Below are 70,849 nucleotides of genomic sequence, written 5' to 3'. Positions count from 1 at the left end.
ACTTTCCCTGTATTATCCATCTTGTTGTTATTTGGTTGTAAAATGAGGCATATATTCTTGGATTAACCCATTTAAAATCTCCATCTCAAGTCACTCTTTTTTTGGCTACCATGCTAATTTCTCATCTGCAATCTCCACAGATGTAAATTGAGAATGCAGCCTCAAACTGTTAACATTTTATCTGATAAATCCAGTGTTTTTAGTTTCTCAAGCAAATACTATCGTCAAACTTAACAAATCGAAGAGATAATTCCTGTTTGTGGCATTTCATCTCACACAGTCATTCATCCAAGGACAAAGATAAAGAATGAAGTGAATAATTTTTCATAATTTCTCATGATTTATGTGTTATTTCCTTCTCTCTTTTTTTCTGGGGTCTAGACATGATCTTTATCTCAGGAGAATCATATCATCAGTATAACATAATAAATCCACCTTTATTAGTTTAATATATATCTGATTTGTTGACACCATCCCTCTTTTTATAAAAGGATTTTGTAGGATTCTACTATTTCAAGAGCAAGAGCAACCAAGATGAGTTCTGTCCCGAGGGGCTCTGCAAGGCATCAGTATTTGCCATGCGGGTTGAGGAGGAGTTAGAGGTATGGCCAGAGCAGAGCACCCGACAGCGAGCCTGGTTGACGGTGCCGGAGGCCATCAAGCAGTGTCGTTACCCGTGGATAAAGGAGGCTCTGGAGAAGGACTTCTCTCAGCGGTACTGTACTGATAGCACAGGCAACAAGAATGACTGAGTTGTTTTGTGTAGTATCTTCGGTTTGGAATTTTTATAATATAGTATAACCCTCCATAGATTATGCTTTAGTACTTTGGTGGTCTTTTTGGTGATGTTTAAAGAGTTGCTGCCCTCATGGGAAAGAAGAAAAAGATAAAGAGTTGGTACTTTTTTGGGGATGTCAGATGTTTGTTTCTCCAAACATTTTAATGGGCTGGCATGTAAAGAGTTTTGTTTTTAAAAAGAAGGTGCAAAACAAAGTCTAGTAGGATCTTTTTTGAGTGGAAGTATGGGTCTTATAAGCTTTTGTTCCATGTTTTCAAATGCACCTTTTCGAGAGGGCTTTCATTTAAATATAAATTCATCATTCTTATGAGAGGTGCAAGTTTCTGTTTTAATTATTATGAATTTCTTTGGGAACTAATCGGAATTGATATACTTGCAGCACAGTCAAAGAAGATTTTGCACTCGGTTTTGGGTTTCTTTTATGTTTGAATTACAACATAGGCCTCTTAGTATTCCAGCAAAAGAACTGACATGTATTGAAAAAGCCCAAAATATTGCCTCCAACCTATTCAAGTAACGACACCTGATTTCTTTTTTATAAACTTTTAAAGACAAAATATACTCCAACAACTCTCCAAAAAGAGATATATATAGATGATATCAAGCATCAATTTCCAAAAAAACTGTCACTTCTAACAAATTTGAGTAGAACTAGGATGTTCCTAAGTTTACTAATTCTTCTTATGAACTCAACTTTAAAATTTATTGAATAAATTTTAAATGATGGATCCGTACTATTGAAACTCATCTACCTTATGAGTGATGTGTCTATATATAAAAACTTTAAAGTTTCAAATTAATTTAGTATATAATCAAGCGGTCAAAATTAGAAGATTCATAAATTAATTTTAATGCATTCATTTTTTGAACGTTTTTGACCACTTGACTCTATACAAAATTAATTCAAAAAATTTAAATTTTTATATGTAAACACATCACTCTTAAGGTAAATGGGTTTCAACGGTTCGGATTCATCATTTGAAGCCAATTCAATAAATTTTAGAGTTGAGTTTACAAAAATGGTTGGTGAACTTAGGAACACCCTAATTATATTCTTAATCTTAATAGAGTAGAACTAGGGTGTTCTTAAGCTCACCAAAGTGTTTGGTGAGCTTAACTCCAAAACCCATCAAATCAGTTTTAAATGATGAATCCGAACCGTTGGAACCCGTCTACCTTACGAGTGATGCGTCTACATGTGAAAATTTTAAACATTCGAATTAGTATAGCATAAAGTCAATCGGTCAAAATTAAAAGGTTAATAAATTAATTTTAGTGCATTCATTTTTTGAACGTTTTTTGACCGCTTGACTTTATACTAAATTAATTCGAATGTTTAAAATTTTCACATGTAGACGCATCACTTGTAAGGTAGGCGGATTTCAACGGTTCGGATTTATCATTTGAAACCGATTTAATGGGTTTTGAAGTTAAGCTCATCAAACACTTTGGTGAGCTTAAGAACACCTTAGTTCTACTCATCATATATTATCATGCTTCTTTCTATGGTTCAGTTTTTAACCATTGGAGACTTAAGTTGATCAGGTGCTATACTGGTCAGACTCGGTACCGGCATTTAGTTCTTATCAATTAGGATTATACAAAAACTGAATTGTTCTGCTCATTAGGTACTGCATATATCAACTAGCTGAGCATCAGCCACTAGTTTAGCTAGTAAATGCATCCTTAGGAGAAGACCTCAGAAAAAATAAATCACAAAAAGGACAAATCTATAGCATTGTATTATAACAAAAAAAAATTATTTTTTGTACAGAGAAGACCACTATAGGAAAAATATCACCAAAGAAGAGAAAGGTCTCAATATATCATGTATTAATAGTAAAAGCACCTCGTTTTTCATACACACATGCCAACTCTTGAGTCTTGACTGTGCGCTTGCAATAGTAAAGTAACTGAACTATACAGTAACACTTGCAGGAACGCTAGAAGAAACTTTGAGAGAGTTTAGTATCTTATCATCCAATTCAAAGCTAATCTCTTTCTTGTCTCTGCCAATGCTAACATACTCAGCAAAACGCTCCTTTAGATCTTCTGGAAGGTTGGTGGTGCTCGTCCATCCTAATGATTCTTTTGCAGCTCTAGGTTCAGCGTAAAAATGCTACATAAAAATAATATGAGAAGAGGCATATTATATTAAATTTGATAGTTTCTGAAAATACTTGTTGCCTTAATTTCCACCTAGCACAACATACCAAAAAACTCTATCCCTAGCAAAAGTTTCTTTCTGGAGTTCACGGAATGTCAAATTGACCCAATCCTAAATGCAAGACACACATGGCACTAAAACTTAAGTGACCATTTTAGCCTTAGATGGACGCTGCTTTTGGTAGCACAAAATTGTCAGTACAATCAGTACACGGTATATAGGAAAGATCAAAAAAGTTTTTGGGCAGTAACTACCAAAGGGTAATATAATAATTTACCATATTGCGAAAAGGGAAGGCCTTTTTTGCATCAACTCCAGCCTCCTTGGGATCATAATATACTATTTTAAGCTCACATCCGGCAGCTTGTGCACAAAGCTTAGCAAGCCCGTTTAAAGTCACCGCACGGTCGCATACACAGTTAAAAATTTTACAACATGCAGCCTCTGGTTTTTCAACTGCAAGTGTCAGCATGCTTGACAAGTCCCTCACATGTGAGATGCTTGTCAGTTGCATTCCCGAACCAGGGATAGGTACAGGCCGATTTCTGACAATTCCTAAAAAATCAACAGCAATGAAGAAACTGATTTGATATTCAGAAGAGATGAAAAGTTGGACATGGACTTGAACCAACTATGGTGATCTTAAGTGAAAGTTTGAAGGATATGCCCATGATGATCTAATGTCTAGCTAAAGGCTATAGTTATTAATCTATATGTGGCTGATGTATATTAATTCTGAGAACAACAGAAATTCAGATCCATTTTCAGGTTCCACATCCAATCCAATAGATAAGCAATACATTTTCATAGAGATCCACCGAGCACTATCGAGCTTTATATGTCAGATCCATGCATATCAATTTTTGCATGAAAACTTGTGGCAAAAAACAGTGGACAAGTTTCTAAATATAATAATATAGGTTTTTTAAAATGCATGCAGGCTCTGAGCATATTTAATTTATATGCAGATTTTTCCCTGGTTTTCATACTGACTTTAATTACTACAGGCCATTTTTTTTTTCGCAGGACTGGTACCTGAATCCAGTTACTCTTGGATTCAACCTTTTCATATGGATAAGCACATCCTACCATTTTTGTATGCGGTAACCATATTGGGATTTGCCTTCTGATTAAAATGATCCAATACCCTTGTCCAACAATAAGCTACCAAGTCCATTTTTAATGGTCAAAACCCAAAACTATGAACTATTAATAAATCGGCAAGACTCTATGATTTCATTGAATTGAGGTAGCATCATACTGTCAAAAAACCATTCCTCACAATCCTTGTTGTTTCCGGATCCAATCATATATTGAGGCCGAAATGCGGCCCAACTTGGAAATGAGAGGCTTGATATGTACTTCTCCACTGCTACATGACCTGCATCTTCTTTAACAGGATCCTAATACAATTTGATCAAACGCATAGTTAACTTAATGCACTATTGAGGAAATATAAAATGAGGAAACTACTGCCTGATGCTGACTAGTAAGGTATAATACTCATCAATATAGCCATTTCAATGAATCTGGAAAATCCACATTTAAGTATGTTGCAACACAACTACATTATTAAATTATTTAATGAGGAAGTACCCCTTCAACATGAGGAATCTCGTCACTGGTCTTGTAAATACCAGCACTGCTAATGAAGAGAAATTGACTGATACTGGCAGATTTAGCCCAATCAGCCACTGGCCTGTCATTTTCAAAACAAGTAAAATTATGATCCACAATTTAATCAGCCAGAAAAGGATTTCCTTGGTGCACAATTCATCATGTTACCGGGCGGTTATTACCCTTATGGGGTATGTCTAAGTCCGTAGAGGTTGTTGGTTGCGTGAAAGAATACCTGATTGGGCTGTCAGTAGGGCAATCCATGTACCGGGCTATTTCACTATAGAATCCACACCTTTGTGGAGTTGACCATATTTTTAACAGTACACAGTAAACTTGCTGGGCACAACGACAATAGGAGTTCAAAGGAAAAAAATTATTGAAAGTTATCAGCCGGGGAAACAAAAGAAATTGACATACTTGACAGCATCCAAATCTTTTCCATTGTTATCTAGCACTACATCAAATGTGGCCCCATCTACCACTTTCTCTACTTCAGACGGTTCTCCCCAGATTGTTTTTCCTCCAGCACTCACCAATTCCTAACAAAGGGGAAACCATATAAATAAGATATATATAAATAATAAAAATAATTGGATAAGAACATCTTCAACTGTAAGGCCAGTGACCTAATGAAGTAACCTTTAAAACCTCCAAAATATCATATTGCGTTTTTTTTCTGAAGTAATTATCGATATATTTCGATTTTTTCTCATATTATTCTTACTTCTCAAAATTGTTTTGATTAAAAAAAAAGTTTATTATTATTACTTTTTTTATTTTTTTGACAGAAATTTATTATTATTAGCAATTTAGCATTCCGATCTTGGTTTTTTTAGAGAAATGTATAATGAATGATTTGCCTATTACAGGGTTAAAAAAAATTCTGATCCTTTCCATACGGAACTAAAGTTTCAATCTGGCAACTGCAGAGCCAGAGTCATCAAAGGTGGGCAAAAAAGGATTAATTAGATAAAATATACAATCTTCTATGTATATGGATTCTGCACTTCAATATTTCAAGTATTGAATCAGATTATGCATACAATTAGAAAGCACAGATTTAGTATTGAAAAGAAAAAAAAAAAAACTGTTCATTTCAAACTTTGGGGCTATTGGTAGTTATCAATTTTTTGTAATTTGTAGCAAATGAAATGATGAATTGAAATTTAGGAGAGTAGATAGAGAAAATCAAAGCAGAAAGGGGAAACGAAAAAATTGAGATGGATTTTTTATGTACCGAGAATATATATATATAAATAATAAAACAAGACAAAAATAAAAGTCCAGGGACCTCTCAGACAGTGTGCTTTGAAAAAGCTAAAAAGAAAAACTATGCTGAGGGCTAGTTATTTACTGGCAGAGTGGGGGTACAGGGGTACCGAGACATGATACACCACTATTATTATCATTTTACAGTTCTCATATCAGATGGTTTTTTTATTTTTTTTATTTGAGCGAAAGGCAGGCAACCTGGACTCATGAACAATTGCTTCTGCAATCATCTGGTACTTATCAGTATTATACAGGACCATTGAGCACTAGGATTAAAGGTCCAATTATAGCAGCAAATTTAGAAAAAGATTACCGAAAATCTAGTAAATGGAGGTTTCTTCATCTTACTAGAAGCCTCTTCACCAACTGTAAGCACAGTGACCTCGTGACCGGATGCCAACAGTTCTTTTGCAAAGTAGAAGCCGATCACAGCATGCCCACCACTGTTAGTATTGACAATCAGTACTTTCTTTTTATCCGCTGAGGCCTTGACAACAAATTTTGATGAAAACTGGGGTCTTTTTGAAAAGCTGTATTTGTTCAATGGTTGGGAAATGGAGAGGAACTGAGAGGAGAGTGAAGACTGCGAGATATGGGAGACCGAAGGGAGAGGAGAGAGGGAGCATATCACAGTTGATAAGCGAGGAGATTTGCGCTGAGGGAGAAGTGAGAATGTGGAGAAGGAAGTGGAAGTAGCCATGGTGAGTGACTGAGAGAGGGGGAGCGAGAGACGATAGGAAGAGAGGGAGATGTGTGGAATGGGTTAATTTATGATGATCCCGGAAAGTGGTTTACGTGAGCCGACTGGAAGAAAGAGAAGCATGAAGAAGATGCGACATAGGCGTATGTGTAACAGGTTTAGGCACTATTGGATACTCTCTCATCCCGAACCCCCGGTGGTGCGAAATTCAAGACCCGCCAATTCGAATTCGCATCCTCTGAGATATCTCATATTTTGCGTGATTTTTTGAAAAATCTCAACCGTTCAAATACGTTCTGCACGAGTGTCAAACAAACAATACTGCTCCTGCGCTCTCCCGAATAGGCATCGGACACGTCGGTCACCCAAAATATGAAATATCTCAGAGGATACGCGCACCGCCGGATTTTTTTTCTAAATAGAATTTCTTTTAATTATTTGAACGGAACAAGTAATGCACGTAGATTTTCGAAAACTAGTCTCTACTGATCCGTAGGATCGGTGTAGCAAGAAAAACACAACCTACACTGGTCCTAGAGACCGGTGAAGCTAATTTCTTACCCCGTCATTCTCTCGCCACAAAAAATCCGTTCTATACCTCCACTGATCCCTAGAATCGGTGGAGGGTTGATATCCAAATTTGAAGTACTAAATTAAAATACCAATGTATACATTAATTTATAAATAAGTATTTTTTTTAATTAAAATTTGAAAAGTTTAGATTATTATTAAATACTTCTTTAGGTATTCCTTATTAATAAGTATTTTCTCCGATTATTATAAATATGAAATTTTTTTCTTTATTAATAGATATTTTATTCAATTATATAAAAATATGGAAGTTCTTTTTATTAGTAAGTATTCTATGTTTCTATTTAGATATATTATAATCTGAAATTTTAATCTGTAATTAAGTATTTCTTCAAGTAGACAAAGATCTAGAATTTATTAGTATAATGTAAATGTTAATAATTGAATATCGATATCAAGAATAATTTTTTTATATATATTTTAGTTCACTTTCAGCAAGTATATAATATAGATATTCCGTTGTTTAAAGTTAGAAATAAATGTTTGATTTTCATATTTACTTACAATTATTATATTTGTATATAGATTTAAAAATAAATCTCAGTAGTTATAAAGATTAGAATTCCTTTTTAAATTATATATAATAATTAAATGAATGTAATCGTCGGGCTTCAAATTTGAATATCAACCCTAGGATCGGTGGAGGTATACAATGAATCTTCTGTGGCGAGAGAATGGCGAAAGAATGACGGGGTGAAAAATTAGCTCCACCGATCCCTAGGACCGGTGTAGATTATGTTTTTCTTGCTACACCGATCCGTAGGATCGGTGGAGGCTAGTTTTTGAAAATCCACGCAAAGCGTGCTTCTTCCGTTGAAATAATTAAAATAATTTCTATTTAAAAAAAAAAATTCCGCACCGCCAATTTGCCAAATGAAAATTAGTGGAGAAAAGCCTGCGGCCCTCACCTGTGAAGTCATCTGTGTAGTGAACTGTGCGAGCGAAATCAAAATTGAGACGATTAAATAAAACAGTTTAAATTTTAAATACATTTATTATTTTATCAGGAACATGAAATATTAATTTAGTAACTCACGTGGTTGAGATGATTGTGATAATATTTAAAAATGCGGTTGTGCTGATTAAATAAAACAGTTAAAATTTTAAATACATTTATTATTTTATCAGGAACATGAAATATTAATTAGTAGTAACTCCGGCCATTTTTTTTAATAACCAAAAAAAAGAAAAATATAAAAATAACCTCCGTTTTTTTTATATATATGTCCTGACCGCCTGGATACGGGGCGGGCCGAAATTTTAGCAAACCGCCCATACTGGAGGCGCTTCATGCCATTACCAAACCGCCACAGGGGTGGGCGGTCCACCCTCCCCCCCCCCCCCCCCCTTTTTTTTTTAAACGCCCCAGGGGTGGGCGGTTTGATTTTTTTTTTTTTTTTTGAAAATCTTAGTATTTTGATTTAAATAATTTTGTGAAGAAAAAATTGTTTAGAGTGTATGCCAAAAAATAAAACATTTGACATATTTATGAAGTGATGTCGTAATTTTTTATATACATATACATATATACATATATACATATATACATATATACATATATACATATATACATATACATATATACATATACACATATACATTTATATATATACATATATCCATATACACATATACACATATACATATATACAATTTTTTTTGTAAACTCGTTTATTTATAATATATGTATATATGTATATATTATAAGAGATGGGCTACGGTGAGTTGCGAAGTAAAACGTGTTTCTACTTCACGCCGTATTTTTATTTTGAAAGTCCAAACGACCGATCCGAACCGTTAGATGTTTAATCCATATTGAAATGTGCTTGGAGACCAAATTTTACATTTTTTTGGAATTTTTTTACTATTTATTAAGCATTTTTTAAAATTGCTGTTTTGCTGTCAACAGTAAAAAAACAGTAAAATTTTCTGGACCATCAGATCAGCGACTTTCAAAATTGCTTAATAAATAGTAAAAAAATTCCAAAAAATATAAAATTTGGTCTCCAAGTACATTTCAATATGGAAAACAAGATGAACGGTTCGGATCGATGTTTTGAACTTTAAAATCACAAAATATGAGCGTGAAGTAAAATAGCCGCTTTACTTCGCAACTCACCGTAGCCCATCTCATATTATAAATATATACATGTAGAGTAAGGCTACGCTACTTCGTGAATTAAACGGGGCGTTTTAATTCGCGCTCATATCTCTAGTTTTGAAGTCCAAATAGCCAATCCAAACCATTAGATGTTTAATCTATATTAAAATGTGCTTGGAAACCAAATTTTACATTTTTTTGAATTTTTTTTACTATTTATTAAGATGGTTTGAAAATAGCTGTTTTTTAATGCCTACCGTCGAACGAAAACTTAAATTGAATTTTTGAGGCTCCAAACGATATTTTTTTTGAAATTCTAATGCTTTCGATATGATAATGCCCAGTGTACCACCAGGGCAAAATGGATCCGTCTCATCCTCCCCTTTCCGAAAAGTGCTCATACGCGTAAATCCGAGTTTCTTAGCCAAAGTTATGGCTGTTTAAAGTTTTTTCAAAAATTAAATTTTGAAAATTCATAACTGACTGTAGAAAAATCCAAATAAGTTGAAATTTATATCAATTATGTGTATTTTTGAATGCTCTACATGCTGGTGCAATTACTTTTGCAGTTTGGTCCTTGTATCAGTCCAGACTTGCTGATTTACCAGCAAATGTCAAATTTAATATTTTTAGTGTTATATTTAGACTTGTGACATCCAACTGACAAATAAAATCAAAGTTCACAAAAAAAAATCAAAGTTATAAAGAATTACGATATCACTTCATAAATATGTCAAATGTTTTATTTTTTGGCATACACTCTAAACAATTTTTTCTTCACAAAATTATTTAAATTAAAATACTAAGATTTCAAAAAAAAAAAAATCAAACCGCCCACCCCTGGGGCATTTTAAAAAAAATAAAATAAATATCAAACTGTTCACCACTGAGGCGTTTAAAAAAAAAAGGGTGGACCGCCCACCCCTGGGGCGGTTTGGTAATGGCATGAAGCGCCTCCAGTATGGGCGGTTTGGTAAAATTTTGGCCCGTCCCGTATCCAGGCGGTCAGGGCATATATATAAAAAAAACGGAGGTTATTTTTATATTTTTTTGGGTATTAAAAAAAATGGCCGCAGTAACTCACGTGGTTGAGATCATTTGTTTTTTGAACGGTTAAAAAATAATGATTTTGTATCTATCTTAATAATTAGTAAAAAGTTTTCAAAAAAATATAAAGTTTTATCTCCATGCATATTTTAATATAAATATTATGTTGAATGGTTTGGATCGATAATTTGGACTTTGAAAACAAAGATATAAAATATGAGTTATGATGAGATATGAAAAAGATGAGGCATTGGAACCCTCCTCCTTTTTCATACATCATATTTTATATCTTTGTCTTCAAAGTCCAAATTGTCGATCCGAACCGTTCAACATAATATTTATACTAAAATATGCATGGAGTTAAAATTTTATATTTTTTGGAATTTTTTTACTAATTTTTAAGATAGGTAAAAAATCATTATTTTTTAACTATTCAAAAAATAATGATTTTCTATCCATCTTAAAAAATAGTAAAAGATTTCCAAAAATTATAAAATTTCATCCCTAACTATATTTTAGTATATATATCATGTTGAACGTTTTGGATCGATAATTTAGACTTTGAAAATAAAGATATAAAATATGAAGTATGATGAGGTATGAAAGGCATAAGGCATTGGAACCCTCCTCAAAAGATGAGGGTTCCAATGTCACATGCCTTTCATATCTCATATTTTATATCTTTATTTTTTTTAGTTCCAATGTCTCATGCCTTTCATACCTCATCATACCTCATATTTTATATCTTTATTTTCAAAGTCCAAATTATCGATCTGAACCGTTCAACATGATATATATACTAAAATATAGTTGGAGATGAAATTTTATAATTTTTGGAAATCTTTTACTATTTTTTAAGATTGATAGAAAATCATTGTTTTTTGAATGGTTAAAAAACAATGATTTTGTACCTATCTTAAAAATTAGTAAAAAATTTCCAAAAAATATAAAATTTTATCTCCATGTATAAATATTATGTTGAACGGTTCGGATTGACAATTTAGATTTTGAAAACAAAGATATAAAATATGAGGTATGATGAGGCATTGGAACCCTCATCTTTTAAAAAAAGATGAGTGATCCAATTACACTTTTTTTTGGTGATACCAGATTACACCCTATATTATCATTTTTTTTGAATTTTTTTACTATTTATTAAGATGGGTACAAAAATTCAATGGTATGAAAACAACGATTTTGTAAAATACTTAATAAATAGTAAAAATAAATAAAGAATATATATAATTTGAACTGCAAGCACATTTTAATATATCCATCATGTTGAACGATTTAGATTGACTGTTTGAAACTTGAAAACTTTGAAAACGAAGAATGTAATTCGGTGTCACCAAAAAGGATGTAATTGGATCCCTCTTCTTTAAAAAATCAGGTTTATAAGTCCAAACTTCATTAAAAGCAAAATAATTGAATAAATGGACTAGCTAATAGACTGGGGTCGAGGTATTTTAGAAAACTACAATAAACTCTTTGTAATATAGTTTTAGGTTATTAAAACCATTATGGTTAGATATCTTAATCCATGAAATATATTCCGTCTACATATAGTACAAATAAAATTTGATATATTTATTCTGAAGATGAAATTAACTACAAATATAGAGAATTCTTAATTTGATAAAATAAAAACATTCATAATATTCTTATTATCGGAACAACAATAGCAATAATCTTGTTTCATTTCATTTCATTTCAATACTTTTCTTTTTTCACGTACTGGTTTCTAGTATTTTCGAGGCGTTTGGGTGGATCTTGGTTTTGGTAACGGTTAGATAATTATTTTCGTAAATGTGAATCATACGTTAAATATGAATAATGTAAAAAAAGTTAAATAATAAATTACCGACAATACTTACTATTTGTTTATTTTTATTAGATATAATGATAATACCAGTTGTTAACGTTGACCAGTGACGTAGCAACACATTGTTATTTCAAAAGAAATAACAGGAACATGTTATTTTAATTTTAACTGTTCAAATTTTCCTATACAAGAATTTCAGTAAAGAAATTTATTTATGTACAAATTTCAACGAAATTGACAGTTTGGAATCAGAATAATAAATTCATGTTATTCCTTAGATTTATTTTCACTGATGTATCTGTATTTAAATAGAAATTTATTATAGTATATTGTATTAGGATTCGTGAATATAGAGTTAGGCTGGGGTGCTATGGATAGCATAGTGGCCTCTATGCTACGGCTCAATATTCGAGTTTTCAAAATCCAAACGGTCGATCCGAACCGTTCATCTTATTCTCCATATTAATATCTGCTTGGAGACCAAATTTTATAATTTTCTGAATTTTTTTACTATTTATTAAGCCACTTTGAAAATCGCTAATCCAACGGTTTTACTGTTTTGTGCAGCCACCGTTAGATCAACAATTTTGTAAAATACTGAATAAATAGTAAAAAAATTCATAAAAATGTAAAATTTGGTCTCCAAGCAGATATTAATATGGAGAATAAGATGAACGGTTCGGATCGACCGTTTGGATTTTGAAAACTCGAATATTGAGCCGTAGCATAGAGGCCACTATGCTATCCATAGCACCCCAGCCTAACTCTACTATATGTATATTGTACATTGTGGATATTTTGGAAATATATAAATGAGCATGTTTTCAGAGGAAAGTCTCTGCCACCAGAAATGTTGGTCGAAAGGATTACAAGTGAGTTTCATCTGTGGAGGAAGTTACGCTAAACCAATTTCAGTAGATTAATTGATAGTTTGGCTTATTTAATTATTTGTTTCTTATATTCTGTTGATGTGAGTTTTTTATGAGAGACTTTATCTCATTTTTACGCATTTTGAGTAGAGTACTGTTTTAGTTCTATGTTTGATGTAATTATAAATTTCGATCGTTGTGTTGCACTGCACTTGCTAAAACTTCTGATTCTACCATGAAATTTTTTTTAAAAAAGAGCGAACTATGTGATCAAACGTAAATAAAGATTGAGTGTATAACATTTTTATGTTGCTAATGAAGATTACTTTAACAGTTCCATAATATTTTTTTTATTAAATTCTATAAAAAAATGTCAATAAATATATATATTTTTAAAATCTGTGTGCCTCCGCTTCTGCATGTTTTCGTGACCATACGAGGCATTACCACTTTACCAGTGCATTCTCTCTAAAAAAACCACCAATTGACGTAAATAAACGAGATAATCCTTTCAAACCTTGGCCAGTTTTGTATTTTTACCGTTCAAACACCGCACTGCTCCCACGGCCCCACCTATCAAAACAAAATCAAATACACTGAAAAAATTACACCGCTCAAAACTTCTCACTGACTTGTGGCTCAAAAACTATCGTTGACCTACTTGTCAGAAACTCAAGCGCTCTCTTCTCTAGTCGGCTCGGTTTTCATATAACGGGACGGCGCCTTTATTCCCTCCCAAAAGCGCCCACTTTACTTAACCTCGCAAAAGCTAAAGCATAAAGCACCTCGCATTACCGACCCTCTCTTTTCTCTACTACTTCTGTCCCGGTGTTCACACTACACACACACACACGGAGAGAGAGGGAGAGGAGAGAAAGAAGAGAGAAGAGAGAAGAAGAAAGCACCAAATATGGGGTGTGGTCAATCGAAAATCGATCAGGAAGAAACTGTGGCGCGATGCAAGGACCGCAAGCGGTTCATTGGAGAGGCCGTGGTGGCCCGTAACGGCCTGGCGGCAGCCCATTCAGCCTATGCCATCTCTCTGAAAAACACGGGTGCGGCGCTCTCAGACTACGCACAAGGTGAGTCGGACATCTCCGACATCCATCGAACCCACTACACTGCAGCTATTACCTACTCTTCAGCTAGGGCAGCTGTAAATCCGCCTGCTGATAGGATTTTACCACCACCGCCTGTCCCTGGGAGAGCAGAGATGATGTCCCCACTGCAAAGGTCGTCTTCTGCACCTCTGGTTGAGGTGTCGAAGAACAAGGGGAAGGCACCAATGACCGCTTCAATAACAGAAGAGGAAGATGGGGATGGAGATAATTTTTATGAGACAGTACCCGGGTCGGTATTGTCTGACATGATGCATGAGTATCCTTATAAGCCGGTAACTGAAATGTGTATACTTAGCTCTGTTAATTTCAATTAGATTCAACTAAAATCTGATGAGTGATAAATCGACTAAATGATAAAGATAAAGGTGACTCTTTGTAGCAAGCAAAATATGAACCTAATATTGTCCTCATATCTCATCAGACTTCATTTAGTTAGCAATTTTCACTTTTTCAGAGACTGCCTAACTAGTCTTGCTTGTCATGTACGAGCTTACATGATGGGATCAACCATTTTCTTGGGATATATGTATAAATTTGACCCAGCCCAATCTTAATTACTCATATTATGTGTAAGGTTGGTCCTCAAATGATCTAATCCTGATGTAAAAGATTTGTTGGTTTTGCATCAAGAAAACAGAATCCTTGGATCAACACATTTAAGTAAACTTCAAGTCATAATTCCTGAGTAGTATTTTGAATTCTATCTTCACTACCTGTCCGAATACAACCACCCTATCAATCTCTTTGAATTGTTGTTAACTTCTTATACCACTTACAGAAATCAACAACAGAAAATAGCAACTAAAAGGAACTAAATCACTAATTACATATAATCCACCTAGGAAAATGAGACTGCACCTCTAACTTCACCACCTCTGCCGCCACCACCACCGCCGCCGCCGCCGCCGCCAAAAACGAGGACAGTGACCCTGCTTCATGTCCTGAACCAGCTCGACGACCATTTCTTAAAGGCTTCTGCAAGTGCCCATAATGTATTAAAGAATCTCGAGGCTGTGCGTATGCATTATCACTCGAACTTTGCTGATAACCGAGGTACATGTAAAAACACTATTCTCTGTTTTGCATTAAGAATGTTTTTGTTATTGCACTTTCCTTCTACGTTTTGTTTCCCACTAGAATTTCAATTATTCTTATTGCATGAATGTAACACTTTGTGTCTTTGTAATAATCTTATTGGTCTTTCAAAGGATATATCGATCATTCGGCAAGAGTCTTGAATGTCATCACTTGGAATCGGTCCTTTAGAGGTGCTCCAGAGAATGAAGAGGCAAAGGAAGATTTTGATAAGGATGAATGGGAAACTCATGCAACAATTCTTGACAAGATTTTTGCCTGGGAGAAAAAGCTTTATGATGAAGTTAAGGTATATATTGACGATTGTGCTCTTCTTGTAATCTAATAATTGCTAATACACATGCTTTAGCTCGGTTCTGTTCTCTGACAACATTCCCATTGGTTCAGATCACTTGTATTTTTCTGCTTCTCTTTTGATGATATCACTACATAAACATAATTTTTATTTATCTCAACTAGTTTGTGATGCTTGTCTATTTACCAGATGGTTCAGAGTAGCAATGTTCTGTTTTACTTCTTTCCATCAGAAATTCTATTCAATTATTAATGCAGTACCATCTAAAACCTATTTCAGTCATAACCCAGAAAAAAGAGAAATTGAGTAAATAAAAGAATACAAGACTTGTTATTCATCAAGTCAGGTATTAGTTAGTGTATGGCTGTTAGTTGTAACAAGCATGAAGAATTTGTCTAATGATAGCATGAAACGTTTGAGGAATGCAGGAAGTAGAGATAATGAAAATGGCATATAATGAGAGGTTGGCATTGCTTAACAAGAAAAAGAAAAGAGGTGCCAGCTCTGGATCTATAGAGAGGACAAAATCTATTGTGAGTCACTTGCACACAAAATATGTGGTCGCAACACAAACCATGGAATCGACACTCTCTGAAATTGATCGGTTGCGTGATTCTCAGCTCTACCCAAAGCTGGTGGAGCTTGTTGAGGGGTAAATTGCCTTGTTTCAATTTTTTCATCAAGAATTTCAATGAATTGCATGCTTACTATTAAAATAAAGAAACTAGATCTGTCCGGCCAGCAAATTACCATACTATGATGATTATGGTTTAGGGTTTAGGTTTTTAAATGTTGATGAAGAAACAACACTATCAGATTTGGAATTCAACTAGCAGAAATTTAGAATTAAAAATATATATGTTCAAGTTCAACTCAATGGTCATACAATAAGAAGTCCGATTACATGAGTATTTATCATAGTTATATTGATCAATACATAAATTTCTTTTATTAGGCTGTGGAGGATGTGGGAGGCAATGAATGAGCACCACAGCAAGCAACGCAAGACATTTGCCAGCCTAAGAAATTTTGACATCACAGCCACAACTAAGGAGACGAGCGAGCAACACCATGACCGCACTGCACAACTCTGGGAAATTGTGCAAGAGTGGAATGCACAGTTCCATAAGCTCACCACCTACCAGAGAGATTATGTCAACGCGCTCACCAACTGGGTCGTATTGAGTGTTATCCCAATAGACACAGATGTGAATAAGAAACTGCGACATCAGGAGCCTGAAACACCAAGCCAGGAACCAGCTGAGCTATCAGACGATCATCAAGATTTGCTCCCAATTGAGAAGCTCTTGCCTGAATGGAGTGCCTGTCTAGAGAAGCTTCAGGATGAGGCAGCAGGGACTGCCATTATTAGTTTTACTGAGGTATGTCGATTCTTTAAAGTTGAAACTTGAAACGCTACTGTATCAGTAAAGAGGTACACTGCCTTACTGGACATAAAAGCATTTTTTTTGGGGTATCTCAGATAGGGGTGAAAATGGAGCGAATGATATCCGATCTGTATTCGAAAAATTAGATATGGATATTCGATATCCGAATATTCATGTGGATATGGATACTGATATGGTTTTACATTTCAATCATCCATATCCGAATAGTAAATATATACCATATAGTTTAATATATATTATGAAAAAAATTATGTTATTCATCATTATAAGTAGATTAATATTATGAACTTAGTATTTTTTTAATAATATTTATATATTTTTTTATTAAATATCTGATCTGATCTGTATTTGTATCCATCTAATATCCTATCTGTATACAAAAAATTAAAAAGGGGAAATGGATATGGTTTTACCACTGTTCGCTTCGTATTCGCCCCTAACCGCAGACAATATGCATCAATTTTCTTTTTCCATCTTTGTGTGTGAGTGATATAACCCTGAATTAATTATGCTTATCATTACTATATATATACTAATCACTGCCCTGAAAAAAAAAGATGTTATTCCTGCTATGAATGTGTTCAGCTCTGCATATAGGTAAAGAACAAACCATGTAGGAGACAATATATGTAAATGACCAAAATGCGTATCTTTGGAAAATTGATTAAATGATAAATATCATTGAAAGGTTATTGGCACGATAATCATACTTCAAGCTGATGAGCTAAAGCTCAAGCAAAATTGTGAGAGGTTGCGGAAAGAACTAGAGAAAAAGAGACGACAATTCGAGGATTGGAGACAGAAGTACATGGAGAGGCAGTACTCGCATCCAGAACCTTCTGGCAACCCTGTGGGGCCTGGGCAGGACCTATTGGCTGAACGTCAGGCCGTGGTTGAGGCACTGGAGAAAACATTGAGGGAGGAGGAAATGAGATATAGGGACCAATGCAAGCATGTAAGAGAGAAATCACTCATCGGTCTTCGAAAAAACTTGCTTGAACTCTTTCGTGCAATGTCAGAATTTTCGCTCGGTTCGTCTCTTATGTATAAGGAGCTATTGTTGAGCACACAACCAACAGACGAAGATGATGATCAGTGATGAACGGTATTACAAATGATAATGGTACTGGTATTACAGGAGCTATTTTTTCTGCAATGCAGATACTGGTACTGGTATTACAGAATGACTCTGATAATTATTTCTGCCATCTTTTTTATAATTATGAGGTGAAATGTATCATGTTTGTTAAAAGAAGGAATGGTATTGAAGGGACAAAATAATCAGTTATGTTCTTTCTTTCTTTCAGTTTTCCATTTTTTGTGTGTGTAAAAAGATATAACTTTTATATGGTTTCTTCTTCTGTTGACAATGGTTACTGATATTGTATCTAGCTAAGACAATTAACAAAACTTGTTACTTTTCATTTTATCAATTTCGACATTACTAATCTTAATTTAGTAAACAACATTTCACATTTTCAGAAAACTTGAAAACTTTGTAAATGGCAGTTTTCAGTATTTAATGTGGATGTTGCGTTGCTCGGCTTTTTCTTCTTTTTTTTTTTCTTCTAAAAGAGCTTATGTTGTAGCAAATTGGTTCATGCAGCATTTTTTTTTTTTATGTATGATGCATCCTGGTCATGACTGTCTGCATAGGAAACAGAGTAGGTCCGATGTTCATCGGACCTACTTTGGTTCCAACGGGTTCACTCACCGTCAGATTGGCTTTAGGATTCGCATCTGCTTTAATATTTGTGCGCACAAATTCTGAAGCAAATTAGACGGTATATCTGCTCATTGGAACCAAACTAGGTCCGATGCTCATCGGACCTACACCTTTCTCGTCTGCATATGAGCAACTTGCGTTCCCACCCTTGACCAATTACTAACTACAAATGATATGCTCTCAAGGGGGGAGATGTCAATTTCCTTAATAGTCATATAGCCATCATCATGTTCGGTTACCAGTGGTGATGTTTTCACAGTAGCTTGTAATTTTAGGTATTTCCGTATTTGCTATAGATTGCTATGAGAAAGTATGATGATCATTTGTGTTTAGGTGTTTCAGTCTGGTTTTTCGAAATTTGAGTTGTTACTGGCTGGGCTGATTCAGTGCCATACATAAGCCCAATTGGGCTGAAAATATTTTGCGTCTTTTTTTATGTGCCTTTGATTATGGTAATTGCTGCAGCCGCTGCCTACCTTTAAAAAAAATAAAAAATAAAAAAATAATAAAAAATAATAACAATAATAATAATAATAATAATAATAATTTAATCATTCTTATGGGGCAAAGTTCCAACTTTTGAAAGGTTTGTGGATATCACGAACTCAATAAGCAGAGAGACTAGAATAGCGGCTTCAGTTCATGTTAAAAAGGGGGTTCGAGCAGAGGATGTTAACCATGGGGAGGGGGGGGGGGGGGGGGGGGGGGGGGGTATTGGCTTTGTGCTTGAGAAGGATGGTGAGCTAAAAGGCTACAGGGCAGCTCCTTGTACGGCATGCTGTCCATTGCAAGCGGAAAGCGGTAGCCTTAAAGGAAGCAGTCTTGTTTGTTAAAAGGATGGGGCTTCAATCTTGCACTTTTTTCACAGATAATCAGACTCTAGCTCAGGCATGCACGGCTCAACAACCTCCTCTAGATGTCGATTGGAGAGCATATAAAGAGATACATGAAATTTGGGGATTGCTAAAGGAGAATGAATTTGAGTGTACACATATTGGTCGAAGCCACAATGTGATGGCTGACTATTTAGCCAAGGGAGGTAGTGCACTGGAAGAGGGTTATACTGGATACATGTATCCTACTTTTAAGTTTTGAGCAATTGGTTTAGGCAGGTTAAGCTACGATATCTTTGTAACCTGATGTAAGTGATTTTGAGTAAAGTAATAAAGGCCTACGGGCATGAATGTTTGCACAAAAAAAAAATCATTTTTACCGGCCATAGCGAATCTATATTAATTGAATAGGGTCAATTGGCACTTATTTAATTTCAAATTTTTTGTATTTGTACATTATTTTTTCTGTATAGTTTAACATAAAATACTATGAGTATTGTAAAATTAATTCTTATACGTATCATGTAAATTTTATACAATTGATCTCTATTTATATTTGTCCCTGTAGTTTGAAAGTCTAGATTCATCTCTAATTATAAGGCTACTAAAAAAGACCGCTAGTTTGAAAGTCTAGATTCATCTCCTAAAATTAGGCTGTCTTTTTTAATTTAATATTCTATAATTCTATGCATGTTTACTTATGCAAGAATCAACTTTCCAGGACGAAATATAAAAAGACCGCTGGATTTTTTTTGCTTTGTTCTTGACAAGGTTCAGAAGGACTATACATAAATTTTTTAAGGAATCGACTAATTATCTCCCAGTTAATTTCTCTCATTCATCATCCAGTTAATAATTACTTGTGGAGATAATTAATTAACTGAACTTCATTAATTACTTGGGGACCACCTAATATTTGATATATTTTATAATTGACGTGTATAAATATGGATACCTATGCGCACAATATCAAGTATTCATACCTAAGACACCAAGTATTTTGAAAAAAACTGGACACATCACACACACATCTTTTACACGTTTTTAGAGTTAGGTTTTTTTTTCTCTGTTCAATTTAGATAATAAATCTGACGATCTGTGAGGAATTTTGCAAAATTAAAACCATAAACGTTTTCTATATAATTTTCTCTTTCAAATAAAATCCATGATGACTTACTTTCAGGTTGTCCGTTGTGAAAGTATTCATACATCGTCGTGAATACCTTGTCGTGTAAGTATTAATATCTCGTCGAGCAAGTATTCTTATCTCGTTGTTGAAGTATTTATATCTCGTTATGCATGTGTAATTGTTATAATTTACTTTATTATCTCCGTCATTCAATTTATAATAATCACAAGCTGAGCTTCGTTTGACCGGTTAAAGCTAATTTTTACTGCATCGCCACCCAGCATCTTTGATCAGTTAAATATTGTCAGCAGTGGCGATGATAATTGCTGGTAGCAGTATATCAGATCCAGAAAAAAAAAAAATTATTATTTACTTCAGTTAAAAAATTGCAGTGAGGCGCAGACATGCTTTTTATCCTTCAATTCAAGTCAAATGCTCTTCAATTTAGTAGGATAGTACCAATGCTCGAGCTAACAATCATCGTACAATAAAAATCGAACAGCTGTAATCGTGCAACGACCTTCATATTTTTTACTTAAATTCCAGAGGAGTAGAGGACTAAATTCAATCATTAAACGTCATTTATCCTGTTTGCAGTATATTCAAGATTCCTCTGGCGGTCTCCCAATCAACTCAGCAGCTCCTCTAATCCAAGCTAGAACTTTGGTTGCGATCGCATTCAGACGCGATGGAGACGGCGTTGGCCGCCACTGCTGCGACCTCCTCGCCGACCGGCTCCACCACCACCTCCTCCTGGTTTAGCGGCATCGTACGCGGTCGCTCGTCGAAATCCGTGTCAGCGCCACCTACGGTCGCATCTGGCAGCATCGTTGCATCACTCTCCGAGTCGGGAGGATCGGGAAGCCGCAAGAAGCAGCTCAAGGGGGCTCTGTTCAAGTACGGTTCCCAGCCCGCTCAGGTCAGAATCGAATCGATCCCTGCCGTTTGATTTTGCAATTGAATTGGGGTCAATCAATGATTTAGGGGTTGGATATGCACAACTCATTTATAGACTTAAACTGTAAACTAGTTCTCCCAGCTGATCATTTTGATAGAGAGATGATCGTGCTTCTTGTTGGTGTTATATTTTAGACCAATAAGGAAGATTAAATTACACCTATTTAAAAGTACATAATGGCATTGATGTTGACAATAACAATAGAAGATTTTTTTTTATTTCTGGAATTTCTAAGTTTTAGACTGTATTAGACCTCATTAGAACTCAATTATGCCTCAGTCATACAATTATACACCATGAAAAACTAGGGAGGGGGTTGTTGTGTACTTGTGTGTGTGTGTGTGTGTGTGTGTGGTGGTGTGTGGGGGGGGGGTGTTGGAGGGAAAGTCTGATATGTCAAGTATGGTATGTTGCCATACTGTTTACATAAGATTTTAGGGTGAAATATTAAACCCAAATTATTTTCGCAAAGAGTGATTGGTCCCACATTGTGAGTTGGGTTCTTATAGCAATACCCATTCGGAATTCTTTTTTCTTTAGGCAATTTACCTCAGAGAAGTTCTTTCATATTTTTCCTTTTCCATTTGTTTATAGAATGGAGTACTTGTTTTCATAACAGGTGGCATTTAAAACAGGTGATTTCAGCCAGCAAGTGGTCTTTCTTGGTGGCCTGACTGATGGCCTCTTAGCAACAGAGTATGTAAAAATATCTTGGAAACAATATTTTTTTTACCAATTTGATTGTGTCAGGTACAGGTCAACCTTGGTACTTGCTAATGAGTAGGGCACAGCTACCATCAGAGTACTAGCTTGCCTATATTTTGACTGTTTGCTTCTTGCCTGCACTGCAATTAATATTAAAATTCAAAGCAAGTTAAGGCTGAATTGTGTTTATATTCTGGCAAATTAGAGGCTTTATTTCACAGTCAAGGAACAATGGAGAAGGATTGCAGAAACTGGTCTTCCTGTTACGTTTACTGGTGTTTACCAGTGGTAAGATATAAATTATTGAGAGCTTATCGGTGTGTTTTTAGAAGTTCTTTATTTTTGTCATTAGGTATATTGAACCTTTGTCTATTGCTTTGGAGAATAATAACTGGTCTTTGGTGCAACCATTACTCTCTTCATCTTATATTGGTTATGGCACATCCAGCTTAGAACAGGTACTTGTTTATTTATTTTTATAGAAAGCTAAATTGTATTGTCTCTTAACCTGGTATTCTAGTGACAGCAGTAAACTTAAATTTATTTACTCTTCTTGAAGGATGCATTGGAGATAGATCAGCTTATCAGTTACTTGATTAATAATGAGAACTCTGAAGGAGTTGTACTACTTGGTCATAGCACTGGCTGCCAGGTCTGATAGCTTCTTTTATTTTATCTTTTGATGGCTACAAATCTTATATCCTACTGTACAGAATAAGTATTTGTGCATTGCAGGATATTGTGCATTACATGAAAACAAACTTAGCTTGTTCCAAGGCAGTTCGAGGAGTTATTTTACAGGTATTTTCCTTTTTGTGTATGTTTTATCATTGAAATGCTTTTGTGTATATTGTTGTTTTCCATAAACATACCATTAATTCTTCTTAGACCTCAATTATACTTGGAATCCTGCTGGTGAATTTGGTATGGTACAATGAAATTTGCAGTTATGTCCAAATTAAGGCCCATTAAATTTCGTTTGTCAAATTAGGCATCAAACTAACCTTAGTTTCTCTGAAATAACCTCCATTTAACTTAATTGTCTCAATCGGCCATCCAAACTCAAACCCCATTTTCTTCAAACATTCCTTTAGTTGAAAAGTAAGAACCCACTAAACCGAGATAAGAAAAGGAGTAAACAGAAGTTGAAATGATCAGCGTGGTCTAGAATCTAGATGCCATTCTAACCTGCACCAATTAGGCTCATCTCAGCATGTGAGATCATTGAAACAGGTTCAAAACTACATATAGTGCCTGAATTTGGCGCTTCTATCCTTTGTCAGTATACTTGTGACCCTGCCCAGATTGAAACAAAGAAATATTTATATTTGTAAAAAAAATAGGCACCAGTTAGCGATCGTGAGTACAGAGCAACTCTGCTGGAAACACCAACAATGATAGATCTAGCTGCTAAGATGATTAGTGATGGCAAAAGGAATGAATTAATGCCCAGAGAAGCAGATAATTGTGCTCCTATTACTGCCTATCGGTATGCTTTACATGCTATATTGTATGTCAATACCTGTCAGTTCAGGTACCATACCAGCATATACTGCTAATTGCGAAGTTCAGGTTTCCTTGATGCTTTAACTTACCTATCACTGCCTATAGTTATGTTTTACCTGCCACACAGTACATCCATAGCTGTCAGTTCAGGTACTGTACCAGTATATTCGCTAATTGCATAGCTCAGGAGGTTTCTTTGATGCTTTAATATTCAAGTTCAAAGGATCGGAAAATGGAATACTGATATTTATGTTCTTGGTTCGATATATGACTGGAACTCAACCAGTTGATTGATATGGTACTGAAATAATGCTTCATGTGCGATAAGATCTCATACTGAAATTAATAATATTCATGCAGGTACCACTCACTATGTGCTTATATGGGAGATGATGATATGTTTAGCTCAGATCTGAGTGAAGACCAATTGAGGCAGAGACTTGGTCACATGGCCAGTACACCTTGCCAGGTAAAATAGGACCCACCTCTCTCTTTCTCTCTGTCCAATCAACTTCCAATCATGGTGGTTGAGATAGTAAATGATATTTATTTTGATACTATTTTATAAATTTCACTTGCTTATTACCACTACCCTATCTGTTGTTGGAAATGGTAAATAATACTTGAAGAAAAAGCTGATGCTGAATACATCAATTGCGAATGTGTATCCTCTGCATTAACTCAAAAGAGAATTTTTTGAGTTAATCAATATCAACCGTTTGATTCTAAACGGAGCCAATCCTGCTGCTGCTTATAAAACAGGAGTCTTTCAAAATTAGTGCAGATCTAATCCGCACGAATCTTAAAACAAATCGAACGATTGAGATTGATTAACTCAAAAGATTCCCTTTTGAGTTAATGCAGAGGATACGAATTCCATCGATTACATGGTTTTTTTTTTGTAAGTAATTCTGTATTCCTTTGGTTTTCAGGTGATTTTCTCTATGGCTGATGAATATGTTCCAGAATATGTTGATAAAAAGGCACTTGTAGATAGGTACTATACATTCTATCTCAAATCCAAAATAACTGTTGGAACTTTTGATATAACGTACTCCACATCTTTATATTTCATTTACAATAGTCATTGTTATTGTTGTTATTATTTCTGTTTTGGCAGATTATGTCGGGCATTGGGAGGTGCAGAGAAAGTGGAGATAGAATGGGGGAACCATTCTCTCTCTAACAGAGTTCAAGAGGCAGTTCTTGCTATAATAGATTTCGTTAAGAGAGAGGGTCCCAAAGGCTGGGATGATCCATGGAGCTAAAATTCGAAATTTATTGAGAGGGAGCATGTTTTGAATTCCACTGTTTAAACTTCAGTTTGCCCCATATAGATGTCTTTTTCCTCAGTTTGCCTAGTAATTTTTTAGTTAATTTTGTTTACTGTGGCATGTCTTGTTTGATTCAGTTCCATTTAGGTGATCGGTTACCTGTAAATGATTGAGTGGTGGTCTCTTTATTTTATAGCTCAAATTTGCAAGTGTCGTTGTGTTAATGTCTTAATGAGTTACAATTATGTGATTATTGATATCTGTCTTAGAAGAATCCAAAAACAAGCCTTTCGCAAATTGCTTTGACAAAATATTGCTCGTTTAAAAAAATATATATTTCAGACAAAGGTATGGAAGTATAAAGGCTATTTTTTCAGGAGTTAATATATTTTTTGTTAGGATGTTAGAAGAAAAGCAAAATTAGAAAGAGAGACTGGTATAAATGTATGGGACCAAGAATTTCTTCAACTTAAATTATATCGAGTATGATGATTGATTTATAAAACACCGATTTTTCAAATAGAGAAACTAACAAATACAATTATGTTGTTGATGGAATGATGAGATGACAGGTTTAGATAACAGTTTGGGCCAAAGATAAAAGATAGGTTATGTTGACAACAAACTTATTTGACAATTACAACACCTGACTCAAAGAATGTCAAAATAAAAAATAAATTATCAATATAGAAAAGTAAAATAATAGATGTTTTCTTTAAAGTTAGTTAGGATATGTATCAAACATTCAAACTTGTTACAATTTAAAAACAATTAGTCATTTATCGAGCATTTAAATTAATGGTTTGATTTATTTATTTTATTTTTTTGTTGATGATCAAATGATTTCCAAATCGCATGAAATTTGGTAAACAATTCATTTTAAATTATAAAAGACATAGCTATAATTATTTTTATTTAAATTCTAATAATTATTTTATCAACTATGGCCGTTGTAAAATTGCCATTCCAAACCATTTTGTTTGCCAAACTGCCCGGATCCAAGCTTTGAATGCTTTTCAATGTTCACCAGGATTAGTGGAATAAATTCAAAGAAAATTAGCTAGAGAAATAGAATAAACACGTGTATAGATTACGCTCCCATCTTTTTTCAAATATTAATATCGTGTATCTACCTTAAAAGGAGGGGCCGATATACATACCCGTAAACAGTTATTTCATTATTTTTAATAAAAATTAAAAGTCAAACCATCTAATTATTTAATATACATAAAAAAATATTTTATTTGTATTTCCAACATGCAATCATATTGTATTATCTAGGAACAGACTCGAGTGAGCCCGGGGGAAGAGGAGGGCAGGGGCGGAACTCAACTTCAACTATAGGGGTGGCTAATCAAAATAAATATCATATTTAAAATACTTCTATATAAACCCAATTTTATATCACACAAGATAGTATTGTTTCTTCACTATTTGCTTTCATTTACCTTACAATAAGAACCTGAGATCTTTCTTTTAAAGATAATTTTATTTGGATTTAAATTAGATACAAAATTTCAATAATCTCTTCTATAATTCCATACAGAACATTTTTATCATAATTTATTTATTTTAAAAAAATATATAATAGACAATCTTGTATGAAAATAAAATATTAAAATTAGCCTTTATCTAAAAGTTACAATGAACAACAATTTAAAAATTTGTAAATAGTTGATAAATAAGAAACAAACTCTAATATCAAAGGAAAAAGATATTACGTTCTTCACATCAATTTAAATTTCACCTTTATAATTTTGATTTTTTTTTCTCTTCAGAAAACCTCTTAATCACTTTTTTTCTCTCCAATAAATTTTCTTGTTTTCCGGTACAATCAATAATACCTTCTAAAATGGTTAAGGTGACATCTCCAAAATGCTTAATGAAGATAATATTGTAATAGGTATGGTTTTTTTGAAAGTTTTGATGCTTAGATAGCAAGGAATAAAACAAAAATTTTATTCGACTCAAAACAAACGATATAGTTATGTAAGTGCAAGAAACAATCTTAATTAGCCTAATCAAGAATGGAGTAACATAATACCTTGGATTTGATCTCCAAATCAAATCAAGAAGAGTTGTCTTGCTTAGCAACTTCTTGTTCCCTTCCTCCTTCAATGGTGGTTGTGCTTTAGCCCCTCAAATGACGAGCCTCCTTAGGTATCCACCGAGAGATTAAAGAAATACTTGTATCTCTAAGACTAGTAAGAGATTAACAAGTAGAACCTTAATCCTAGTTTAACCCTCTTCTTAATTTATGAAAACTTATTAGAGGATTTCTAGATCTCAACACATGAGAAAAATTGGAAGAGAGGAGAAAAAAACAAATTTCGGCTAAGATATCTTTCACAGAATTTCTGACATTTCAGTACTAAAATCCTTATATCTTTTTCTATGTAACTCCAAACGACTTGAAATCTTCACCATTGGATTCTAGACTCCAAGGGCTACAGATTACATAGGTCATGCGTCCAGAATGATTAGTATTTTCCCTTTCAAATTCCAGTTCAAAGTTACCTAAAAAATCTGTCCAGAAATCTCTTTGCTCTTTAATGAGATTGATTAGATTTTATGACATATTTAAATATTCCTTAAATCATGCCATTACTAATCAATTCTCCCCAGCATATATTTGGGCTTTGGGCTTAAACATATTAATCATATTAATATTTAATTAAGTCCACAATCCCATACATTAAAAGAGGCCAACATATAAATTAATATTCCATGTTAATTTATATGCATCTCTCATGTGTCAAAAGCTATTTAAAATATGTCACACATACTTTAAATATTACTAGGATTATTTTATAACATCTCTATGTCATAAAATTGTTCATATATTAATAACATATAATTTGTACAAATTAATTATAACTTCTTATAATTAACATAGCACATATTATATACATATCACATATGCTTTATTAATATATTTTCTTTTAATCTTTCATATGGTGTGACCCTATGGGATCCCATCATTATGGCAATAGAATTAAACATTTTAATTCTATAAATCAATGATACAACTAGCCATGGTATATTGATTACCCAAATGACGTGGATGAAAAAGCACAATGCAAAATCACGATCCCTGTAACATTAAAAAATGTTGTTGTGTCAATTGCTTGTCACATGATATCCAAATAATCGTAAGGTAGGAATGTGTCATCCTTACCAATTATTCTTTCTTGATTTCCTGAAGTTTAATTATGATATGATTATCATATAATCATATTGCATGCACATAATATAAACTTTATCAAGGGGCCCAGAGATATCATCACTCATACTAACATATAAGGGACAATGGTTTCTTGATACGTATTGTTCTTCCGCATAAGTTATATGCACTGCAGTAACTGCCTTTATAACTCCTGGTTAAAGAGAGCGTTGGACAGTACCAACAATACACATCCCTTATGTAAGAAAAATAAATATCTCAACCAAAGAATTCTAGACACAATGAAATATCAATGACACAGAACACAATCCATATAATATTTCATTCTTGGGTCTGTCCAGTGCCATACATCTCCATGTATGCACATGTGTGATTAGATCGATAACTCCTTATCGTATAACCTATAGAACATGGCCATCATCTAATCACCACACTTATCTTATATGGTCAACCAGTGTACCTTGCTGATTGCCAAGATAAGGAACATTTAAGAGTAAACAAATTTATTCATTGTGAAGTTCTACAATTTAAGTTATCAACTCAAATGATCCACTAATATGAATACTCAAGGTACAAAATGATAAAATCATTCACTAATAAACTAAACATATCATAGATATGATCTGGGTCTAGGACACCAACACTAATATTTTTTTCCCTTTTTTTTAGTTTCTTTTTTCTGTTTTACTATTGGAAAAATTAGCAAATAAAAAAATATATTATCCTATATTCAATCCCTTTGATTATTTTGTATTATTATAGGGGTAGCTAATATATATAAAAATAGAAGTTTTAGTTTAATTTTTATAAACTTGACAAAAAAAAATGAAAATGTTGGGGGTGGCTTAGCCACCCCTTGATAGGCTTATCTTCCGCCCCGATTTTTTTATTAATATCCAAAAAATAAATAAAATTTAAAAAAATATCCAAATTCCGAACAAATTTCAAAAACTACCCAAACTAGTTATCCAATAACCGGATTTAGGACAAATTTCTGGTTAATGGTTTCCCGGACTTAAAACAATATATCCGGTTAACCATTAACCGGAAAGTTATATTTTTATTTTAAAAAAAAAATAAAAAAATCCGGTTAATGGTTAACCGGACTTGTATTTTTTTTTTAAGTTGTTTTTTTTTTTAAAACAGAAATTTTTTAATTTTTTGTATTGAAATATTAGAAATGTTAAATATATTTCTTTAAAAATAGATGAAATACAATATAATTTGATTTATTAGAAAGACTGCAACAAATAACCCGGATCAATATTTTTCAGGCCGAATTTTTCGCGGCTGTAAGAAAAATTAATATATTTCTTTATGTGTTATTGGAAAAAAATAAAAATGCTTAGATTCTGAGTTATTGATCCCGGTTCAAAAGTCACTTCTATGTAATCCAGAAAATATTCTGATCCTTCTAGAACATTTAATTTATGAAAAGTTGTATCTATTTTTGAAAAAATAAAAACTTTAAGTTATTTATTTATTGTTATTAAAAAAGAATTATTAAAATAGATACAACTTTTTATAAATTAGATGTCCTAGAAGGATCACAATATTTTCTGGATTACATAGAAGTGACTTTTGAACCGGGATCAATAACTCAAAATCTAAGCATTTTTATTTTTTTCCAATAACACATAAAGAAATATATTACTTTTTCTTACAACCGCGAAAAATCCGGTCTCAAAAATATTGATCCGGGTTATTTGTTGCAGTCTTTCTAATAAATCAAATTATATTGTATTCCATCTATTTTTAAAGAAATATATTTAACATTTTTAATATTTTAATACAAAAAAAAATTAAAAAATTTCTGTTTTTTAAAAAAAAAAACACAACTTAAAAAAAAAATACAAGTCCGGTTAACCATTAACCGGATTTTTTTTATTTAAAAAAAATAAAAATATAACTTTCCGGTTAATGGTTAACCGGATATACTGTTTTGAGTCCGGGAAACCATTAACCGGAAATTTGTCCCAAATCTGGTTATTAGATAACCGGTTTGAGTAGTTTTTGAAATTTGTTCGGGATTTGGATATTTTTTTAAATTTTATTTATTTTTTAGATATTAATAAAAAAATCGGCCTTCCGCCCCTGGAGGAGGGGGAAGGGCAGTTGACTCCCTTAATTTTGAAATTTTATAGAAAATATACATATCTATGAAAATTTGCTCTACGTAAAAATAATATTGACCTCTTTGGAAAAGTCCAAAGTCCTAATTTACTTGAATTCATTATAATTGTATGTACAAATTAAGTTAATCCTTTCTTTTCTTCAAATTTGTCAATCAGAGTATTAATTAGAATTATTATACATAAGAAAGCTGATTAGACCCAAAAGCTGGTTAGACCAAAATCAGAGTCCTAATTTATTGGAATCGGCCCTCTTCTTGTTAGACTAAAAGCTTATTCTCATAATATATATGAAATATTTTTATAGAAACATTGCTAAGCAATGTGTCGTATGGATTTTTTTTTGTTCTAACAATAGCAATTTAAAGATCAAATATTTAGAGTTATTGCTTTATTTTTCAATACATAAGAAAAATATTGTCATTGTAGTGTTTCTTTTAGCTCAAAAATGCTGATATTATTATATTTTTGCTGAAATTGACATTTAAAAAAAAATGTCATGGGTTGTAATGTTACATACAAATAAAAATCGGGTTATTAGAACATGCAATAACTCTCCTATTCTATCTCAGCCCCACTAACCGAAAGCAAGAAACTTTTGAACCATTTTTTCCACCTTATTTCTAACTATATTTTTTCTTAAGACTCAGACAAGCCGAATAAGATTCTGTTTACATGCACCGCACATCTTATTGCTTGGTTTCGATTGGAGTCGGAATAAATGTTACTATGTTAGGCATGATTAATTATGTTTGTAGTTTTTTTTAATTCTTTTGGAAGATTATTCCTTTGGAACAAGCACGTTATCTGTTGTTCTTGCGCTAGTTATCTTGATGAGTATGTAGAAAATAAGATAATATTATATATTTTTTAGATACTTATTGTCTTTCCTTTTTTTTTTTTTTTTTTTAGGAATTTAACATCATAAACTCTTATAATTTCAAATATTAAAACCAAAATTCTAAATATAAGTATTCAGTTTTTCTACGCATAAATAAAAGAATACATAAATTTTAATTCCTTTGTTATTATCAAGTGTATATAAAGGGCAAAGTGTCTGCTTAAGATTGGTGCTTATTCTTAAGCACACAGTAATATTTTTGTGTGCTCTTAATTCTTATTTGTATTTGACCTAGACTGCTAGACATAGCAACGTTCGGCCAACGCACGGATTTAATTTTAAAAATAACTACCAAACTATTAAGTCAAACAGTATTAGTAGCTTGGTTGTTATGAAATTATGGTTTTTAAACAGTAAATTCTGTCGGAAGTCACTGAACTTTGTACTCAAGTCTCTCTATATCATCGAATCTTTTATCTGTTTTAATCAAGTTATTCTATAAATTTTTTAAACCGAAATATTAATATAATATGCTCATTCATTATTTTTTCCATCCAAAAAGCTAATAAAATATATAATAATATATATGAGATAGATGGGCATATTATGTTAGTATTTTAGACGGAATAAGTATATTTCGTTTGTTTTTTAGATGAAAAAGTTATAAAGTGATTTGATTGAAACAAATAAAAAATTCAATAACTATAAGATAATAAATTAAACTTAAGTAATCAATTCGTGACAAAAAATAAAATTAAATAACTATCGGAGAAATTTACCTTATTTTTAAAATACCGAAAGAAACAATTCTTTGGAATTCTAGTGTGTTCATGTTTTTCACCTCTTGGATAATCCAATATTATTCTCTGTTTTTTTAATAAATATTTAAATTATTTAACTATTTAATATTCATAAGAAATCTTTTATTTAAATTTTGAACCCACGACATTTCTTTCTTTCTTTAGAGAGTGTTGATAATATCCAATAATTATGTCTTTTCTTTTCTAATTTTAAGATTTTATATTATATAAAATTTTGGAAAATAAAAATATAACAGAGACAAAGTATGATGGGATTTGGAAGTTTGTCTTAGATTTTAATAAGTACTGAAACTAAACTTAGGCGCCATAGCATATTGATTTTGGGATATTAACTATTGTTAACGTTTGATAAAAATATGAAAAGCTTTTGTCAATATATATTTAGCAAAAGTAAAGAAATTATCTTCATTCTAATAATTAATACAATGTTTTTTTATACAAATTCAAAATCAAAATATTTGTATAATTACTTTAAATTACTTAAAATTACTTTTGGTCTAGTGGCAAAGACTGACACCCTATGTTTGAAAAGTCGTCATGAAAATGAAAATTCTTTATGGACATTAGAATGGAATTTGAGATGTTATACTTCTATCTTTTTATTAAAATAAATAAATTAAGATGCTTAATCTCATTTTCATCTTCTTTTTAAACAAAAGTAGCAAAAGTTCCCGAGTTGGATTGTGGGCCCGCACGCATATATCTTACAATTGGTATTTCCTGGTTGTGTTTATTTAATTACCTTTCCGCAAAGTTCCCGAGTTGGATTAATTATTTTTATTTATCAGAAAATCCCACGGGTTAGTTCTCTGTTTTCTTTTTCTCACGAGAGGACAAAAAGAACTGGATTCCGAGTTTCTGACTGATAAGTGATTTGCACGTCTTTTCTACTTTTCTAAGAACAAAAAAATTGAGGAATCTGGGACTTTATTTGGACATTAACGAAAGCAACTTTATTCTTCGAAAATTGGAAAATCATGCTGTCGAAAATTTGAAAAGGCTCAGTTTGTTCCACAGATTCTTGATGATTTTTACACAGTACTTTAAGTGCCAAAGAAAATAACAAAGCTCCACACCGTTAGTTAACATCTGTCACAGTTAGCTTCTCTGAATCGTAATCATGATAAACCGTAAATAATATAGAATTTGATATTTTTAATAATCTTGAAAACAAATAAAAGAAATTCAATAAAAATAAAAATTGAATGGTATTTTTATAGATATTTTGTTTTGGTAAAAAAGCCGAAGCCAATTTCATTTTACTGGAACATAAAAAAATTATATCCTTACCACTTAGTAATCATGTAATTAAGGTTTGACTCAAAATTCATAAAGTTGAGCTCATGTTGCCAAAACGCTTGGTTATGATCTAGTTTGGATCGAAATTTCATACATACTTAGTTGTATTAGATCCAACATATCAAAAAATGAGTGTGCATGTGATTCATGACATGATGCCTCTTAGTTAAAGGTCTCCAACAAAATTAAATCTCCAATGAAAAAATACAAGAATCAACGTATATGTGCATAAATACATAATAAAATTATAATGTGCATGAATACATACATAATAGAGAATAAAATTTCTCAGTTAAAATTTTCGTCCAAAATTATAAGAAAATATTTATACATAAGAAAATTGAAATTATATCTGAGAAGTATTTATCCTGTTAGATATGTGTTCTAAAAGTTATCTTATGTTGATCACTTTTACATGCTATGTTTATGAATCGGATGCTACATGCATTTTGTTCCATGAAATTTATGTTTATCTATAGAAGTGTTCAAGAAGATGCTCTTGGTTTTGAACCATAGAACTCTATATGATGACAAACATAAATCTCTAAAATGTTCACAAACTTAGTTATTAGCATGGAATACTAATATACCATGATAAGTTTGTCATGTTGATTAAAGTACATTGTAGTTCTATAAATGTTGATAAAGGCTTATCATTTAATAACATGAGTATATGAGAGGTTTCATATATTGAACAGACCTAACGAATGAAAATATTATATGGGTTATGTTAGTGTCATTAATATTTTCATAGTGTCTCGGAATTCTAAGATATGAGATGTATTTTTTTTCACATGAGAAGTATATAATGTAATTAGTATTAAAAACTACTTATTATAAGTGGTGACAAAAATATTAGTTCCTTGTATATAACTTGTGCGGGAGAAAGTTATATGTCAATAGTATCACTGTTCCTCATTTATAATGAGTGATGATATTTTATGGGCCCCTTGGTAAAGTAGAATTATAATGCATGCAATATAACTGAAGTGCAATTATATATTTATAATTTACTTAAGAGACCAAGAAACGAATATAATACAAAGATGACACAGTCCGACTTTGTATATTATTCATAATATCATGTGGCAAGGAATGGACACAAGTAATGTTATTTGTAACATTACTTTAAATGATTATGTATTGTAAAAATGATACTTTACATCTATGTTATTTGGGTAATTATAATGTATAGCTAGAATACCTCTTATAGTTTATGGTAATAAAATGTTTTATCTCATTTCCAACATAACACAAATCCTCCATATAGGTCGCACCAACTGAATGAGAAACAAGAAGAATATTTTATTTATATGATGTATATTGTTTCATATGACATGAAATAATATACATGTGATAGATATATATCATGACTGCTTAGAACGAATATAAATTTATGAGAAGTGTGCATATATATTATTTGGTACAATATGGTGAATATTATATAGGATAATATACATGACACATAAATATAATAATGTGCAGAACATTGTTATAACATAAATTTATTAAAACCAAAAATTAATATGAGTTGAGGCTGATGCTGTAGCAGTTACTATAGCGCGCACAGTGACAGCGGCTAGGGTTGGCTCTTTTAATAAGGATAATTATACTAGGAAGGTTGCATAATGGAAACCCTAGTATATTTGTATATAAGGAGAGGTAGAGAAGGCATTCAAGCAAGCAATTTTCTGAAAATTTATTTTCTTCTCTTCCTCTCCCTCCTAGCCGCCATCCCTCTTCCTTTCATATTATTGGTTTCTCTAATGAATAATTATGAGAAGAACAAGAATGGTTATTAACTAGGTTCTAAGCTTAGATTAGATTAATATCTCTAGCAAGGTCTTTCTAATCCTTGTTTAGTTCAAGGTGAACACTAGGAGGCTGTTTCGACAAACGAAGGTATCCAAGAGACCTAGAAGAGAATTCGACTTCTCTCTATTTACAAATTGACATTTGGTAGAGGTATATCCAAATCATCTTTAGTAGATAGATTTGTGATGAATTAATGAGTAGATATCCATTTGCATATATATAATCACCTTTAGTAGATAGATTTGTGATGAATGAATGAGTAGATATCCATTTGCATATATATATGAATTGCTTTAAGAGAATTAGCATAATAAAGTAGATCCGTAGATGCTTGTAAGAGGGTCAAACTTTTTGAATTTATCGCCTTGCCGCATCATGAAATTCCTTCATATCCATGTAACATAAAATATTTATCATTATGCTTGAGAAGTATTTATCATTGATGTTTTACTAAAAGTTGCAATTATGTTTGAGAAATATTTATCCATGTAGCATAAAATATTTATCCATGTAACATAAAGTATTTATCATTATGTCTGAGAAGTATTTATATTGGGTGAGGGGATTGTTTATTTAATGGTCCTCAGTTGTGCGAGGACAATAAAAAAAAAGGAAATTTTGTGCAGAGATAACTGACAAGTATTTATGAGGGGATTGTTTATTTAATGGTCCCCAGTTGTGCGGGGACGATTCAAAAAAAAAAGAATTTTGTGCGGGGACAATTGATGGATTGATTTATTCTTTCATAAATAAAGATCATTGCATAGGGATTAATACTTTTCAAATTCAAGATAAATACTTTGATGCTTCAAGTTAAATACTAATAGTTTACGAAACGTTTATTAATGATGAGTGGTCCCCCCATGATTTTTTTTGGCAATTTGTGAGAATTTTTTTTGCGGGGATTGTTATCAGGATCCAAAAAAAATACTGAATACTATATGACTATTTATTACTGATGATTTTGAAATTAATTTACAAATATTATCTACTCTGTGTGGAAGTGATCACCCTCAAATACATATAACAAAAATAGAAGTATATTGATGTGATGGAACATTTAAAGGGAAATAAATCTGCTGTTATTCTGAAGGGATAACAGGATCATGTTATTCCAATCTCAGCGGTTGATCTTTGTCGAGATTGGAATCTGAAAAACTTTTTTCTTAAAATTTGCATATGAAAAACTTTGAACGGTTGAGATAAGAATAATAAAGTCCTGTGATCTCTGGGGAGTGCTATTTTAAGCGCTCAAATTGTATTAATAAGCGCAAAGAGAAAATTTTGTTTCATTATATCATGTTTACCCTTATTTAATACATGCTTCTTATACTTTGAATGGTATAAAAAAGAATGTATTTAATGCATTTGATATCTCCATATTATATCTAAATTACGGCCCTGATTTACACTGAAACCTGTGTTTTAAAGCCTATAAGTGTGGACTTTTACTTATATTTCGATGAAATGTGGTACTGCTATGCTTTGTTTGGTATTTTACAGGAAAAAAGGGCGAAAAACTGGATCTGACAATTTTTCATACGGCCCGTATGACATTCCCTACGGGTCATACAAGGTCTGCCCAACCACACAGAAGGTTTCCACAACAGAGGCACAAAGTCTCCAAGACAAAGCACAACATACGGCCCATACGGGGTCCCCTACGGGACGTACGACGCTAAATTGGCAAATCCAGCTGGAATCTGAAATCAGCTGAAATCAAGGAGGCCGAAAAGGAAGCCTCTGCAGACACGATCTGGGGCATTAAATGAGATATTTCCACACCATAAAAGGGGGATTCACCACTGGAACTTGGACAAGCTTGCTTGGAGCAAAAGACAAGAGGAGGAGAAGAGGAAGAGAAGTGAAAAACGCGAGTTTGCAACGGATCTTCGGATTTCTCCACTGTTTTGTCATGAACTCTTTTATTTCTTGTTATTTGTGTTATCTTATGAACATGAGTAGCTAATTTACTTTATTTCTAGGGTTAAGATGTAGTTTCTAGTTTGGTTTGGTTTGCATGCTACTTGGATTTTGTGTTGAATGCTTTGTTTTTACCTTGTTGAGTAGTATTTTGATTGCTTTATTTGTGCTTGCTTGAATTGATTAGTCATTCCGTTAGATGAATGCGCACATCTAAGTGTTAGGAGCCAAGTCTATGACATTTAATCCAACCGAATAAAGTATATGAAGTAGGGTGAAACCAAGGAGTACCCGAAAGGTGAAACTTTCTTTGAGGCAAAAGTCCTTGGATACTTTTAGTAAACCAACAAGTAACTTGGATAAATTAGGCCAAAATGCGAAAGTTGAGGTTTAACGCATCTAAGAGGGAAGTATTTGGGTCCGGTAATCGGGTACTAGGCCAAAATGCAAAAGTTGAGGTTAGGTATCTAGATCTGGTCGATAGAAACCCTAAACATTAGTATCAACGCAGAAAACAGTAGCTGCAGCATTAACTCGGGGTGCCCTACGGGCCGTACGGGAATCCGTACGGGCCGTATGCCTCGGGGCTGAACAGAAATGAAATCTGAACCCTGGAAACGCCTTTGTATTAATTGAAAACAACTTTAATTCTCTTTATTGTCTTTTAAACTTGTCATAAATCATTAGAATTGCCAGAACCAAACCAAATCAATTTTCTCTTACTTCTAGAATCTCAAGTAATTTTAGGATAAGTCCGGTCATTTTCTTCCGTCCATGTGGATCGATACCTGAGCATACTCATCGATAGGATAGTGCACTTGCTATCTGATTTGACAGAGTATAACAAAGGTTTAAAAGGTATAGCTTGCTATACTGAAACTTTGTAGCATATATTCTGTGCGAACAACATTTAATATGGAAGAGCTCCTTATTTAGTTTTTATGGAAAATTTTAATGTTACCATGATTCTTTGAGAAAATTTAAGATGTTATTGCTCGTATCGCCTAATGTCATCTTCACGAGGAAGTCCAAGTTTTTGATATTTATTTATTTATTATGGTTATGGTTAGAAAAAAAATCATAACATGATATCATTTATAACCATAACCATATTTTAATAAATAAATAAATAAATACCAACAAAAAGAAATATCCGTTTCTAATCATATTATAATTCTAAAACATGAGGATATAAAAATGCGAATATGATGATTATCTGTTTCTGTATCCGTATCTGAATCCACACAAATAGATGTAAAAAAAACTAAAATAAAATACAGATACAAATAGTTATACGTATCCGTATGTACTTCCAAATCTGAAACTATATATATATATATATATATATATATATATATATATATATATATATATATATATATATATATATATATATATATATATATATATCTGTAAAAATCATATTCATATATGTATCCATATCCGCAAATTATCTGCATCCAAATATTTGAATCTGCAAAAATTATAATACAAACATGGATATGAATGGATAATATTTTATTGGGTTAATTTTTCATATACCCTGAGTTGTTGAATTTCTTATTATTTACCCCTCTACTCTTAGTTATATCTTACATATCTCTCAATTCTTATTTTTCTTTTCTATTTATCCTTTGAATTAATAATCCACAATTAAGTATTATCTAATTTATTTGTTTTCCATTATACCCTTATTATTTATCTTTCATTTAAATTTTGCAAATGACACCATTGTTGTTTATTATTTTGCAAAGGCCAATCAGTAAGTTTTTTTTTTTTCTTATAAAGTCCTTGGATCTAATGAATGAAAACAGTGCTTTATGTTATGTTAGCACTTATTTGGTGCTGAGGAATGAAATGTCTCTACATTCCAAGTCCCCAAATCCCATTCAATGAAATATTCTAATATAGACTCGAACAGCTGATACTAATCAAGACGAGCACGCATTTGCTTATAGCTGCTGAACAACTCGGTGAGAAGGACCCGGTGCACAATAGGTATTATTAGCTGTTAATTCTGATTTTATGCTCCAATCACTTCTATTAAATGGACAGCTCAAAATAAGACCAACCCTCCGTATAACCATAGCAGCACATGCACAAAGACAGAAAGAATTAATCCTCTCCTTTCGATACCAAACTTGATAAAAGAAACAAAGATAGTTAAATACACATGACAGGTTTTGTCGGTATATATTTGCTTAATTAATACCTGTGTAGGTTTTTGACTTTTCATTGGTACCAGATTGGTGGTACCGGTAAAAGTTATAATACTTTGTTTAGTTTTCATTATAATGGAAATCAGTGGCATGGCCACTTCTATCAAAAAAAAAAAAGAGACCGAATCATCTGCTCCCCGGATTTCCTGCCCCCAGAGTCTCTGCAGGTGGAACCCCATTTAAAAACAGTAACAATAATTAAACCCTTAAACAGTAACCGGCCCCACCCCGGTTCCACCGCGCAGAGACTCTGGGGGCAGGAAATTCCTACCCCCCGGGATAGACGATTTGATTTCAAAAAAAAAACCCACATGACAGGTCTCAATCACCATAGATGGTTACTTTTTTATGATAATCATCAAGTACCAAGTGTATAATTAATTATAACAGACAGAAATGAAACTACCACTTGTATAATTTATTACCGTACAATCTCAGAGTGCTCCTATATATATACAAACATGCAACCTTGAAGCTAATACATATATATATAAGCAAGCTAGCCTCGGAGAATTAATGGAGATGCATATAGAAAAAAAAAAGCTGGTCCTCGGGAGAAAACACGCATTGAATTATCTTACATAATAAATCAACAGGTATATGCACTCGAAATATAATAATATCGCTTAAGAAAAAAAAAAAACCAAATGAGTATTAAATTTCCAGGTGCGAGGCCATCGAAGCCCGTGTAAATTTTCTGGTCAAGGAAACTATAAAGCCGATATACTACTCTCTCCCATAACCTTGATTTCTTTTGTACAGGTACATATCATATATATGGAACCTTTTCATATTTTTTCTTTTCTTTTTCTGTTATTTTATTCTTCTTCTTATAGTCTTTCTTATCACACGCTGCGGGGCAAATTTTGTATGACGCAGTACAAGAGTTTTGTGGTCCCCAGATTCCTCTAGGACCACACGCTAATGGACCCCACATAGCACTAACTACACAGTGGTCGCCACTGAAACTCGTGTTCCATCAGAAACCTGTTTACGCCTGCCTCTGTTGCAGCTAGCTGCCTGCTGGTACTACTGTTTCATTGAGTAAACTCTTTCTGGTCCTATAATTTTTCTTCTCATGTTCTCCACCTTTGTGCAAGAACTCTCTAACTATACCAATGCTGGGCCTCTCCACAAGGCTGTACCATGACATGTCGAAAGCTTTCCCCTTTTCCTGGAAAATCTCGGTGGCGTCAATCCGGTGAACATTCCACCCAGGCAGCATGCACAGCCGATGGATCTTGGCCAGCTGTCGGGAGGCCAAACTACACGTGTTTGCTTTGATCTCTTTGATTGCATCCTCCAAGAGTTTAGAGCGCTGCCTATCGCTCAACAACCCTTCGGATCGCAGATATTGGTCCATTTCCGGTAATCCGATTGCACGTCTAATGCCCTTTTTGTAGTCCACCCAGGGATTAAACATATCTCTGACCTCCTCTACTAGACCTCTCTCAACCATCCGGTCAACACGCTCCGATACAAAACATTGTAGTACGGCTAGGCGCACGTCCACCCAGAGAAAGCAGCACTCGAAATGTTTCCTGAATGCTCGCCCGCCTCCATCAACCAGCTCCTCGAGATATGAGTTGGAGCCGCCTGCCACAATTGGCAAGCTGTTGTGACGCGTGATCATGCTAGCAGCCAGGTATGCCTCCCGGCGAAAGTCATGCGCAGAGAAATCATCGTCCGGTGCAGCAACACTAAGGAGGTGGTGTGGCACCCCCTTGCACTCTTCAGTGGTGACCTTGTTTGTGACGATGTTTAGCCCAGCATGTATCTGCATCTTGTCAGAGTTAATGACTTCGCCATTGAAATGGAGAGCTAGGTCAACTGCCAGCCTGGACTTGCCAGTGCCGGTTGCACCCATCACCACAACCACTTTCTGTTTAAGAAGTGGTGGTGGGACCCTTATGAGGTGCTCCAGAGGAGGGGTTCTCCGGCGGTGCTCGAGCAAAGGTACTCTTGTCAGCGAGTGAAGTTGATGAGGTGACTTTAGATGTGCTAGGATCATGTCAAAAAGGCTATAAGTGGCCTTGTGTTGTAATATATATGTGTGTATATATATATATATATGGAATCTAGTCTCTTCCTCTTCTCTTGACTAAAGTGTATAGGAGAGTTGGATGTATATATACTGCTCTGGAGGTTAAAGTTGGGATTTCTAATGAGTAAAATATTCACAAATATAACATATTAGGATATAATTAAATTACAGTCCGTATCGTCTGCATTAACTCAAAAAGAGCATCTTTTGAGTTAATGCATCTCTTTGATTTTAAACAGAGTCAATCCAGCTATAGCTTATAATTCAGGTACTTCTTAATATTAGTGTGGATTTAATATGTACGGGTAGGGGTGTCAATGGTACCTTTTTAGCCGTTTACCCGACCCGTATCGTATTCAATAAGGCAGGTATGGGTAATGTTTTTTTTTTCCGTTAGCTTATTGGGTATGGGTATGGGTATGGGTATGGGTAATGTATGGATAATGACTATTTCGTACCCATTACCCTATAGGGTAATTATAAAATTCAAATATTTATTCAATTCAATTTTCAACCCACTTAAATGTATATTTAATTCAATTTCTAACTCATTTAAATGTATATTCGTGTTTTTGAATTTTTATTATTTATAAAAAATAATTTAGTTGAAATTGATTGCACATTTATATTATTTTTTATTAGAAATGCAATTATATATGTGTTAAAATGAATGAGTTTTTGATGTTTAATTTGTAAAATATAATAAAACTAATTATTATACTAGTATTATCCGTTATTTACCCGCTACCGTTTCGTTACCCGATAATATTAACAGGTAAGGGTAAGGTAGGATAAGATCAATTTTTAATGAGTATGAGTAGGCTATGGATAAGATCAATTTTAATGGGTATGGATATGAAAATGTTTCCACCCGACCCATACCGTACCCATTGACACCCCTATGTACGGGTCTTAAGGCATATTGGACGATATTAACTCAAAGATTCTTTTTTGAGATAATGCAGAGAATACGAATTTATAAATTATAAAGAATGTGGCGGCTTGGTGGGCCATAGCCTCGTTAATAGGAGCGTTTAATTAACGTTTGATAAAGGAATAGTTAACGGGGTTTTTTCAAAAGGGTTTTCAACAAAGCCTCAACCAAGCCAGGCTAGATCCAGCATGTGCGCTTTTGTTTCCTGAGATCAGTGTCGGAAACTCGGAATTGAGATGCATGGTGTGATGCAAATTGGTACGATGAGTCGATGAGGCTATGGTTAATAATTGGTCCTTTGAATTTTGAAGTTTCTGATTTGCCCGGTTTTGCAAATTGGATGCGTGGTGCCCTACCTACTGCCCTGCGATTGCCCGATTGGTGTCTAGACAGAAATCCCCTCCAGTCTGCGATATGGTGTCAAAAACCAGCAAAATGACTTCAATTAATCAAATAATTTAACGGCGTATCTTAAGGTGTTGTCATCTACCATAATTTTTTCTAAAATAATTTCAAAGTCGGCCAACTTATATTATTTTATTAATTTGGTTATTTCTATATATATATTATATATATTATGTGGATATTAAATAAAAGAGAAAATGTTCTAGTCCACGTATCTTTGTCTATATTTTGTTCACAAGTTTTATCCACTCTGTCTAACTGTCTTTTAACGAAAATCTATCTCTTATTCAATTCGACAAAATATAAAATCACAATAGAAATGTTTTTTCCCAAAATTAGCTTCCCCTTCTTCTATCTTTCGCTCTCAGATCAGACCCGCACCACTGACACTCTGATCAGACTCGCGCTAACAACAGTTTCCTCCTCTCTCTCTCTCTCTCTCTCTTTCTTTTCTCCTTGCTCGCCGTCTCCATTTCGGCCACTTGGACCTCGCATCTGCACCGGCAAACTTGATGGACCTCGCATCTGCACCGGTGAACTTGACAGACCGGAGAAGGCACATCTGCACCGACGAACTTGACGGAGCTCGCATCTACACCGATGAACTTAACAGACTAGATCTGGCTTCAATAAATCTAACAACCCGAGAAGGCACGTGAAGAGCAGGATGAGGTCCGCAAGAAATCAAGCATTCATTTGTTTAATTCTGAGGTTGAAAGCGACAAAATTTCTTAAGATCTACCACATTCATTTGTTTAATTATATTGGATCCGCGTAGATTGATTCAAATTTTTCTACTCGTGTTTAATTAGATCGATCTCTTTTTCAATTTTGTCTCATTCTTCAAGTAGTATAGTATCCTCTGAAATCTTTCATTCTATTAATGTAAAATTTATATGCAACTTTCTCTACTCGTGTTATTTGATCAGATTGATTGATTCAAATTGGTTCGATTTGATCCAGGCATCAATCTGAGAGTGATCCCATTGTTCATGTTCCCACTCTATAGGCAGCAAGTAGTAACCGGATTTCAGCAAGTAGCATTATTTGATGGTCTGATTTGAAATGCTAGTTCGTTTTCTTTATGTCATTGTTGAATGAGTTTAGCATATTGCTCAATTTGGTTTTCGAAATGAATATTTCGAAATTTGAAACTCTTAGTTCAAGGAATTCCTCAGGAATCATAAGGATCAATAATTTCAACGATATAATAAAACGACCTATTTGTTTCGTTGACCTCGAGCAAGACGATATCGCCATCCCGTATAAATATATCGACTAAGTGATCGAACATTTTGCAGGGGACGACTTGTCCTGGCTCTAGCCTGGCGTAGAGGATCCTTTTGTCCATTTCCTCATACTCGCCTATTATTTCGGCGAGAACTGTGTTCCATACCCATGGGGATCCTTCTTTCATCTTAGAATATATCACTTCAATGATATAATGGACCCTTGGTCTAAGATTAGAGTTGTATTCCAATCTTACCAGACCCCCCGCCAAGGGTCGGGGAAACAGCCCATGAGATAGACAGGATTTTATCGTCTCTAAAGTAGTCAATTAACATATACCACTTCAGATCTGGTGAAATATGTAGAGTATTTTTACAATATATATTTCACATTTTTACATGATATGTACACTATTTTATAGTATCTATTATTATTGATGTTTACATGTTTACAATATATAGTTCACAATTTTACATGATATAGTTCACTGTTTTAGATGATATATAGAGTGTTTTATAGAATATAGTTCACAGTTTTACAGTACCTACATGGAATAAATTCAATTTGTTATATTGTTTATTTTATTTGTATGCAGGATGATATCTCGAAAGAACGTGTGGTTCTTGTGATGAGGCTTCTTACTCGTTCCAACAATGTTCATAGGAGATTGTTATTGTAGAAATTTTATTTTTCTATAGTTTGTTTGATGTTATTTTGGATGTTGAATGATATACTTATGTTTGGTATTGTGTGGTGAATATTATGGATATGTTGAACTGATGTGTTTTGTTGAGCAATTATGTATTACAGTTTGGAATTGTTATATTTGTAGTTAAGATGTGTCATTTTACAGTATTGAGCTATTGTTGTTTTTATTTTTTGACTTTTTATTTTGAATGTTCTGGATGTTGTATAAATGCAATTGATTTATAGTTTAGATATAGCAATTTTACAGTATTGGTTTTTGTAAGTTGTATGTTTTATTTTTATAGTTTAAGTTGACAGTTTTTATAGTATTAAAATTTTGTATTTTTTACATTTTGTTTTATCGTTTTCATCTACTTATTTTACATTATTGAAATTTTATAGTTTTTATGTTTTGTTTTTATAGTTTAAGTTGACAATTTTACAGTATTGAAAATTGATACTTTTTAAATTTTATTTAATCATTTTCATCTGCTAATTTTACATTGTTAAAAATTTATAGTTTTTACGTGTTGTTTTTACAGTTTAACTTGATATTTTTACAGTATTGAAAATTGATATTTTTTAACATTATATTTTATCGTTTTCATTTGTGAATTTTGCATGTCTGTAATTTTATAGTTTGTACATTTTATTTTTATAGGTAAAGTGGTCAATTTTAAAGTATTCAATATTTTGATGATTTATTTGTGTGTTCATTAAGTCGAAAAAAAAAGAATAAAAAAAATTAATCGGAAAATTTAATTTTGCCTTTTTTATCACGTTTTTTGTCAAAATAACTGCTAATAACTAACATTAACTGCCAATAACTTCCTATAACTGCAATATCCGAAAGTACAATTTGAAAGTACATTTTTTTTGTACTGTAGTGCAAGTTGCAATTTGTTTTTAACTATCATGGGACCACTTCAAATATTTGCTAGATGTTTTGTGATTAACTGATATATTTTATGTGATATGTTGTATAATTATACAGCATGTAGAAGTAATTTTACAGTATTTGCGTAAGTTAAAGTTGTGGACAATTAGATGCTTCCAAAAACACAATTATTACATGGCTTTTTAACTAATATATATAGCATAGTTCCCTTATCTCCCAAAATAAAATAATAAAAGGGCAAATGTTGGATCTGTCCATGACGTTTACACCGGATATGATCTCAATCTCAGAAACCAAACAACTATGAAGAACAAGGTTAATTTGTAACTAGTGGATAAATTAAGTATAAAGGTGACTCTCAGCATATATCCACTTAATAAATTGACTTCTACAAGTATCTCAATTATCCTGACTAATTAAAACTAGTTCTATTAATTAAGAATAATTTATTGCAAATTACTCAAATTAGACAAATAAGCAATTATAACAAGCTTGTAAAATAAAATAAAAATGTAAAGTTAAAAAAGTTGTAACATTAAAAAAATGTTAAAAAGGTTGTAAAGTTGATTTTACATTCAATGTTTAAATTCTAGCATTTAATCATTTTGTCGTTATTATTTCAATTTATATCTTCAAACGTGTCAATTTTGACAACCGTCGTACAAATTATTTAAACATTTTTTTTTATTGTAAATGTGTCATCTGTCATTTTAGATATAGTATGTCAAATTTAATTCAAACAATTATTTAGTCGGACCAATTTTGATACGCATCTTATGTAAATAAAAATATATACAAGTGCGCGCTCAAATAATATTACATGCAACATAATAAGTTAGATGTATATAGGTTTTGTGAATACCATAATTACTTCAAAGACAATAACTTGTAAAAATGTCCCTACAGATAATAGAGAAGTGTGGATTAAACAGGTGAGTAGATCGCTAAACAATCGTGATCATGCACAGATCCATGATAACATCGTCTGATTGATCAGAGCTGAGAGATGAAACAGCAAGTGGGGCTTTTTTTTTTTGTTTTTTTTGTTCAATCTCGCTTGTCGTCGTTAGATTGATGCAACAAGTGAACCAACGACGATATTGGGTAAATATTTTAACAGAGCAGTTTTGACTTCATATAGCGCTGCATAAAGTGAAAACTGTATTGTTAAAATCTTTATAAAAATACTCTTCGGAAAAGATTAAAAGTTTTTTTTTTTTCTCTAATGCACATTTAATATTGATCGCTTTGACAGTTTCAAGATCCAAATAACTCGTTATTGTTATATCTTTTAAAAATTCTCACAATTTTTATCTTGACTAACACACTAAATTTGGGACTTGATTTCTGGTTCAGTTGTAATTGTCGGATAGGGGTTGATCTATGTATAGCTTGAGAGTGCTTAGTCATCTCTAAAATCTAAAATCTTTTAATTATATATATTGAATAATCAAATTAGAGGGGGAGTGCAAGAGTTAGAATTGTGGACGGATCAGATATTATTTATTTATATCCGTATTTATATTTGTTTTTAATTCTCACATATCACATTAATTTATACCCCCATAATTTCATTGATTTAAAGCTCATAAATCATATTGTTGCAGATGCACCATGCATGAGGCGCCCACAGGTTTGAATATTTATACATTTTTTATTTATTTAAGAAGACAGACAGAGTGGACTGAACTGAGCTCGAGTGGGCTTACTGGGCTGGACTGGACTGAATTGGCCTGTAAGGAATTTTTGTTGCCTGCAGTAGACTGGCCCAGACCGTGTCTAAATGGAGAGATAAGGGAGGAAACGGAAGAGAACTAACGAAAGCTTCTGTGTTTTCGATTTGGAAATGGAGGTCTCCAGCTCGGTTCTTCGGACTCCGAGATCTCCGTTTTATAGGAAAACTGGAGATCTCCGTGCTTTGAATCTGGTCTTGATCGTACGACCATCTCAATCGGTGAGGCTAATTTGAATCTGATACCGTCCGATTCGAAAGCGACGATTCTTATTAAACCAAAGCTCTTAGTTTCACTCGCTACATATATAAAACATAGAAAAAGAAACAGAGAATCGAGTGAACATTCATTTCTCCTCCGAGTCCTGTCGGGTTTACAGATTCATCCCCGTCTTCCTCTCCCATTCCTTTCTCTCTCTCTCTAACGAAATACAAACCCTAACGCATCTCTCTCTCGATTTCTGGCGACAGATCTTCTCTATCCAAAGGTTAGATCCTCTCTTGCTCGTGTCGATCCGTAGTAGATGGGTTCAGTTTGATCTTGAGAGGCCACTTACATTCTATACTAACCCGTGAATTTTGTAGAGGTTATAAAGCTTTGGAGAGATGAAGACATCTGAAAGAGTTGCCACCTTATCTCTTTTCGGTACGCATATCATATCACTGTTATTTGATTTAATTTCTGGTAAATTGCTTATCAAAATATTAGTCTTGGGTCTTCTACGACCACTTCCTCTCTTTTCAGTTCATAATTGCGTTTGTATCCGTTAAATTGTACTTAATTTAGGTCTCTTTTGAACTTGTGTCCATGCTTACACTATGAAGAAAAGATAAAAAAGAAAATACAGAATTGGTCAACTGAGTACTACTGTGTGCTTTTATACTTTGATTTATCTTTAAGTGCATTTTAAGGTGAATTTAAATTGTTCAAAATTGTTATATTGTATCTTTTGTTACTTTTTAGGTTTAATGGTTCTTCCCATGTTTATGCCGGTGAATCCAAATTTGAATGTAATATTGACAGCATGCTTGACTGTTTATGTTGGATGCTATCGTTCTGTCAAGGACACTCCACCTGCAGTGAGTTATTTACATTCAATACTTGTTTAAGTTCTTCTTGTCGAATCTTTGGAGAACTAATCTGTTGGGAACAAGTGGCAGAAATAGTATGTTTCGGATCAAAAGATGATATACTTAGTTTTAGTGATCAAGGGAAGAAGCATACATGAGTGTCGTTTCAACAGCTTAAATTGAGAGATTGCAAGCCAAAATTACAAGCTATGTTAACTTTATGTTGTAATACTAAATGGTTAAAAAATAATGCTCAACCAGGAGACTATGTCAAATGAGCATGCAATGAGGTTTCCTTTGGTGGGAAGTGCGATGCTTCTCTCTTTATTTCTCCTATTTAAGTTCGTCTCAAAAGATCTGGTTAATGCAGTTCTTACATGCTACTTCTTTGTTCTCGGCATTGTTGCTCTCTCGTAAGCACTTTTCTCTTTGCTTTTTTTAAGGCAAATATTTTCCAATATTTTGTACTTATATTCACGAAGCACCCAACTTTACTCATACTTGCGAATAGCACTAGTCCGTTATTCATTTGAACAAAAAATTGACATTTGTATAGCAGAGTTACCTGCAAAATTGTCAATTTGAATGATGTATTACTATCATTATACTTCTATTTGTCATGTGCTACTTGCAATAACTAAATCAAATTGAAAATGCTGGGTGATGTGAGAAGAAACCTTTGATTTTAGCATTTGTGATGAATCAGTCTATACTATGAATTAATTCTGTTTCTATTTATCATATAAGCGCGACAATGTTGCCTTCCCTAAAGCGCTTCTTCCCCAAAGACTGGAATGAGAACCAAATCACTTTGCAGGCCCCTATATTTCGTTGTAAGTTTCTTTTGTGTGTACTACGTGTACAATTTATTTTTGAAACACATTCTACAAAAGCTGTGTTTAATATGCTTGTAAGCAGGTAGGTTATAGTGACTTAACGTACAAAACTGCCAGATGATGTAAATCAAGTCGCTTATCATAGTTTATTGTAATGTAGCGCTTTCGGTGGAATTCACCAAGTCTCAGTTAGTGACAGCGATACCTGGTACATTCTTCTGTGTATGGTATGCATTGAAAAAGCATTGGCTTGCCAACAATATATTGGGGATTGCCTTCTGCATTCAGGTACCACATTCCTTCTTAAGTTCATCAGATCATTCCCGGATATTAATATCAGGGGCAGAGCCAAACTATCAAGCTATGGGGGTCAATCATATAAAATTTCATGCTGTGTATGGGGGGTCAATATTACAGTATCCATCGCATTTTACTATAAACTATACAAAAATTCATGCATAAGTACAGAAATTTTGAAAAAGAATGGGGGTCAATTTACCCCCATATGCAACATATGGATCCGCCACTGATTAATAAGGTACTGTTAAGTGATTGTTTTCCTGCTTTGGTGGTGTGTCTAAATTGCACTAGTGAGGTTAATTAACAGAATGTAGTGCTTGCTGTCAAGGCATATGGTAATCTTAGTTATTGTTGTACTGATATTGGCTAGTTTCTGTTTTAATTACCTAATTGTGCATCTTACTTTTTTTTTTTCAGGGAATTGAGATGCTATCCTTGGGTTCATTTAAGACTGGTGCAATTCTCCTGGTAATTCTTTGTTTCTATTTCTCAAATGTATTTATATATTTGCTTTTTGCTAGTAAGTTAAGTGATATCAATTGTTGATATTTTTGCCAGAATATCCATCTTTAAATGTTTCACAAGTATTATCTTCATTTATCTCTCTCTTGGTATCTTATTAACACATGTGCTAATTTTATGGAGCTCTACTTATTTTACAAATAAGAGCCTCCTTTCACTTCTGATTTAGTTTTAATGCCTCCATGTCTTTGATTTCATTTGATAGGCTGGACTGTTCTTCTATGACATATTCTGGGTCTTTTTTACCCCAGTTATGGTTAGTGTTGCTAAATCTTTCGATGCTCCAATCAAGGTACGTTTTGTCCCATTAAGCCTTTTTCCTAAAATCATTTTTCTGTTGTTTATCTTTATTGCTGATTTTTATTTATGCATTTCTTTTTCACAGCTTCTCTTTCCAACCTCAGATGCTACACGCCCCTTTTCTATGCTTGGTCTTGGTGACATAGTTATTCCGGGTATATTTATGTATCTTTCTTGAAATAAGCAAGGTCTTAAACATGATAAATAACAGTCTTTAATTGTCTTTGCTTTTTGTGGAAGAAATTTAACAAAAGAGAAAATTAGTGAACAGTAAACAGTCTAGCATCACTATTAGTTCATGAATTTTATTACTAAAATAGGTTAACTATTTATTGGTATTCTACATATAAGATAGAATGTATCTGCACTCCATTTATTTGAATCAAATTTCCACACTATGTTATAAAAAATTCTTGTTCTTTATTATTTAGAAATGTTGATGAGCAAGTTTGATGAAATTTGATTACTGCTTGGTCAAAAAAGTAATGATCTCGATATTGAACATTGCATTTTCATTAGTTTCTTCAGATAACCAAATGATTTTCAAAGTGTTTTATATCCAATACAAATGTTAGTTAAATTATTCAGAATACATCACTACAACTTTTTGTTTCAATTTTGATCGAGCTTTCAATTCCGACTTTGGTTGTCAGGACTGTAAAATAAGTTGGATGTGAAGATATCACATAGCTTATACATGCATGTATTAATCTGTAAAGGAGGACTTAGATAAGAGAGAAATGTGTCATAATTTTGTTGTTAATTTTATTATCATGTTATAACTTAACTAGAATGGTCTTCTTATACTTCATTCTTTCATAAATTTTTTTTGGGTCCCATTCTTGGGTTTGCAAGAATATTTTTCAGATTTCTTTTGTGGCATGTAGAAGTGATAATTTTCTGTTTATTTTGCAGGTATTTTTGTGGCATTAGCATTGCGTTTTGATGTATCAAGAGGAAAAGAAAACCGCTACTTCAGAAGTGCTTTCTTGGGCTATACTGTGGGTCTTGTACTGACCATTGTTGTGATGAATTGGTTTCAAGCTGCTCAGGTAATTTAATCTCGCAGTTAATTTCCATGTGCATGTCTGCAAAATAGCTAAATAATAATATCTTATGTGCCTTTAAAAAAAAATGATAACCCTGAACATATATTGTCTGTCACTTCTCTACACCTAATGAGGTGTCAAAGGTAACGTGGTTATATTTTTAAGAGGGGTGCAATTGTTGGTACTTTCTCTATCATGGACATATTCACGTTTTGTTAGAGGCATACAAAATTAGTCTTTAAGTTATTGGATATCAATTTTCACATTAACATATAATTTTAGTTTTTAATTTTTTTTGCTTTGCTTTGCTTTGTTTTGTGTCAGCCGGCACTGCTATACATCGTGCCAGGTGTTCTTGGCTTTGTGGCAACTCACTGCTTATGGAATCGTGAAGTTAAAGCGGTTTGTCTCTCTTGCTTCTTTTTCTTTCTTTTTTTGTTACTTTTTAAAATTCATAAATTTGGGTAAAACCGTATAGGCAGGCAGGCAGTTGAACACTAACTAGCGTCTCTTGGTAATTTGGTCCATAACTGGGCTTACCAATGATTATAAAGAACCACTCATTTTAGGAACAAGAGTTAATAAAATGATTCTCTTCTGATAAAACCACAGCTTTTGGAGTTTGACGAATCAAAAACTTCATCTGAAAAAGAAAGCACTTCTGATGAGCAAGAGACCAACTCCGATCCAAGCAAGAAACATGATTGACAGAGGGTTTCTACAAAGGACTTTTTGCAATTAGTAGGTTTTTAATCGAAAATGTGATTGATATAATGCCCTGACACCGTATTTTTTGACTTTTTGGTCCCTCTCCTGATGTATGAGCAGCTCTCACCAAAAATTTTACAGGATAGAAAGAGAGATAACATAAAAAGTCAATCTAGTTCTTTAGCCTTCTCTTATTGTTTTGATAATTTTATATTGCTATATGATCTCCTAACTTCTTATTTCCATAGCCCCCCTTCCTCTTTTAGAATTAAGACTTTTTCTTTGCGAGATTCTAGTTATTGTATTCTTTTTTAATTTTTGAAAAGGTGAATTTTTAGTCCACAAAACACAAGTAAAATAAGGAATACCTAATAATCTGTTTGTCATTAATGATGCCCGGTAATTTATGCTATCAGAGTTGGTTGTACTCATTTTCTTTTAGGGAGAAAAATCATTTATATAAAGGATTTGAGATACTATTTGGTAGTGTCTTTCTTTCAATCTAAAAAAAATGTAAGAATGTCTTAGAAGTGCAAAATAAATTACTATTTTGTGTTGCTGTTTTTAGCTGGCTACAATATTTTTAGTATATTACTCTTATCTATATAATGTTACCATTATAAATAAAAGACATCCGATACTTCTAAGGAAAGACTTGTGACTAAGTTACTATAGAAATCATCGGTAACCTGACCATGGAGACTGACGCACAATGCTGTACCCCCTCAGAACAACACTTAACAGCAGGTTCTCAACATCCAGTATGTGCTATGTGTGGGCATGAATATGAAGATGTCAGTCATTTGACACATCATTGCCATTTCTCAAGAACAATTCATTTTGTGGCCCCCCTTGGTTCAAGAACAGATTCCCTAACCGGAAGTTTCAAACAGGTATTGCAAACTGTTGGCTCTCAGGTGGATGATGATCACTGGTTGGTATATGCAAATTCTCTTTGGGCCATCTGACGGTGCAGAAACGATTGGGTGTATGGAAGTAAACCCAAACACCTATAACAAGGAACAATTGGTGATGTACAAATCTGTCAAGGTGCGAGGATGTTGCTCTCTATAGGTTGAAGCTATGGCTTTGAAGGAATCGGTCAATCTGGTAAGGAATCTAGGTATATCCAGTTGCTTCTTCCATGTCGATAATTTTACCTTGGTAAACTCTTGCATGTGCGCATGCACCCGCCAACAGAGGTGGATTGGCGAGCCCCCTCAGATATCCTGGCAATTTGGAAAACGTTGAAAGAAATGGTTCTGTTATTTGTCTTTATGTACACCTTCCAATGTCCAGAGATAAATTTCAAGTAGGCAAAGAACTAGAGAGGAATTGAAAAATCATGTATAGGAATAGTTCAACCCAGAATTGATTGGGAAATTATCTGGCGAAGAAAGGGAGACTTCAAGGCTGGGAATACGGTACACCTTCCAATGTCCAGAGATAAATTTCAAGCAGGCAAAGAACTAGAGAGGAATTGAAAAATCATGTATAGGAATAGTTCAAACCACAAGGGATTGTCAAATTATCTGGCGAAGAAAGGGAGACTTCACGGCTGGGATATACACGGGGTACACCTTCCAATGTCCAGAGATAAATTTCACGTAGACAAAGAACTAGAGAGGAAATGAAAAATCATGTATAGGAATAGTTCAAACCAGTTCAGAGGTACTGTACGTTTTTCTTTTGGATGTAATGACATATGGGCCTATTCTGAGACCACAATATACATAAATATCATGAATCGTAATCGGTCGTATTGAATCGAACAGGAACGTGTTATATACTAAAAAAATAATAAAAATCAGTAAAAAAATAATTTGACAAAAAACTATGTCAAGATAAAAGATTATATTCAAATAATCATCCTATTATATAATTCAATAATTACAATTGGAACACATCATTTTACTATTAGAAACTATGTCGAGCTGGCTAAATCATCTCATCGTACTATGTATTAAAGTAGGAAGGAGGATATTGTTGTCAAAAACAAAACAAAAATAAGATATTGTGTTGTCAAATAAATAATTATTAACCTCATCATATCTATATGCATATAGTATAACTAGCAAATTAACCATAAGTTTCCAATTTTCAAATCTCTATCCTGAAAATAATTAGAAGTGCTTTCTTGGTTATACAGGGGCGCTTATACCGACCAAATTTGGGATGAATTGGTTACAAGCTGCTCCGGTAATTTAATTTCGTGGGTATTTCCATGTGCACCTCCGCAAATTATCTAAATAAAAATATCAAATGTATCCGAAAACCTTTTAAGAGAACTAAATAGGGGGCACTGGGCAGCAGGAGCAATTACCTAATTACCTCTACCTAGGGCTAATGTAACGAGGAGGTGCACTTATATTGAGAATTAATTAATTAATTGTAATTATTTAGATAACTAGGATGCACAGACCCTTCTTTTATCCAATGAAATTTTCAGGGCTAAAAGCCTCTGACTTTAAATTTTTTTTTTTTTTTTTTTTAAGAGAGCATCTTCTGTTTGCATTAAGGCGGACAGATGTACAAGCAAAGGGGCGCTAAGCACCTCTCTATCTATCTCAATTTTCTAATTCCGCCCCTGAGTTAATGGATTAGATCTTTTTTGAAATATGTGTGCTTTGCTTGTTGCTCTTATGTAATCATCAATGTAGCGGTACCAGTCACTTGCTATGTTTATTTTGTTAATGAAATTGGTGGGTATATAACCCACTTTTGTCAACAGACACACACCTGCTGTCACTGTTGCTCTATGTCTAATTGAGGTGTCAACTGTCAACCGTAACTTGATTATTATTTGAAATGTGCATACTTGACATGTTTTAGAGGGGCAATTGTTTGTACTTTCTCTATCATGGCACATATGACATATTTACGGTTTTTAGAGGCACAAAAAAATATTCTCAAATTATTGGATATCAATTTTCACATAACATATAACTTTAGATTTTAAAGGCAGAAAGAAATATTCTCAAGTTATTGGATGTCAATTCTTTACTTTCTTTTGTATCAGTTTTTTGCCTACAAAATCGGCTTCTCTTTCTCTCTTTGAATTCTGATGAGTTTGAAAGAAAGAAGAGAGAAACGGGGTTTTTATAGTGCAAAAAAAAAGAAAATCCCAAACTGCAGAATTATATTGTGGTTTTGAGTATTTTTAAAAAAATTTCAAATACTTGATTATTTGTGATAAAATATATTTAAAGTTGGTTGTTAACAAAAATGTCGGCTTCAAACGTGTCAAGACTATCCAAGTGATAATTTTGACAACCGTCGTACAAATTATTTAAACATTTTTTTTATTGTAAATGTGTCATCTGTCATTTTAGATATAGTATGTCAAATTTAATTCAAACAATTGTTTACTTGGGTCAATTTTGATACGCATCTTATGTAAATAAAAATAAATACAAGTGCGTGCTCATATAATATTACATGCAATATAATAAGTTAGATGTATATCGATTTTGTGAATACCAGAATTACTTGTAAAAATGTCCCTTCAGATAATTGAGAAGTGTGGATTAAACAAGTGAGTAGATCGCTACAGTACTGGAATGTAAACCACAGGAAACGAGTCTCCTGCTTTTTCCGATTGGCTAAACAATCATGATCATGCACAGATCCATGATAACATCGTCTGATTGATCAGAGCTGAGAGATGAAACAACAAGTGGGGCTCTTTTTTTTTTTTTCTGTTCAATCTCACTTTTCGTCATTAGATTGATGCAACCAAGTGAACCAACGACAGATATTGGGTAAATATTTTACCAGAGCAGTTTTGACTTCATACAGCGCTGCATAGAGTCAAAACTGTATTGTTAAAATCTTTACAAAAATATCTCTTCGGAAAAGATTACAAGTTTTTTTTTTTTTTTTCTCTAATGCACATTTAATATTGATCGTTTTGACAGTTTCAAGATCCAAATAACTCGTTATTGTTATATCTTTTAAAAATTCTCACAATTTTTATCTTGACTAACACACTAAATTTGGGACTTAATTTCTGGTTCAGTTGTAATTGTCGGGTAGGGGTTGATCGATGTATAGCTTGGGATTGCTTAGTCATCTCTAAAATGTTAAATTTTTTAATCATATATATTGAATAATCAAAATAGAGGGGAGTGCAAAAGTTAGAATTGTAGACGGATCAGATATTATTTATTTATATCCGGATTTATATATTTTTTAAATTCTCGCATATCATATTCATTTACACCCCCATAATTTCATTGATTTAAGGCTCATAAATCATATTGTTGCATATGTACCATGCATGAGGCGCGCAGATTTGAATATTTATTATTATTTTTTTATTTATTTAAGAAGATTGACAGATGAAAAAAAAAAATTATAGTTTATGCTTGTTATTCCGCAAAAAGTAATACAATTATACTAATACATATAAATTTCCAGTCTTGTAATCCAACATCCAGAAGGTTACCAATTCTATATCAGACGTCCCCACTTGATTCTCTATTTGTCTTGAGAGCTCAAATTTTATTTAATCAATTTTAATACCGAAATTTTTTCCAAATTACATCACTATTCGATCCTAAATTGAAATTATGCATATATTCGCATAAAGATCATGCATAAATTATGACTAATTCATTAAGTCTATTTACCTACATCAAACTTGGACTGGACTGAACTGAGCTCGAGTGGGATTACTGGGCTGAGATGGACTGGATTGGCCTGTAAGGAAATTTTGTTACCTGCACTAGACTAGCCCAGACCGTGTCAAAATGGAATCCGTATCCTCTACGGTATTGCAGAGGATCACCCTCACTTTACGGTTTGAGATTAAATCTCAACCGGTTTAGGATTCGGATCGCAATGGGGGGCAGTATTTTTTGCTTTGCGATTCGTGCCAAGTTAAAATGAACGGTTGAGATCTAGTAATTGTAAAAGATTCCCTTATCAGGTATTGGAGAGGATGTGAATTCGTCAAAAAAATGAAGAGAGAAGGGAGGAAACAGAAGTGAACTTAAGAAAGATTCTGTGTTTGATATGGAAATGGAGGCCTCCAGCTCTCGTTCTTCCGACTCCGAGATACCGCCATGCCCGATTTGTCTCGGACCTATCAGAGACGAAGCCTACTTGGACCTCTGTTTCCGTACTCTCTCTCTATATCTCTCTCATCGTCTGTTTAATTGGTTTTAATATTCCTTTTTACGACTCATCAAGATTCAATAGTACCCAACCAGGCTTTGGTTTTGAATTTGTTTTGTTCCTTTCTCTTGATAGATTCTTTCTGCTATAAGTGTATTGGAGAATGGCTAAGTTTTGTTGCAATCAAGCGCTCCAAGCCATTGTCTTCTTTTGTCTGTCCGCTTTGCAAGGTCCCTTGTCTATTTCTGATCATCAATACATTATTAGGGTCTGTTTGGAATATATATCCTGCCATCTTAGATTTTAATTGGTGATTCTATGGATGGCCATGATGGTAAATACTAGGCAGCCATATTATATCAGCCTTGACTGGTATGTAATTTGATGCTAAAACCTATGTATGCTGTGTGGTAATTAGTTGCCTTATTGTACTGGTATAACAAAGAAAAAATCATCTCTGAACAAAATTGTACTGCTACGTACTGCTACCAAACTATTCATATTAATTTTAGTGACACACTATTTTATCATACTACTGCAGGCCCAAAACTTGTCAATAATACACGGTGTTTATGGTAAATCATTTCAGAGACATTATGTAAGCGAGAATAATATAAAGAGGTTTTGTCTCATACCTTATGGCTTATTTGCTTATGTGTATATTTAGTTAATGTTAATTCAAACGTTTATATACATACTATCTTAGCTTTCTTTTGTCTGGTCAGATATTAACATCATGACATATTCTTCAGGGCTCTGTCAGATGCTCATATGCTAAGATTGCATGTCTATAACAGTAGTGAAGGTATGTTTGTAGGAGGTTTAAGTCATTATACAACTTGGCACTCTAATGCTCAGGACCAGTATGTGTGCATGATGCATTTGTTTGGGTTTTAAGTAGTAATGTGTGATTTTTGGGGACTCATTTTACTTTCTACGGACAGATACAGGAAATAATGGAGCTGATGTTATACAGTATTGGGAAAAACGCAAGTTCCTTCAGAAAAATATGTGGGTGCAAAATTGGCTACGACGTGAAATTCAAGCTATTCTGCAGGTATGTGATTCCAATCAATTAGGTATATTCTACATGTAATTATTAGAGTAGAACTAGGGTGTTCTTAAGCTCACCAAAGTGTTTGGTGAGTTTAATTCCAAAATCCATCAAATCAGTTTCAAATGACAAATCCGAACCGTTGGAACCCACCTACCTTACGAGTGATGCGTCTACATGTGAGCGAATTAATTTAGTATAAAGTCAAGCAGTCAAAATTAGAAGGTTAATAAATTAATTTTAGTGCATTTATTTTTTGAATGTTTTTTGATCGCTTGACTTTATATTAAATTAATTCGAATGTTTAAAATTTTCACATGTAGACGCATCGCTCGTAAGGTAGACGGATTTCAACGGTTCGGATTCGTCATTTGAATCTGATTTGATGGATTTTGGAGTTAAGCTCACCAAACACTTTGGTGAGTTTAAGAACACCCTAGTTCTACTCTAATTATTATAGCACCGATTGTCAGAGAAACCAAAATTTGTAATTTTGTGGTTTACGTGTTCTGCAGGAGGAGGATGTTGACCTTATCCTCTGCCACATTCATGGAATCATAGAATCCTTCATGAAAAGGTTTTCTCCAAGTGCCTTTCTTAAAAATTCACCCTCTGGTTTCTGTTTATTTACGTGGATTCCATTTTCTCATTGTGTAATTTCTGTGTTGTATTCATTGGAATGCATGCAATATTTTAATGTAGGCAAGAGAGAGGGGGTCTAATTGGTAACCCAGAAGAAAAGCGCAAAGAGTTCAGAGGCTTTTTAGCTAATGCAGCTAGGCCTTTCCTTCTGGAATACACTGATCAGTTTGTGAATGAGGTTGAACTTTTCATTGCCTCAGGATCAAATGTCAATGCTTATGATAAAGCTTGCATGAAAAGGATAGGCTGGCCCGCATGTCTTCAAGTGAGAAATAGTCATTTGGAGACGTCTAAACTGCCCGTGTGTCATGAACTGAGAGACAGTGATTTGGATGCATCTGATCCTGCTGGTCAAGAGAAGGATTTGCCTTTTCAGAGTGATGATAGTAATTCTCATTTGGTTGATTGAATAAGGATTGTCTTGGTGTAACTGTTCAAGTATGGAACAATGAAGAATGTAGTTCAAGTCGCATATTGAATATTGTGCTACTGAGTTAATAAGTTTGAAAGCATAGTAATTTCATATGAATAGCAATTCTCTTTAGCATAAGCTGCTGAATAAGAACAAAAAGGATTCATCTTCAGATCTGACTGACATTGAAAACTGGTGCGGCCATGACAGCACATCATAATTCTTTATGTTTTCTACATGAAAGTCTAGTACTATTTAGTTCAAGTTCGAATAAAAACTTGATTACACCCGAGGGTTTTAGGTCAGTGGTTACAGAGCTAAAAGGAAAACAAAAATATATACATGCCAATCATAATGTTTATGGCAAACCTTAAGATCATTGTAGTGCAAGTATCCGATTAAGTGCGTTCTTTACTTCCGTAATGCTTGATCTTTTCCCATTCACTTCTTTCACCTGACAAGAAATACGAAATTAGTCATGTTCCATCTAGAATTCGTGGTAGAATACCAGCAGGAACTGGTGGCTCGGCCATTTTGCACGCTTAGTACGGTAGGGTTCATCCAAGTTTTTAGTGTTTGATATTTACCTTAGCACGGAATTCTGCAACAAATGTACCACCTTCCATGGACGTATTTACTGAAATGACCTCCAACCTTAAATCATGAAGAGTTTGCATGAAAGAAATTAACAACCCTTCTTTGTATGGGCATTGCAACTCCAACAATGCGTCCTGCTCTATGATAGATACTTGAATGTCTGTGGTTTCACCCCGTGCAGGCTTTCCTGTGGCATTGCTGCCCCCACCTTCTATGGCTCTTAATTTTCTCTTCTCTGATAGTGGCAGTTTCTTTAGCCTCTGGCTGGCTTCTACTTGCTTGTTTCGTGACTCGAGTTCTTGTATTCGCTTACGCAATTGCTTCACGTACTCAATTGTGTCCCCTAGGATTGAAGCCTTGTCCATCTACAAAGTTATAATCCTGTATTAGCATTTCTACAATGTTTAGTAGATGAAGCCAAAAATCTTTTAAGCTTCAATTGTGCAATTAATTTCATTGAGTACATCCAATTAATCTTCGCTTAAATGGATCATACATTTTCCTGTAACTCCTCGCATAAGCTGTACCAATCTTTAATTTAACACAATGTCACCTAAGTTTAATGTAAAATGTTCACCCCAAACAAGTTGAAAAATGACAGAAAAAAATAATAGACAATGGAGGTATGCACCTTAGTAACAAAAGGTACCAACGAGCGAAGAATAATGAACCTTTCATTGAGCTTCTCTCTTCTTCTCCTCTCAGCCAACACATGATTTGCACTCAGTTCCTCTTGCACTGACGAGCTCTTCTTTAGCCTTCCCCCACCTCCTCCCACTTCACCATCCTTACCTTTCTCCAAATTCCCATCCTTACTATTGCAATGAAGGTTTGGGATGTCGATCAAAACTTTCTTTATCAAGCATTGTGAATTTTTTTTATTTCCTTCTGGAATTAAAGGTGGCAGGATGTCTCTTGTTGAGCTCCATCTGGAGAACACTGAATTGGGGGAAGTTGGGAAATTGGGATTTAGATTTGAATTTGAGTGGAGTGTATGGTTTTGTTGCAGGATGATTGAAACAGTTTCAGAATAGTGCACATTTTCTGGTGACAAATCTTGGATTTCAGCTGCCAGATAAAAAATAGCTTGCAATTAACTGATGGGAAATCTCATAAAAACATACACTGGAACTAAAAGAGAAAACAAACATTATTTGGCTTGTTCCTTTCCTATCCTTTTTTTTTGTTGAAAAAACTATCTTTTTTTAAAGAGCTACCTGAAGATTGGGGAAACCCAGCACTCAAATCTTCATGCAAAAAGTGCCAGCCCTGGTATGCGTCATCCGGTCTCGGTATAACCTGATCATTAGTATCATGACACATGCCCAGCATTTGCAATTCTGCCTCAAAGTTATTGGAGCAATCATCGGGAGATCCCAAACGTATCCCTTCTGACATCTCCAGTTGCATTAGCTCACTCGGCTCAGCGTTTGTAAAATTAACCGCTGGGTCCATTTGGTTTATATTTCGTGGTACATTATCTTCTTCTGAGTCATCATGGGCTTCTTCATCATCATCATCTTCTTCATCATCTTCTTCCTCTTCATTTTCTTGGTCGTCTTTTATTTGGTGTTGAAAATTCTGGGGATTGAATTGGGGTTGTGAATCAGTATAGGAAATGGGGTTTGAGGTTGATTGTTCTGAGAGAGCTGGCATTGTATGCATTTCCTGAAGCTCTGGAAAAAAGCTCTTTGTGTGTTGTACTAAACTTATATCTTCTTCAACCTGTTCAATTTGTTCTTTCATTAGGGTATTGTTATAACATTTAACATCATTTGCAGTGTCCATCTGATTTGACTTGGCAATTGAGGTAACACGTCTTTTGCGTTATAACTGCTGAAGCAAAGGCACTTAAATTATTAAAAAACCTTCAACAAAAACAATGCAAAAAGAAAGGGCCATTTCTGTACAAGACTCCCAAGATGTCGGTAGAATCAATTTTGTTTTTTTATCTTTTTCATGTTTTTTCAACTCCAAGTGAGCCTAAAGATCATGTTACAGCCAATTGATAGAAATTTTGTATTAGATTACTGATGGACCACTCTTTGATTGTCAATATTACCCGAGTTTTGTAATGTAATAATTATTTACTTGCCTTATCTGTTGTTCCCAGTTCAAGCACGCCATCCATGAGGGGAATACATACTACTGTCTGTACAGATATAGAAGATAACTTTAGAGGCAGTTGGTATGAAAGAATTGTACAACATTTCCTACAAAATTTATTTTATATAAATTCTAAGGAAAATAATGCCTACCTGGATGCAAGCACTCTGAAATTGAAGGCCGTTCACATTGTATGACAGAGAAAATGTATGGAAATGGAAAGAGCAAGGAGAAGATTAGAAAATGGTTGAATCAATAAATCTTAATTAAGAGTGAGTCTATGGTAATATGCATATCACGATTTGGCACCGTGCTACGGCTCTATATTCGAGTTTTCAAATCCTAACGGTCGATCCGAACCGTTCATCTTGTTTTGCATATTAATATGTGTTTGGAGACCAAATTTTACATTTTTTGAAATTTTTTTACTATTTTTTTAGATTTATTGAAAATCACTTTTTTTGGATGGTCCAGAATTTTCAGATCAAGTGATTTTCTAAATATCTAAAAAAATAGTAAAAAAATTTCAAAAAATGTAAAATTTGGTCTCCAAATACATATTAATATGGAGAACAAGATGAACGGTTCGGATCGACCGTTAGGATTTAAAAACTTAAATATAGAGCCGTAGCACGGTAACAACCCGTGATATGCATATTACCATAGACTCACTCTCTTAATTAATGTATGCTAAGAAAATGAAAGACGAAAGGAAATCATTTAAATACTCTTTTATCAATGAAAAACCGTAAGATGGCACGTTGCTACCTTACCCTCAAAAAAAGAAAGAACCAGTATTTAACTATTAAGCGATACTCTAATTAGAAAAAAAAAATCTCTAATAAAGTTTGACATTATCCATTTTAGTTTCATATACTTTTCGTCAATAATTTTCTTTTAACTTCATGTTTCTCCATAACTTTGAACCAAACATCATGAGTAACAATTTTATACTGTGCAAACAGCAGAATTGAGGCAGTAATATGTCCCATTACCTTTGCAAGGATGGCGCGTGAAAACACTTTGCTGTCAGCCTCATTTGCTCCAGCAAGCCATACATGTTTTCTCTTTGTATATGCCTTTCCTGGTAGCCTAGATATGAATTAAGCACCATCAGGTACTTTTACAGTTCCAAAACGTAAATTCTTCTTTGTTCTTGTATAGAATCTAAAGCTCTGTGCGCCTGTGAACAATTACAATTTGCAAAACCATTCCCCTAGTGTTACAAGGAAGGCTCTCTAAGCCAAAATTTTACTGTGTTATTTGTCAGACGCTTATTTTGAATTAATCTAGCCCAGCCTGAACTTGGGCCATTTAAAGAGATGAATATTTTTATGGGCCTAGCCCATTATCTTTTCCAATTATATGCACAACTGTGATTTCTTGAAGCGAACTCGTGGCCGCCTTTGTAGTTACTAAACATATTACTGTAATTGGGTCTTAAATTGTATATTATCAGAATGTCAAGAAGTTTAGGGTTCTTCAGATACAAGTTCTTCTTTCATTTCAATGGGATATAATAGATGATAAGAAATTTTCTTTTTAATACAAGATATGCTTGAACTGACTTTTTTTGTTTCTATTGTAATACAATAGATAATGTCATAAAAATAAAATATAAATTATTGAATTGAAAAGCAATTATTTGGATCATTATTATACATAAATACCTTCATGTAATTTTGAATGATTTGGTGTCTTCTTATTATATTTCAATTCTAAATTAAGAAAAATCCACTCTTCTCCATCATAGCCTCCATTTATTATTGAATGAGAGAGTTATTGAAAATAATAATTGATATGACTGAATAACTATGGATAATTAATTTTGTAAGAATATAAGAAAGAGAAGAAAAAACTAGAAAGCATAATAGATATAATGAATAACAAAGAGATAAATAAAGGTACATAAAAAATTAACTAAAAAAATATTATACCTGATGTATTGATATTAGGCAGGTTTGTAAATAGCGATGCTATAATATTTTTTAACCATAAAAGTTATGGCGCTATTGACGTTATAGCACACTATATGTGCATGGCGCTATTTTTTTAACCGTTCTATTATGACACGGTAAACGCTATTTAAACATTTGATATTAGGACATGTGTTTCTTCCCTCATTCATTTTTCTGGCTAATTTCCAAATAATTAAAAAAAGAAAAGAAAATAATGATATTTCTCTTTTCAGTTAGTGTTATATTCTACTGAAATTATATATGGTGAGGAATTTAATGCATCACTTTATTTCTTTTGAAATGAACACCTTCATATCAACGACTGCATGTGCAAATAGATATGATGCAAACTTTGAATATAAAAACACTACTCCACATCGTTAGAACGACTCGATTGCACGAAAAACTAAAATCTAGACTTGTGTTAGAATTTAATTGATTTGTTTTTTCAGAATTCCGATTTATAAAATTCTGACTTTAATTAATAAGCCCTCATTTAATGAACATTATTAGGGGTGTCAATGGGTACGGTACGGGTCGGGTGGAGACATTTTCATACCCATACCCATTAAAATTGACCTTACCCATACCCTACCCATACCCATTAAAAATTAATCTTACCCTACCCTACCCTTACCCGTTAATATTATCGGGTAACGAAACGGTAGCGGGTGAATAATGGATAATTAGTTTTATTATATTTTACAAATTAAACATCAAAAACTCATTCATTTTAACACATATATAATTGCATTTCTAATAAAAAATAAAATAAATGTGCAATCAATTCCAACTAAATTATTTTTTATAAAGAATAAAAATTCAAAAACACGAATATACATTTAAGTGGGTTGGAAATTGAATTAAATATACATTTAAGTGGATTGAAAATTGAATTGAATATATATTTGAATTTTATAATTACTCTATAGGGTAACGGGTATGAAATAGTCATTACCCATACCCTTACCCATTTATTTAACGAAAAAAAATTATTACCCATACCCAATAAGCTAACGAAAAAAAAAACTTACCCATACCCGCTTTATCGAATACGATACGGGTCGGGTAAACGGCTAAAAAGGTACCATTGACACCCCTAACATTATACATATCCTGAACCAACATTAGAATTTAAATAATTCTTCAATAGCCACGTGGATAAACTCATAAATAGTTTCAAGTATATTTAGAGAAATTAAGTTTTCATACCCGACACCAGGCGGGAAGGAGTATGAGATGCACATGAGGTAGAACCATTCTGACTCGGTGAGATCTTCAGGTGAGAGCGCTGCGCAAGGGCGGCGCTGGACAGGTTGGCTACCCGCCTCGCCTATGGAGAGAGAATCATACAGCTCTCTCAGCTGCTTGCTCCGCTGTAGTGCTGCCTCCTCTGTGCTCACCTCTGTTGGCTGCACCGTTTTTCTCGTCTTTATTGCCCCGTTGTAATATCCATCTCCCCAAACCAGCAACCTACATTCATAATTTTTACGGTCAAGTTATGTCGGCATTGGAAATTGCATGCAAGAACACGTTTCTCCAGATACTTATTGTCTTAATATTTCTTAATGTATTTTAAATTGCTGAGACTGAATTCAGGCTCTCCATATATCATCTATACATGTAATGATGTAATTAATTATATGTTCATTATGTAAGTCAGCATGAGTTATCCTGGCTCTCTTCTTCTGTCGGTAAAATAATATGTATATGATGTAAATATAAATTATTGGTCGTTGACAGTCACATGCAATTGGAATTCCAACTGAATGTATATTTAGGGGGAGATGTTTAATATATGGATGATATTCCAATAAAGGAAACTGATCCGTTCAGACTTGGTTAATTATCAGAAAAAGGGTTTTTGAGGAAATTAAACAGAAGTTATAAGAAAAGGGAAGAATAGTAGAATATATACAGAAGAGTGAAAATTTAGGTTCACCCTTGCTGTGGGCAGAGTTGCCAGAAAAGACTGTAAGTCCACTGCACGCTTTGCACCACGGATTGTAGTGCCTGTTGAAGCTTCATCGGAGTTACCATGGAAGAATTAAAAGTTCTCTTAATTTGCTCTGTTCAAGAGAAGAGTGATATGATGATGTTTCTGGAGAGAGAGAGAGAGAGAGAGAAGGGAGCCTAGATCTCTGCCGTTCAGCACCCCACAAAAGGGAAGAACGGGAGGTAGAGTCTCTTTATGTGGAGAGAGAAAGAGACAGTTTTTGACTGGTCGCTCTACCAGCCGGTTCATTCCTGCGTTCCCTGTCACGTGGAAATGAACAAAGTATGTTGTTCCATGGACGAATTACGGTGTACAACTTAATTCTTGGACCATTTTGTTCTCCTCAAGTTTTTTTTTATTTCATATTGTTTTTGTCAAGTCATTTGTTCAAAATTCGTTATATATTATATTCCAATAAATTCATAAGCTTCAAAAAAAAAAATCAATTCATGCTAACAATAATTAAATATGCTAAATGCGTGAAATTAAACAAAAAAAATGATGTCTTTACTTTTATTTATAAAATATGCTAAACAACAATTTAATCCTTGTTTTATAATGTTTTTGTCAAGTAAATTGTTCCTTTTGTCTAAAGAATCAGTTGAAAAAAAGAAAAAATAGGGATCCACAAAAAAGCTGCCTTTTTTATATCATCCACATATAAAAGGAGCAAAGTGTAGGAGGATTTGAAAAATATTTTTAGAAATATTACACTATCTATTTCATTAAACATTCAACACTGAAAGTGAAAGTCTCAAACACTATATTTTTACTTCACATAATAACCAACACTGAAGAGCTAATAAAAAATACAAAAGATAAAATGGAAACAAAAAAAAAAACTCAATCTCAATCATCCTCAAAGTCCCGGATGATGTCATTGAACCTACTTCCCTTTCAACATTTCTCAACTTTTGATAAAGTAAAATACGATTTTTGGTGTGTAAAAATGTGTTATTTTTTCTAAAAAAAGTAATCCACATTTTAGTGTATAAAAATGATCGTCCTAATAAAATTATTTTCTACTTTGTAAATATGCAGAATAAGTATTATGACACAAAATATCTTTGTAAATCAAATTGGTTCCAGGAAATAGCTTATAGTTAATTAATAATAAAAATTCAGTATAAATGCAATAATTGTGCCTATAATCATAGTAATAACTTCGTGAGTCAAAAATAATTCGCCAAGGTTTAAAATTCATAATTTTAAAATAATTTTGATATAATTCAGAAGTATTTAGTTGTTTTATAATACAAAAACATACCAACATCTTTACAAAGCAGCAAAAAAAGAAAAGTTGGTTATAATTTTCACAAAATATATGGGATAAATATTATGTTGTTTGTATAATTATAAAATTTTGAAAATATTTTAGAGAGGTATTGAGAAACAATAACACCGATATATCATATATGTTTATGTAAAATCTTGTTTAATAATTAATAGTGATAGCAAGGTAAAATGGTGCATTTATTTAATTGATTCCACCCCCGCAAAATCTTTAGAAGGGGAGGAGGAAAGATTTAATAGTCTTTTTTGGGTATGGCGTATTTACAGAGCAGAGGGGAGGTTTTGTATGGTTTGGAAAATGAACTCCTCCTTGGTTTTACTAATCTAACAAGTAAAAGTGGATTCTTGGATTATTGTTCTATCCTGGTTTCATGCGGCAGTTATAATATATATGTGTGTTGTATTGCTCCCCTATTTTGCAATTTGCTATGACCAGTGTATCTCATGAATTTTGTAAATTCGTCTCATTCATTCACAAAGCATCAAAGTTAAATAACTTCTATTATATATTTATATGCGACAATATCACTGGTACCGTCACAATTTGTAACTTGATGCTGGGGAATATATATGTTGTCAATTACCTACCACAGGGATTGCTACACTGAGAGGGCTACTCTCGACCCGGATTAGTTATCGAGGAGTACATTTGTACAGCAATTCTGCGAAGGGTGTTAGCTATGTATCGGAAATTGCAGTTATTGTTTTATCTTACTTTTGGCTAGGAGTGGCACCGGAGATCGAATCGTCTGCCTCGAAAGTCACGATTGGTGACTGTGAGTTTAAAAATTAACTGTGATCAGTTATCTTTAACAGTGATTGACCCCACTCATAGTGACTGAGGGGACAGAATTTTTCTGCATCCCATGAAACAAGTGATCTACTTCCATGGCACCGTGGTAGGGTGGCAACGAGGAATATTTTTTATAAACCATAATTAAAAAAAGAAAGATTTTTATAAGAGCTGAAATACTATTTCGGTCTGAATTTTTTTTATAAACTATAATTATTTTATTTTATTTTTTACAAAAATCATAAGAGCTGAAATATTATTTCAGTCCGAATTTTTTTTTTATTCGAAGCTGAAATAGCAATTTGGTTCAAGACATTTTTATATTATTTTAACATATTTTTTTTTCTCGAAATCTATGAAATGAAAATTCGGTCCCCCAAAAAAGAAGACCAAAATGACATCTCAATTCTTATGTTTTTGTAAAAAACAAAGCAATCAAGTTGATTTGATAAAATCTATTTTTTTATTTATGATTTCTAAAAAAATTCGGCAACGAGATGTTAAGAGAGTTAGGTTTCACTCATAATTGACTTGGTTTGTGGATTAAGTAAGTGAGTGATTTTAGATTTTAAATTTTAAGTTGAAATAAGATTGACTTGTGGTTTGCCTGAGCAAGCTCATTACCAGTCTGACAGATTCATAAATTTGTTATTCCTTTCCAGATATATTTTAAATTTTCATAGTACATTTTATCAATTATGGCTAAAGCAAAATAAAAATTATATGACTAATTATTGAGTAATACTCTTAATTCAAGTGCAACTAAGCAAATCAACTATCATATATTTAGTTTGCAGCTAAATTCATACATACTAAAATATCAAATTTCTAAATTTATACAAACATAGTTCACAGAATAAATTCATGCATACCAAATTAAACAAATTCATACAAAATAACTTAGTTGTTTATAATTAATTCACACATAGTTCATACAAAATTACTAATCAACTTAAGCACAGTTCAAAGTGCAATTACCATCATACTGACCATAACATTCATAGACCATAGTATCTCTCAGTCTAAAGTAAATGGATCTGATTAAACTATTTAACTATGTATATATAATAACTTGTTAATGAACTGAGCTGGCTCGGCACGAGTCAGACCTAACTCAAACTCGTTAATTCTGACTCAAGTATTTAGCTAACAGACTTATTTTAGCTCAGTTCACTAACGAGCTATTACCGATCAAGTCACAGACTTATCAAACAAGCCACGAACCACGTACTTTTTTGTCAGATCTACTTTTGACTAGAGGTCTCATGAATAAATAAGGATAAGTTTACCGCTCTTCAAAATAACAAAGAAGGTAATAATTTTGAAATTTATGGCATTCTATCACGATGAAATTTGAAAAAAAAAAAAAAATTAGCCCCTAGAAGTGTATTTCTTTTTCTCATTTTAACCATGATATGTACATAAAATTTTAGCCCCTTGAAATTTATGGCATTCTATGTACAAGTGTAATTTTTTTATCTCATTTTAACCATGATATGGAATTTCGGTCATTTTTATTAATACCCTAAACAAAAAAACATAATTTTAAAAATGTCATTTTGTACAATTTTTTTTTAAAATACCCCAACCGTCTGGGCTAGGGGCGGCCCAAAATTCACAGTGAGGCGCCACGCCTACGGGCGCTCCATGCCCCTAGTGAGGCGCCCCCCCACACAGGTGGCCCACAATTAGTTTTCATGAAGGTATCAATAATTGTCTAGAAATTACCAAATAAAATATCTTGTAGTGTAAGATGTAAAAAAATCTATAAGAGACCAAAAATATCTTAAGTCTAAATGTTTCTTTGGCTCTTATGGAGCAAGTATAAATAGGATGTCTTGCTTCTTATTTTCACCATCCAAGCAAGAAAGTAATTCAAGCAAAATAAGAGAGTAAGAGAGAAATAAAGAAGAGTGTTGTAGTAGTTTGGATGTGTAAGATAATATAAATAGTAGATGGTATAATATTGGAAGTTAGATTATTAAGTAGTAGAGTTGTAAGAACATCTTGAGAGAGTAATAAAATTAGTTTCAATATAGTGTCCCTACTCAACACTCATGTTTACAAAATAAAGTCATACGCACTCGACACTCGTAAACTAGCAGTACAAGGAAAAAAAAAGTTAAAAGAATGCCACGATTTCTCCATCCACCATAAAACTTGGGCATATTGCTCGGGATCAAAATCTGCTGTTATTTTCGTGCATGAACAGTGTTCCTGCTATCTTTGCATTTTCAAGTTCAATCATTGAATTGTTTTAAGATACGTGCATAGAAAAGTTTTGAAAAAAGTTGCTTTGAGATTTGTTTCCGAAAAAAATTGAACAATTGAATTTGGAAAAGCAGAAATAGCAAGATTACTGTTCACGGGAAGAGAATAGCAGCAGATTTCATTCCATATTGCTCGCAATTGCCGGAGTCACCCTCCGTCACAATCACTACTCCCTGTAATAAGAAGGTTTTAATACTGCCTACGGGCTTGGAATAAAAAAAGGTTTTAATAAATGTAATCAAAATACATTTTCCAAAGATGACCCCAATTAAAATTAAATTGTTGTAGATGCTAGAAAGGCAGATGGAAAGGCATTTTCTCGACAACAGTACTGGCTGTTTACATGGGCGTCTATAAATGCCAGTAAAACTGTAAAAGCCCCTAAGCTGTATTAGGGGATACCAAGTCTTAACTCAAATGTCCTGTGGTGCCAACATAATAGGAAATGTTTCAACTCTCATGTTTGTTCTTTTATTATCAAATATATATATGATTTCAAATAGATAATGATCAACAATATGTGACTTAAATAGATATTATCTTTTTTTTTAATTCTTGCTAGTGGCTTAAATAGATATTATCAAATTGAAAATTTTGTTCTTTTATATTATAATGGACAA

At 33.3% G+C, this 70,849-nt stretch overlaps 8 protein-coding genes across 11 annotated transcripts in view; 5 read left to right on the top strand and 3 right to left on the bottom strand.

Moving 5' to 3' along the window:
• The window catches only part of LOC144544777 (nudix hydrolase 16, mitochondrial-like), a 3,390-nt gene extending 2,272 nt beyond the window's left edge, over positions 1-1,118 (top strand). The window contains exon 4 of the mRNA XM_078293336.1: positions 492-1,118. Coding sequence (XP_078149462.1) covers positions 492-752 — 261 coding nt within the window. The 3' untranslated portion in view covers positions 753-1,118. The remainder of the gene's footprint in view (positions 1-491) is intronic.
• A 1,399-nt stretch (positions 1,119-2,517) lies between these two features.
• CSP41A (chloroplast stem-loop binding protein of 41 kDa) lies at positions 2,518-6,628 on the bottom strand. Its single transcript, XM_078293328.1, has 6 exons — positions 6,172-6,628; positions 5,004-5,125; positions 4,563-4,665; positions 4,228-4,369; positions 3,244-3,521; positions 2,518-2,918 (listed from the first exon to the last, which is right to left on the bottom strand). Exons 1-6 carry the CDS (start codon positions 6,556-6,558, stop codon positions 2,718-2,720), a joined length of 1,233 nt encoding a protein of 410 aa, XP_078149454.1. The 5' UTR covers positions 6,559-6,628; the 3' UTR covers positions 2,518-2,717.
• Positions 6,629-13,772: 7,144 nt separating this feature from the next.
• Positions 13,773-18,341, top strand: LOC144544758 (protein ROLLING AND ERECT LEAF 2-like). The gene is made up of 6 exons (XM_078293320.1): positions 13,773-14,381; positions 14,952-15,162; positions 15,318-15,493; positions 15,928-16,151; positions 16,455-16,881; positions 17,597-18,341. The coding sequence occupies exons 1-6, from the start codon at positions 13,899-13,901 to the stop codon at positions 18,005-18,007; spliced, it is 1,932 nt and encodes a 643-aa protein (XP_078149446.1). The 5' UTR covers positions 13,773-13,898; the 3' UTR covers positions 18,008-18,341.
• Positions 18,342-21,180: 2,839 nt separating this feature from the next.
• On the top strand, positions 21,181-25,250 carry LOC144544748 (alpha/beta-Hydrolases superfamily protein). Its single transcript, XM_078293313.1, has 9 exons — positions 21,181-21,515; positions 22,174-22,250; positions 22,612-22,717; positions 22,819-22,911; positions 22,995-23,060; positions 23,603-23,748; positions 24,126-24,234; positions 24,698-24,762; positions 24,886-25,250. The coding sequence occupies exons 1-9, from the start codon at positions 21,285-21,287 to the stop codon at positions 25,031-25,033; spliced, it is 1,041 nt and encodes a 346-aa protein (XP_078149439.1). The 5' UTR covers positions 21,181-21,284; the 3' UTR covers positions 25,034-25,250.
• Positions 25,251-39,816: 14,566 nt separating this feature from the next.
• Positions 39,817-41,370, bottom strand: LOC144550569 (adenylate isopentenyltransferase 7, mitochondrial-like). Its single transcript, XM_078298572.1, has one exon. It carries the CDS (start codon positions 41,282-41,284, stop codon positions 40,286-40,288), a length of 999 nt encoding a protein of 332 aa, XP_078154698.1. The 5' UTR covers positions 41,285-41,370; the 3' UTR covers positions 39,817-40,285.
• A 5,854-nt stretch (positions 41,371-47,224) lies between these two features.
• On the top strand, positions 47,225-59,330 carry LOC144544730 (uncharacterized). Of its 2 annotated transcripts, XM_078293296.1 has the most exons (8): positions 47,225-47,323; positions 57,018-57,111; positions 57,243-57,337; positions 57,649-57,728; positions 57,860-57,912; positions 58,052-58,164; positions 58,677-58,738; positions 58,864-59,330. In XM_078293296.1, the coding sequence occupies exons 1-8, from the start codon at positions 47,318-47,320 to the stop codon at positions 59,210-59,212; spliced, it is 852 nt and encodes a 283-aa protein (XP_078149422.1). In that variant the 5' UTR covers positions 47,225-47,317; the 3' UTR covers positions 59,213-59,330. The 2 variants fall into 2 exon arrangements, with proteins under 2 accessions (XP_078149422.1, XP_078149415.1); XM_078293289.1 differs by lacking the exon at positions 47,225-47,323 and having other exon boundaries at positions 56,961-57,111.
• Positions 47,547-52,218, top strand: LOC144544700 (signal peptide peptidase). 2 transcript variants are annotated; one of them, XM_078293259.1, is made up of 12 exons: positions 47,547-47,691; positions 47,800-47,849; positions 48,168-48,283; positions 48,536-48,687; positions 49,022-49,107; positions 49,271-49,398; positions 49,828-49,878; positions 50,138-50,224; positions 50,318-50,387; positions 51,148-51,284; positions 51,606-51,683; positions 51,894-52,218. In XM_078293259.1, the coding sequence occupies exons 2-12, from the start codon at positions 47,810-47,812 to the stop codon at positions 51,987-51,989; spliced, it is 1,041 nt and encodes a 346-aa protein (XP_078149385.1). In that variant the 5' UTR covers positions 47,547-47,691; positions 47,800-47,809; the 3' UTR covers positions 51,990-52,218. The 2 variants fall into 2 exon arrangements, with proteins under 2 accessions (XP_078149385.1, XP_078149383.1); XM_078293257.1 differs by having other exon boundaries at positions 47,596-47,691; positions 47,791-47,849.
• On the bottom strand, positions 59,223-66,034 carry TT8 (basic helix-loop-helix (bHLH) DNA-binding superfamily protein). 2 transcript variants are annotated; one of them, XM_078293264.1, is made up of 9 exons: positions 65,819-66,034; positions 65,089-65,349; positions 62,914-63,010; positions 62,071-62,085; positions 61,908-61,964; positions 61,030-61,537; positions 60,444-60,880; positions 59,803-60,177; positions 59,223-59,669 (listed from the first exon to the last, which is right to left on the bottom strand). In XM_078293264.1, the coding sequence occupies exons 1-9, from the start codon at positions 65,914-65,916 to the stop codon at positions 59,592-59,594; spliced, it is 1,926 nt and encodes a 641-aa protein (XP_078149390.1). In that variant the 5' UTR covers positions 65,917-66,034; the 3' UTR covers positions 59,223-59,591. The 2 variants fall into 2 exon arrangements, with proteins under 2 accessions (XP_078149390.1, XP_078149400.1); XM_078293274.1 differs by having other exon boundaries at positions 65,795-65,927.
• Positions 66,035-70,849: the final 4,815 nt, after the last annotated feature.

Source organism: Carex rostrata, chromosome 2 (genome assembly GCF_964058835.1).
Source record: "Carex rostrata chromosome 2, lpCarRost1.2, whole genome shotgun sequence".
NCBI classification, from domain to species: Eukaryota; Viridiplantae; Streptophyta; class Magnoliopsida; order Poales; family Cyperaceae; genus Carex; species Carex rostrata.
This window is presented reverse-complemented; position numbering and strand designations above follow the sequence as displayed.

Excerpts from the sequence above, each read along its gene's own strand:
- CSP41A (XM_078293328.1), bottom strand. The coding sequence starts at position 6,558 with ATGGCTACTTCCACTTCCTTCTCCACATTCTCACTTCTCCCTCAGCGC. Across the intron at positions 4,666-5,003 it reads AAAGATTTGGATGCTGTCAA|GCCAGTGGCTGATTGGGCTA; the intron begins GTATGTCAATTT and ends TGAAAATGACAG. Across the intron at positions 4,370-4,562 it reads AGATTCCTCATGTTGAAGGG|GATCCTGTTAAAGAAGATGC; the intron begins GTACTTCCTCAT and ends AAATTGTATTAG.
- LOC144544758 (XM_078293320.1), top strand. The coding sequence starts at position 13,899 with ATGGGGTGTGGTCAATCGAAAATCGATCAGGAAGAAACTGTGGCGCGA. Across the intron at positions 14,382-14,951 it reads ATGAGTATCCTTATAAGCCG|GAAAATGAGACTGCACCTCT; the intron begins GTAACTGAAATG and ends TAATCCACCTAG. Across the intron at positions 16,882-17,596 it reads CCATTATTAGTTTTACTGAG|GTTATTGGCACGATAATCAT; the intron begins GTATGTCGATTC and ends TATCATTGAAAG.
- LOC144544748 (XM_078293313.1), top strand. The coding sequence starts at position 21,285 with ATGGAGACGGCGTTGGCCGCCACTGCTGCGACCTCCTCGCCGACCGGC. Across the intron at positions 24,235-24,697 it reads TGGCCAGTACACCTTGCCAG|GTGATTTTCTCTATGGCTGA; the intron begins GTAAAATAGGAC and ends TTTGGTTTTCAG. Across the intron at positions 24,763-24,885 it reads AAAAAGGCACTTGTAGATAG|ATTATGTCGGGCATTGGGAG; the intron begins GTACTATACATT and ends CTGTTTTGGCAG.
- LOC144550569 (XM_078298572.1), bottom strand. The coding sequence starts at position 41,284 with ATGATCCTAGCACATCTAAAGTCACCTCATCAACTTCACTCGCTGACA.
- LOC144544700 (XM_078293259.1), top strand. The coding sequence starts at position 47,810 with ATGAAGACATCTGAAAGAGTTGCCACCTTATCTCTTTTCG. Across the intron at positions 47,850-48,167 it reads TGCCACCTTATCTCTTTTCG|GTTTAATGGTTCTTCCCATG; the intron begins GTACGCATATCA and ends GTTACTTTTTAG. Across the intron at positions 50,225-50,317 it reads CTTTCGATGCTCCAATCAAG|CTTCTCTTTCCAACCTCAGA; the intron begins GTACGTTTTGTC and ends TCTTTTTCACAG.
- LOC144544730 (XM_078293289.1), top strand. The coding sequence starts at position 57,006 with ATGGAAATGGAGGCCTCCAGCTCTCGTTCTTCCGACTCCGAGATACCG. Across the intron at positions 57,338-57,648 it reads TTGTCTGTCCGCTTTGCAAG|GCCCAAAACTTGTCAATAAT; the intron begins GTCCCTTGTCTA and ends ATACTACTGCAG. Across the intron at positions 58,165-58,676 it reads AAATTCAAGCTATTCTGCAG|GAGGAGGATGTTGACCTTAT; the intron begins GTATGTGATTCC and ends CGTGTTCTGCAG.
- TT8 (XM_078293264.1), bottom strand. The coding sequence starts at position 65,916 with ATGGTAACTCCGATGAAGCTTCAACAGGCACTACAATCCGTGGTGCAA. Across the intron at positions 63,011-65,088 it reads TCCTTCCCGCCTGGTGTCGG|GCTACCAGGAAAGGCATATA; the intron begins GTATGAAAACTT and ends ATTCATATCTAG. Across the intron at positions 59,670-59,802 it reads TTGCAGAATTCCGTGCTAAG|GTGAAAGAAGTGAATGGGAA; the intron begins GTAAATATCAAA and ends ATTTCTTGTCAG.